Source organism: Eleutherodactylus coqui, chromosome 7 (genome assembly GCF_035609145.1).
Source record: "Eleutherodactylus coqui strain aEleCoq1 chromosome 7, aEleCoq1.hap1, whole genome shotgun sequence".
Taxonomy (NCBI): domain Eukaryota; kingdom Metazoa; phylum Chordata; class Amphibia; order Anura; family Eleutherodactylidae; genus Eleutherodactylus; species Eleutherodactylus coqui.
In genome coordinates this window covers 227,605,750-227,659,547 of record NC_089843.1, presented here as the reverse complement: position 1 = coordinate 227,659,547, position 53,798 = coordinate 227,605,750, and the positions used below count along the sequence as shown (strand labels likewise).

The 53,798-nt window shown below is 44.7% G+C and overlaps 1 protein-coding gene across 2 annotated transcripts; it reads left to right on the top strand.

Moving 5' to 3' along the window:
• Nucleotides 1–1,602: 1,602 nt before the first annotated feature.
• MFSD12 (major facilitator superfamily domain containing 12) lies at nt 1,603–52,358 on the top strand. 2 transcript variants are annotated; one of them, XM_066574515.1, is made up of 10 exons: nt 1,603–1,985; nt 9,549–9,759; nt 24,400–24,523; nt 26,596–26,787; nt 26,904–26,996; nt 29,818–29,910; nt 30,965–31,135; nt 35,590–35,684; nt 38,788–38,918; nt 43,838–44,704. In XM_066574515.1, coding segments are annotated over exons 1-10 (1,374 nt in total). In that variant the 5' UTR covers nt 1,603–1,723; the 3' UTR covers nt 43,840–44,704. The 2 variants fall into 2 exon arrangements, with proteins under 2 accessions (XP_066430612.1, XP_066430611.1); XM_066574514.1 differs by lacking the exon at nt 43,838–44,704 and adding an exon at nt 52,070–52,358 and having other exon boundaries at nt 1,604–1,985.
• The last annotated feature ends 1,440 nt before the right edge of the window (nt 52,359–53,798 follow it).

Genomic DNA, 53,798 nt, shown 5'->3' with positions numbered 1-53,798 from the left:
AAGAGAAGGGGGGGGGGTAGAGAAGGGCGGTACTAGATTTCAGAATCCTAAAGTATCCCTCAGGCTGGATTCACACGAACGTATATCGGCTCGGTTTTCACGGGGGGGGGGGGGGGGTTTGGAAGAGCCAGGAGCAGGAACTGAGCTCCTCCTCTCCGCCCCTCTGCACTATTTGCAATAAGGAGAGGCGGGACAAGGATGGGGCTAATTCTCGGCACTTAGCCCCGCCTCCTTTATAGTAAGAAAGCGATCAGGTTCTTTTTACTGAATGGAGAACGCTATAAAAACAAAACCCAAAAACAAGGACGGAATTTCCGAGGTTCTTTTTCTGTCTCCTCCCATCCAAAAAAAATAGAAACAGTTCTACACCACGTTAAGAGTGGGCTCATTAACCCCTTAATGCTCCATGCTGTACAGCTATGTCCTGCAGCTTCGGGGTATGTATGGAGGGGGATCGCGGGTCAATCTTGCTCCATGCAATGCTGGTGCCGGCTGTTTCTCACAACTGAAACCTGCTTACAACAGCTCCGATCAGCACTCTCGCACGCTGTGGCTGTTAACCCTTCAAATGCCGCTGTCAATTCTGACAGCAGCATTAAAATGCCACAAGTAGAGCTTGGTTGCCATGTCAGCTGGGAGCCTTCTGTAGGCCCCCATGGCTGCCATTGCACATTTTTGTCCCCAGTCAGCAGTTTAAAAATTTTTAAAAATCAGTTTAAAAAAGATTTATGAAGGATTAACGAAAAATAAAAGCTACTCAAACTTATAAAAAACCTTTCCCCATACTTATACAAACAATTCAAAAGACATATTTGGTATTGCTGAGCCCCTGAAAAACGGATCTATGAAAGTATGGCATTATTGACCGCGTACCGTGAGCATTGTAAGAAAAAAAATACACAACACCAGAATTGTGTTTTTTTGGTCACCCCGTCGTATGTACTCCTAAATAGTACAGGACCTCTCCCAAAACAACCAGACCGCGCACAACTAGGGCAACGGAAAATAAAACCAATATGACCAGCAGAAGAGAATTAGATTTTTTTCCTAAGAATTTTTTTTTATAGTACAGCAAAAACACTATATATTTTTGGTATTGTAGTAATGGCGCTGACCCTCAGCATAACGTTGTCATCTTTGTTGCAGGCGGTGGTCCGTAGAAACAAGACGCACCCAAAGATGGCGAACTTTCATTGTTTCCATTTTATTCCCCTTCGATGTTACATTAAATAGGACCTGTGACATACACCCCTCGTCCGCACAAACAAGCCCTCCGCCGGCTGCCGCAATGCATAAATAAAAGACATGATTTTCTTAAAGTGGGGAAGGAAAACCGAAAATAAAATTAAAAAGGGAGCGGTGCTTAAGGAGTTAAAATCTCCAGCTGGTCCTCCAGAAACACAAGCCACGTCACCCAGCGATGACTGTGTCATGTGACCATGACGATCGCTCGGTCGCTGTCTACAAGCTGCCCCAGCACACGGCACTCACTCCGCTTCGGCCAGGAAGGGGTTACCGGGCCAGTCACATGTTAGGGAGAAGAGCCGCAGGACACGCCCACTCCCCAGCGCCCTCCTGATTGGTGCGTGAGCTGCCATTCCCGCGGCCGGGGCGGGGCTGGTGGGGGAATTACAAGCCGGAGTACTGAAAGCCGGCTGCGGACGGCCGCGGGCAGGCGAAGAGGATGTCACCCGTATGGTAGCACCGAGCGGCGGCCCCAAGCATGGCAGACCCCACGCTGCCCGTCCGCCAGAGGCTGAGCTATGCCACCGGCCACTACCTGAACGACCTGTGCGCCTCCATGTGGTTCACCTACTTCCTGCTCTACTTCCACTCCGTACTCGGGTTTGACTCGTTCTACGCCGGGCTCCTCCTGCTGGTCGGGCAGGTGGCTGACGGCATCTGCACCCCGCTGGTCGGCTATGAGTCGGATCGACAATCCGGTATCCGGTCGTACGGACGCAGGAAGTCCTGGCATCTAGTCGGTAGGTGCGGGCGGGGAGAGCCGAGTAATCATATCGATATGTGTCTGTGCAGAAGGGGGTGAAGCTGGTGCACAAGGACCACAGTCGCGGGATGCGGGTGGTCGTATATAGCGGAGTGCAGGTGCCTGTATACGTACGTAAGGGTGGTGGACACGGGCGGCCGCATATAGCAGATTGCGGGTGGTCACGTATGCGCAAATGGCTGAATACGTACGCGAGGGTGGCAGTGCCCATACGTATACAGCCACCTGTGTCCCTGTATAGAGGGACGGGTTGTGGGTGTATGTGGCCATGTACAGATGTATGGATGGGGATGTGGCTGGTCGTGTACATATGGGTTGCTGTGTATGTGCGCTGGCGGGGCCGTGTACCGATGTACGGACAAGCATGTGGATGGTTGTGTACACATGGGTTGCCGTGTATGTGCGCTGGCGGGGCCGTGTACCGATGTACGGACAGGGATGTGGGTGGTTGTGTACACATGGGTTGCCGTGTATGTGTGCGGGCGGGGGCCGTGTACGGCAGAGTCCTGGGGACAAGAATGATCCTATTCTTAGAGGGAGTCAAGTAATTAGAGTGACTCGGGGTCCTTGTAGATGAACTGATTCTGGTAGGATCCAGCGAGTGATGTCGCCGCCATTTACACGGGACCGTTATCCCTCCAAACTGGTTCTAATTGTTAATCGTCCCGTGTACATGCAAAAAATAAAATCACCCGCTATTAGTTATTGTTGACTCTGTTGTCATAACAACCATCACCGGATCGCGGGCTCATCCTTCCATGTAAACTCAGAGCTCCACGTAGAGGGTGAAGCGCTGAGCGAGCGGCCCGCGATCCGTGGTGAGGTCTGTCAGTGTAAACACTCCGCATGAGCGCTGATGACCCCAGCGGTGACACTCGTGACGTCATTTACCCGACTGTCTGCGAGAGGCCTGCGCTGTTTATACCGGCAGATACATCGCTGCTCGTTCAGTCGTTCTCATCCGCTCATTTGAATGTCGTTATTTTTTTACCGATCTCGCTGAGGAACAAAGAATTTATTTCCTGGCATTTTAAGCCTTATTTTGGTATTTTTGTGCTCCTGATTCTGAGGATCCCTCCGCTGGGTTCTCGGAGCTCCAGGTGGGATGTTTGTGCTGGCATTGGCTCTTGTTTGGGATCCCTCCGCTGGGTTCTCGGAGCTCCAGGTGGGATGGTTCTGCTGGCATTGGCTCCTGTTTGGGATCCCTCCGCTGGGTTCTCGGAGCTCCAGGTGGGATGGTTCTGCTGGCATTGGCTCTTGTTTGGGATCCCTCCGCTGGGTTCTCGGAGCTCCAGGTGGGATGGTTCTGCTGGCATTGGCTCCTGTTTGGGATCCCTCCGCTGGGTTCTCGGAGCTCCAGGTGGGATGGTTCTGCTGGCATTGGCTCTTGTTTGGGATCCCTCCGCTGGGTTCTCGGAGCTCTAGGTGGGATGTTTCTGCTGGCATTGGCTCTTGTTTGTAGCTATTAGCACACTTGATACATTAAACTTGGGCTGATGATACAAAGTGTAAAGACACTGAAGGGAATGGAAGGGGTTTGGGCTACAGATGATCGTGGAGAAGCTAAAAGCAGGTACATTCAATGGAAATCCGGGAACTCGTGAAGGACCTGCGTCTCCAGGATTCGGTGGACACTTTGAGGCGCAGTCGTTCTGTATGGTGGTAAAGCATTTCCTTGGGAACTAGAAGGCTGGGTTCACATGGTGACGTAACTGCTGCAGAATGTCCGCGGAGACTTCCTGCACGGACATTCCACCCACGGCTTGTTCTCCCGGGATAGCCAGTAAAGTGGACGAGAGCTGCAAAAAGCTCGTCTACACGCTGCGGCTGATCCATTGAGGCCAAGCTGCTCGAAATTCAAAGAAGTGGCATGTCAATTCTTTCCCTATTTCTGCGGCGACCGCTCTCCTTTCTATGGGGGGAGATGGCTGCAGTGTAATGCAGGCGGCGAAGCGCTTCAAAATCCGCAGTGAAAGGCCATGGGTTTAGAAGCTGCATCTCTCCGGTGCTTCCGTGCGGTGCTTCCGTGCGGTGCTTCCGTGCGGTCCTTAGTCACTGTGGATGGTTTTCCAGATTGCCTTGGTGATGTAAGTGATGAACAGAGGGAAGGATTTCACCAGCAAATAAGGACCATGGAAGAACAGGACTGCAGACGATGGGAGACACATATGATGGCGGACTACTGGTGGAAACATCAGCAGAAATGTCCAGGAATATCTCCTCGCAGAAATGTAGTTTCATCGACATCTCAAGGATGAAAGCTTTGTTTTGTGTTCTCGGCTTCTTAGGATTTATCTTCAGCTTTTGATTGGCGGTCATTACATGTATAGTACAATATGTTTATGGCCGCCTGTTCACAGGTGTTTTTGCACCGCGTTCCCCGTGGCGATAATCCGGCCGGGGGGAACGCAGTACACTTTCTGTCAGATACTTCCGTCTTTCCGTAGAGTTGCTGTGGAAAGCGCAGCCCCCCTGTCCCTGAGCGGAGAATCATAGAGATTCTCGGCTCACGGGCGGCAAATTGCCGTGATTCTCTGTCAGATAGGCTCACCGTGGAGATCTGTCAGCTGGCTCCTTCCACCCAGGGCAGAGATCTGTCAGCTGGCTCCTTCTACCCAGGGCAGAGATCTGTCAGCTGGCTCCTTCTACCGAGGGCAGAGATCTGCCACGGGTTATTGCAACGCCCGTGGACAGGCAGCCTTAATTAGTGACATATCTTGATAAGTAGCTTTGATGGAGGGAAAGTCTAATGTCCTTTTCAGAATCTGACACCAAAATCCCCCAAAAGTTCTAACATGTCAGTCACCAAATCTTATACCCAGTGTAATCATACGGTCTAAAAGCCCCCTTAGTCATCGGTCACGTTGGTGATGGCTACAAACTTCCTTTCAAACCCGAAGCAACCTGCTGCGTTGTGATGTCTGCCAGAAGAGGAAGTGATGGTCGACACGGAGCGGACATGTGATAACGCTGCGGGCTGTTGTCAACTGTCACTTGCACAACACAAGAGGTGCTGTAATATTGCTGTATATTATGAGCAGCCGCACTGGCTTAGCTAAAGTGACCGAGACCCCAAATGTGTGACCACTCCCACTTATCTGATGACACTTAGGCCGACTGTTCACGTCCGCATCTGAGTTCCGCAGCAAATAGCGCCCATGCTATAGAAAAGCGATTCTTCCTGCACAGGGACGGAAACCAATTGTGATTTCCGCTCATGGGGGAAAAATTGCAGCATGCTCTAGTTTTGAGCGGATTTTGCTTGGACCGCCTAATATTGCAGAGAGGTAACAGGACGCTCATCATCGCCTAGCAACAGCGCGGGAAAATCTGTACTGTGCATGTCCGATGTCGAGCCGGCCGGACCATCCGCAATACAGAAAAAACGACTACAGGTATGCACGGTCGCCGACTGCAGTCAGGGCTGGATTCTGCATGCGGAATCCCGCTCTGCTGTACGCAGGCAGCCTTAGGCTGCCTGTCCACGGGTGTTGCGGTATCCCGCGGTGGAGATCCGCCGCCCGGGAGCAGGAGCCGGCAGGCGGATCTCCGCCGTTAGCCTATCTGACAGAAGCGGCTGACCGCAGAGAATCGCGCTAAATTCGCAGCATGCCGCGAATTGCCTCCCGCGAGCAGAGAATCGCAATGATTCTCTGCTCATGGACAGGGGTAAGCCCTCTCCATAGCGTTCACTGCGTTCTCCGCGGCCGGATTATCACCGTGGGGAACGCAATGAAAACCCGCCCGTGGACAGGCAGCCTTAGAAGCTCCAAGAATCTTCTCTAAAGGAAGATAAAACTAGTTGATGACTTCCGCAGGAGCCGCTGGCTGTCCGAAGCTCAAGCGTTGTGTGACATGAATGCTTGTGGTGGTATGTGATACTGCGTCAGCGCGCTTCACACGGGCGACTTCTCTCCGATAGCGATATACACGGAACTCTTGCTTGTTCATAACACACTGATTGCAAAGTGTCTAAACAGGCGGGATTTTTATATATTTTTTTCTTTACCACTGAAAACTATTGGAAGCCCTTGTGATCTTTTTCCCCTCGTGAAAAGCGCGGACATAGATGCGAGGCGAGGCATTATTTTTAATTTTTTTAGGCAAAAACAGTGTTTATATCCAGAATCAGAGATTTACAAGCGCAATGTCCACATTTCTCGGACCAGTATCTCGCTCGCCCGTCTCATTGCTCCCTTCTGACCTTTTCATTTCTTTGTATCGATGTATCACCTGCATGTTATTGTGTGACACGGGGATACTAGAGGACAGCAGGATAATGTACCACATGCTCAGTAGGGTCACCGCACAGTATGCAGGACCTATACAGAACATATCCCGGGCGGCTGCTCAGGGCTCATTCAGTCTGCAGCGCTATTTGCTAGGTTACTGTTTTTATACAGAACGGGACACAAAGCTGTTCTGTAAAAACCGCATTGTAAGCAACTGGTAAAAAAGGAAAGTCTAAATTCCATCTCTGCTCCAAAGAGAGAAAAAGGAAGCCAAAACGGAAGAGAAACGCTAGTGTTAAATGACCCTGCATTTAACTATACCGGTACAACTATTTTTAACCCCTTGAGAGCACATCCATTAAAAAAAAGATAATGTATAATTTTTTTTAATTTTTATTTTCCAGTTAACACATCCACATGAGGGCTTATGTAGTTTTTTGTTTTTTTTTTCCATTGCAATCTTTTCCTGTACCATATAACGTATTAAAGAAAATGAACAAATTCTAAGTGGGGTGGAATGAGAAGAAAATTGCACTTGTCCAATTAGTTGTTTTTCAGTCTTCGCGGAGAGGTACTAACGACACGTTGGTACAATTATCGCCATGCCAAATATATATATAGCTTTCTCATCAAACTGCTTTCTACGTAATCTGAACCAACTTTTTTTTTTCAATTTGTGTTGTGTGAGCTGTAGATTCTAGTCATGTAATTGGTACTGGTGCATCTTGTCTCCACCGGAACTAGGGGTGGAGACATGGGTTGGCCGGGTACAGTAGTTGGGAAGGTCCAGGGGAGATGCAGAAAAGCGGTTTGGCTGTTGCACACATTCCTCCTGACAGCTGTACATGGTCCTCGGGCATGTACGCTCCTAGCGCCTGCTGTTTCACAGTTACTGGCTGCGGCATCCCATCTCTGCTGCTGGCAAACCTGTCACTCTCCACCCACTTGGGTGGCAACTCCACTCACCATTCCCTGTGACTTTCCCTGCCGGTCAGTCTCCCATTATTATCTTGCCAGCTGCAACTCTCCCTGGAGGTCTCCCCTCTTCCCTGTTGCCTCTGGCGCTGTGACTCTCCCTGGCGGCCTCCCATGTGTGCTGCAATCTGTAATGCTGTCCTCCGTCCCCGCTGAAGCTGGCCCCCACTCTCACATGGATGAAGGCACTGACCGCTGTCGCTCCTTTGTGTGGCGCTCTGCTGCCTCCTCGCTCATAACACCGCTGCTCACGATCCTGCTGTACTGCCTCCTCCGTGCGGATAGCTTTTGTAGTGAAATCGCTCCTCCGTCTCCATCGTGCTTATGGTTCCTGCGGCTTGTAGTTGAGCCGCTCCTCCGCCAACATGGTGGGAATGCTACTCCTGTAACCCTAACCCTCCAGCAAACTGCTACCCTAGCCAATCAGGAGCTTGGGTGCGTTACAAGGCCGTATTCCCTTTAATCACTGTCTCCACCCATACTTCTGGTGGAGGCAAGATGCAGCAGTATCAATGCATGCCTTTCAATACCCACGTTTTACCGCAGATCCTGAGACTGGCCTAAATCCCAGAAACGGATACATCTCGGAGTACAAACTTATGACCACCTTTGGTACACGGAGGACAGGCCTAAATATTTGTCAGGGTTTTCTGGCACGGTATGATCTTTGAGGTGTGTGTGTGTGTGTGTGTGTGTGTGTGTGTGTGTGTGTCTGTCAGCCACGGCCCTGGGCAAACGCCTTTATACATACATAACGAGCAATTTCTGGGCGACTGCCTGTGTGCATGGACCCCCCCCAATGGGCGGCTGGGAGATCTCTGGTCGCTCCTCCATTCACTGGAACGACTATCACTCCTACGTAAAGCACATCTGTCTGATGCATATACACCCCACAGTCGTACTGTGCAGAGGTACCTTAAAGGAGATGTCTCGAGGCAGGAGGGGATTTTTTTTTATTGCCCAGTCCCCCTAATTAAGCATACATTACTAAGCCCCCCTGTAAATGACTTTTCTAGCTGGTTTGTACTTACCGTTCCAGCAACTTATAAAAATTTTCCGAAGATGGCCGCCGGCTCTTTTCCCGTCGCTTGCTGTAGCCCGACGTGCGCGCTCCCGAGACACTACCAGCTGTGTCTCCCTGACAACCAGCCGCCCCGCAGCCGCCGACCGGAGCCCTGGAGTGAACACGGCCGACCAGTCACCCACCACCAGGCAGCAGGTAACCGGTGCAGCCCCGCCCCCCCGGCACAGCGACAGCCCCCCCATCGCAGCGACAGCCCGGCGCAGCGGCAGCCCCCCCGGCCCATCACTTACCAGGACGGCGGGACAGCTGGACGGCGGGACAGCTGGGCGGCTTCTCGGGACAGCTGGGCGGCTCTGCACCTTCCTCTAACAGAGGATGGTACAGAATGGCCGCTCCAGCGCGCTCCCGAGCAGTGACAGCTCGTCTGCGCATGCGCAGAAGAGCTGTAGCGGGGAGCACACTGAAGCGGCTCGTGCTGAAAGGAGAAGAACGGACTGCGCAAGCGCGTCTAAAAAAGCAAGCTGCCAGCGATTTTAGACGGATCCATGGAGACTGGGACGCTAGCAACGGAGCAGGTAAGTGAATAACTTCTGTATGGCTCATATTTAATGCACGATGTATATTACAAAGTGCATTAATATGGCCATACGGAAGTGTATAACCCCACTTGCTGCCGCGAGACAACCCCTTTAATGAAGGGCTTCTCTCCCCCTTCCTGTTCTGATATGGTTTCAAATGCAATTTATCACACTGGTTATTTATGTAATTTATCACACTGGTTATATAATTTATCACAATGGTTTTTTATATAATTTTTTTAATGTAATTTATCACACTGGTTTATTATGTAATTTATTATGTAATTTTTTTAATGTAATTTTTTTTCTGACGAATCCTAAGTAAATTTTAACATTTACTGTAACATTCCCTTCTCTTACCCTTTTTAAAATGTGTCATAACTACAAGATTACTTTAACTGTTTGATCTTTTACTTAACACATGGAAACTTCTGAAGAGTTAGGGCCCCTTTACATGGAACGATTATCATTCAGCGAGTGAAAATGCCCGATAATCGCTCACTTTTTGTTCATCGCTACTTTTATGCCGCCGTAGAAATAGTTTAATCGTTCGGTTTAGATCCTGATCGTTGACTTGCTCTCGGTCACTTCCAGGCTGATCGCGCCACCAATGTATCTGCTGTATAAACGGGCTGCACAGGTGAACGCTGACATGGTTTCTCCTTCAAACTATAAATTGTTTGGTGTAAACAGACCCTCAAGTGCTGCAATTTGCGCCCTTTTTGTTTCAGGAACCTTGAGTGTTATCGTCTCATTCCCTTTCATCTTTAACCCCTGCCTGGGCTGTACAGAGAACACACCGCAGTGGGTCGGCTTGATCTACTTCATCCCGTTCATCGTCATCTTCCAGTTTGGATGGGCGGCTACACAGATCTCCCATCTGGCGTTAATTCCAGACTTGGCTAAGAATGAACATGACAAAGTGGAACTTACAGCATTCCGGTATGTTATGCATTTTCTTAAGAGGGTACACATGTGTTGGGGTGGGGGGTGGCTAATTATTTGAATCTTCAGAATCTGTAGTGAAAATGGTGTTGTTGGTAAGTTCTGAATGTGTGACACCCACAAAAACTTTCCTTCAACCCCTAAATGACCAGAGAGTTCGTTCTAATGGACCAGAACTTTTATTTATTTTTTTTTAGTTGGGGCTGCAAAAATTCTTTTTTTTTTTTTTGCCTTTTTTTGACATATTGAGCTATTATGGTTTTTTTCCCCCTTCATTTGTGTTTTTTGTTTTTGTTCTTTTCAAATTTAGTCTATTCTCTCTAAGTCCAGGAATGAGTTTCCAATTTTTGCTTTGGACACTTTGATATATAACTTGTATGGTCTCAAACTACAGGGCGGTGATGGTTTATGTTGTCATGGGCGGTTCTGGTTTAAATTTTTTTGCCCGCCCATCGTGTGATCGCCGGGTCCAATAGTGGAAACGGCACTGCCGCTTCCTTCACTACATAGCACTCATTGGGCAAAGCGAAGACTGAAGCGGTTGTAAAGTGTCCGTCTTCTCCTTGGTTGTCTATCGGTCAGGTATCTCACTTGCTTCCGCTACTTTGCAGGAGCTGTAAAGGGGTTTTATGATTAAAACAAAAGCCCGCCCCTCAGCTGGGCGATGACGAAAATAACAAGGATCTACTCTCCTCTTCTGGGGTCCCACGTGCAGCTGACAGTCGGCGGTGATTTCAGAGTAGACTGGGTGGAAGCACGGCCTGCTGCGGCCAATCAGAAGTTGCGGCATCATGTCCCCAAAGTCCTGACCCCCTAGTAGAAGCCGCTCCAAACTTGATTTACAGTGCTAAAACAAATGTCTCAATAGAAGTATATTACAAGATGTCTGAAAAGTTAGTGCCTCTTTAAAGTTATCATTATGTTCATCTAGTTGCATAGCTGGAATCTGCCTGCAGCCGACCGCCCTGCGTACCTGTTTGTGTTGCAGCAGACTGGTGGCTCGCTGTCGGTCATGCACAGTACCGTGTTTTTTTGTTTTGTTTTTTACTTCTCAACATTTGTATTTCCCACGCCGTCGCTTAGTATGTAAATTGCATATGGGCTCCGGGTGGGATGGCTATTAACTTCAATGAAGGCCGTCCGCGCAGAATCCGTTTTAAAATACAGTATGCTGCGATTTTTATTTATTTTTTCCCCTGCAATTCGTATCTGTGAGTGAAAAAGCAAATTCCACAGTTGGAATTGACCTGTGAGCCTGACCTTATACTGCTGAAGTCAGCTGACAACCACCCACCCATCAGAAATCACAATATTTGGAGTTATTGCATCATGTATGGGGCCAATGAAGAAGCCGATCATTAAGGCCTACTGAAGCACGGATATTTTATACCACATCTCAGTGGTCCACATGGCGATGTCAAGGACGTGTTTTGAAGCCATCATAACATTCCTGGATTACGATGACCATATGCAGTGCCGGCCCAGCGGTGACCCAGATCGTGATCACTTATATAAAATCAGGCTGGTAATAGAGCATTTTTAGGCCACGTTTGACGCGGCGTACCCCTGAGACTTCTGTAGACAAGTCCCTGGTACATTTCATAGGGCACAGTATGGCGTGAATATGTACAAGCTGAGCGAGAGCACATCAGTGCACAGATCAGTACTGGATTTATGAAGGGAAGGCCACCAAAACTGAGGCCCTAGAAAGTTCCCCCTTCCTGGGAATTACAGGAATAACTGACTTGGTGTCCCCACTAGTGAACTGGGGGTGATCACCTTTACCTGGATACCTAGACCTCACCAGTGTTCCCTTATTCCAGAGCCTCGCTTCCAGAAAAACTGCAGCATATGGCACTGATGGAGGAAACAGAAAATCCAGAATTGCACCTTTTTGGTCACCCCCGTCTCCAAATAGTACCAATAGAAACGACGGGACGATTCGCAAAAAATGAGCCCTCGCACAACTATGTCGACACAAAAATAAGTTATGGCTGTGAGAAGATGGAGGCAGAAAACTTTAAGAAATATTGTTTTTTTGAGGGAAAAAAAACCAATAGTACAGCAAAAAAAAATTTTTTTTTTGGTACCGTATTAATTGTACTGACCCATAGAATGTAGTTATCATTTTTATGGTTCAAAACGTATTTTATTATAACGCCTAATAATAAAGCATTAACATAAACCTTATGTGCATAACTAGTGCCGTACGTATTGTCATGAATCGGAATGAAACCTGATAAGCATGAAATCCAGTCTGTAACAAATCTATCAAACGGCGCATAACTTTTGGGCTTTGTTGTTCATGTAGGAAAACAAAGACCCAATAAAGTGAAAAACCTACCGCAGAGTAGGTGACCGAAAAGGAAGAACACATAATAAGTATTAGGGTTTAGAAAAAGGAGAGTGACAACCTAGGGAACATGGGGAGGGGAGGGAGTCTTAGCCAGTGTAAGGCTGCCTGCAGATGGCCAGGTTGGATCCCGCTGCGAGACCTGACCTGAGCCCCTGCAGGGACCAGCGAACACTCACCTGCTCCCGCGGCTCTGGAGATTTTGCGCGGACTAATCGCGGCCATCTGCATAGGATTGCGTTTTCTAACGCAATCCTATGGCAGCTTCCATGGGCGGAAATTCTGCGGGAAATCCCGACGCTGAATTTCCGCCCGTGTGCAGGGGGCCTAAATCCGCCACCAAATTACTGTCTCAAATCTTTTCTAATTGGTATTTTAAGTCTGGGACCTTCTAGTTTGGTGTCAAACAGCTCTTTGGAGCCAGGCCTCCAACCTAGATGAAGAGCAAAACTGTACCCACATTGCCCATAAACTACAAAACTTAGAAAATGTGGTGTTGTCACCAGCGCACAGCTCCTCCATGTATTTAAGATTGTCCATAGCCTCCAACCACATCATCTTTGTGGGGGCCACGGAGGATTTCCACTTTCTGGAAATATTCTGTCTCCTTGCTATTAGGAAAAAGTCTAAAGGGGACCGCTTTGTCTTGGCCATGGGGCCCGGCATCACCGAGGGGAGCGCCAACTCCAGAGTGAACGCAATCACTCCTACTGACCTTTATATAGTGCATTTACGTCTTCCCACAGACAGATCAGTGGACAAGACCACCAAATATGTATGTGCAATGGAAGATACTTGATTATGGACAATTGTGTTATATATATATATATTATAGTATGAATTCAAACTGCGCAATAACATACACCCTGGAATATACCAGAAAAGAACTTGCCTATGTACTGAGGGGACATATGGACATATGGTGATATAGGATAAGGACATGTTGGCACCCTGTCAAGATGTTATTCACTGCAACTTTTAAGACATGCAAATGAAGAATCAGAATGTATTCAATGAATTCCTGAACCAACCTTCGATTGGTTACTTTTAGACTTTTAAAAGTAACCAATCAAAGGTCGGATTGAGAACTGTCCAATGAACTATATTTCTTGGCATTTTTAGAAACTATACTAAGAATAATGAGATGTAACCAATGGACACAAAAGTCTTAGATTAACCTATGAAATGTTGAATTGTAAACTAACCAATAACCTTGCATAGGTAATTGTCCAATGATGTTGGGACACCCCAATGTAAGGGGGCTATAAATCAAGATCCCTAATGACAATCGGGTAGGAATTCTTTGCTGAATCCATAACTGTGTGGGCTCTGTCATTTATTTCCTCCGTCATATGAGTCTTGGTGTGAGCAGCCCTACTGCACGGGCCACCTGGACTTCAACTGCAAGGTACACTCCGCTGTCCCATGGGTCATATGACATCATTCACAAGGGTACACTCCGCTGTCCCATGGGTCATATGACATCATTCACAAGGGTACACTCCGCTGTCCCATGGGTCATATGACATCATTCACAAGGGTACACTCTGCTGTCCCATGGGTCATATGACATCATTCACAAGGGTACACTCCGCTGTCCCATGGGTCATATGACATCATTCACAAGGGTACACTCTGCTGTCCCATGAGTCATATGACATCATTCACAAGGGTACACTCTGCTGTCCTTAAACGGCTGTACATTTTATGCCGTAACAGTATAAAAGTACCCACGTCATTGTCACATCTCCAGCACCTGTCCGAGTACTGGGGGAAGATCCTAGCCAATCGCTCAGGGGACCTGTACCACTGGGTGATGAATTTAAAATTGAGCTCCTGTATCCTGCCTGACACGGACATTTTGTGCATAATGGTGAATGCTTTGAACCAAGACTCCTCCGTCAATACCTTACCCAAATCTCTCTCCCACCCTCTTATATAAGTCAGATCCTCCGCCTGTGCCTCCCCATCCAGAAGGAAGCTATATAGTGTTGAGATTCTGCATGTTCTCCCACTAGGGGACACGCTCAGTTTCTCAAATGGGGTGATTGTGGACAGCAAGTTGGAAAACTCCCCCAGGGAACTAATGTAGTGTGTAATTTGTAAGTACTGGAACCACAGTCCTCTGAGCGGGCCCCCCTGCTCCGACAGTTCCCCCAGGGCCCTGATGCCTGAGCCTGACACCATGTCCCTGATTCTAGAATGTGTGCTCCCCAATCTGTCCAGCAGTTGACCTTCTCTGAAAAATAGACAGATTTGGATTGCCCACTAGAGGTGTTAAAGGTCCCGGACTAGAAATCAGCTGTCCCCTGGAGGCAAAACCCGACCATGTCTCAAGGAGACTCCTTATGAATGGAAACTGCTCCAATTCCTTTTTAAACCTTTTAGTACCTTTTTGATCCTTTTAGTACCTTTTTGAAAAACAAGCCCTCAGACAGCTGCGTTGATGGATAAATCAAAGCTATGATTTCTTTTATTGTGTGGAGGAGAAACTGAAAGGGGGTTGGTGGTGGGGGTGGGGGTGGGGGTGGGGGGGTTGCATCCCTAAAAGGCATCGCATGGTACTCATTTGACGTGCGATGTGATGTTTCTCGTTGAGATCAATGAGAAACACTTGCGTCTCTATGACAGGCGTGAAGATTGCGATTTCCCAGAAGTGATTCGCTTTTGCCAGCAATGAAAGTATTTTGATTCAAAAGTCTTTTTTTTTTTTTTTGTTTTGTTGTCTAACCTGATGAAAATTTACCACGGTCACACAAATCTCCGAATTGCATCAATAAGTAAAAGCATTCACGTTGTTACCACATAAAATGACAGGCGCCAGATTGAAAAATAAAGCTTGGTCCTCAAGGCCAAAATAGACTCTGTCCTTAAGGGGTTAATGGCAACCAAAATTTTTTTTTAAATTCCTATGTTGGCTTTGCGGACCAGCAGCAGAAGGGTGTTGGTCAGAGGCAGCTGCTGTATGTCAGGAGGGTGAATCAGATTTTGGAAAAGAGAACCTCTGGTTGCATCTGTCTAGTTGTGAGTAATATGGAGGCGGGGTGAGGGGGGCCGAGTTAGGAGGAATAGGAGGGTTTATTTTGCATAGTTTTAGTCTTTTTCAACAATATTTTCAAGGTGTATCACTTCCAAACTGTGTAAATGGGCAGCCAGGAAAAAAACTTATAGGGCAATAGAAGCAGGAGAGGAGAAGCCAGACACTCACACACGTGCTGTTACATATAATTGTTCACATCTACACTGCTCTGTACTTCTTGATGATCTTATATCTGTGTGTGTTACAGAACATTAGGGAGCAGAATCTGTGGTTTGCTCTGTGCACCGTGTATAGAAGATATAACAGCAGGCTCCTCCCACCCATTCAGAGAAAACTGAAAATTAGAGATGCAGCCTACAGAAGGGGAAAAATGGTGATAATGAGGAGTACAAGTTGTATAGTGCCGCACCTCCTGTACACACAGCAGCTTGTTCTAAATGGTCAAGCACATTTTAAATTTGTCAGGCTGTCGTGATTACACCCCCACCTTATAAGCCACGCCCCTGCGGACCGATTCTTTGTGCTGGAAAAAAAGAATTGCTGCATGCCCCATTTTCATAGACAAGAATAGTGAGCACATGTGCTGGGTCCGTGAACGTCGAATGGTATCAGTGCTCTTGTGCTTTCTGGGTTTCTTATATGGCCGTCTGAATACGGGCTTACAATGATAAATTCTTCCCATGGTACGTAAAACAAGCCTGCAGGCCACTGTAACTTGGACGCACATAAAAGCCGCCCCAAAACTTTACATTATACCACTCTGAAATGTTATAATACAGTAGTAAGGTTGTTTTTGTTTGTGTTCCCCCCCCCCCCTCACCTCCCAACAAGATTATAACCTTTAAGTAATCTTCCCAAGCAGACTGCCATAATATACTAAGGAAGGTCCAGACAGGACTTACTCTTCACAAGTCTTGCATGCAGATTTGCTGTAGACTTTACTCCGCTCATCTAAAAAGGGTGAAATCAGTGGTGACGATCCGCAGCATAATTTGATATGCTGCAGATTTTATGGGAACCTGTCATGTTTAAGACCCCTAAACTACCAGAGTCCAGGGAGCAGTGTTTAACCCCTTCCCGCTCCATGACCTAAGTGCTCAGAGGGACACAGATGGTGTAAAAATAAGAGCAAAATAAAAAATATTTAAAAAAAAGTTAACCCCTTTTTTTTTTTTCATGCTTTTTCTCATATTGGCATAAAAAAAAGTAAAAATCCCACATATTTGGTAACGACTAGAGATGAGCGAGTATACTCTCTAAAGGAAATTGCTCGAGCGAGCATTGCCTTTAGCGACTATCTCCCCCGCTCGAGACTGAAGGTTCGGGTGCCGGCGCGGGGGAGCAGTGAGTAGCGGCTGTCAGCAGGAGGGAGCCGGGGGGGGGGGGGGAGAGGGAGAGAGAGATCTCCCCTCCGTTCCTCCCCGCTCTCCCCCGCAGCTCCCTGCCCGCCGCCGGCACCAGATACTTCAGTCTCGAGCGGGGGAGATACTCGCTAAAGGCAATTCCCTTTAGCGAGTATACTCGCTTATCTCTAGTAACGACATGTACAATAAATTGAACACTCTTTTTATCCTGCACGGCAAAAAGCGGTTTAAAAAATGCTAAAAAACTGCCTCCAAAAAAACGCAATAAAAATGATCCAAAAAGTGTGTACCTATAAAAACTGCAGCTCATCTCGCAAAGAGAGCTCCATCAATGGAAAAAAAAAAACAAAAACGTTATAGCACTTTGAATGCAGTGATTTAGAAAAAATAATTATTTCCAAAAAAAGGGTTTTTATTATGGAAAAGTGGAAAAACCTAAAAAATAAGAATTTTGGTATCGTTGTAACCGTACCGGCCCGCAGAAAAAAATGGAGTGTCATTTATGCTGCATAATTAACGCTTTAAAAAAAAAAAAAAAAAAAAAAAATCTATGGCAGAATTGATGCGTTTTCTCTCCCTACAATCATAACAAAATTATAAAGGTTTTACAATGCAGTCTATGTACCCAAAAATGGTACCAATATAAACTACAGTTCGCCACACAAAACAAGCCCTCATACGTCCGCGTCGACGGAAAAATAAAGTTATGGCTTTTGAAAAATGGAGGTGAAAAATACCAAAAATCGTTTGGTCTTCAACGCCAAAATAGGCCGTGTCCTTAAGGGGTTAATACTCACCAGGTGCTCCATTTCAGTGCTGTGACCCCCCAAGGAGTTACCAGGTCTGTGCACATACTCTGTCATAGAGATGAATGGGGGAGCATATAGAGCCAGCTGAAAAATTACGCTGCGGGGACACGGCACAGGAACGGGGCACACATTGAGTATGAAGCACGGCTCCCTCCAATCTAGTTTGTGGAGCCCAAATATGATTATGGGGCCCCTTTTTAAAATCTGTGCTACAGGACAACTTCTACTGTAGATGAGATTTTTTCACCTCCCCTCTTTTTGTCTTAATATCGTTGTAACTGCAAAAGGTTGTATGTCAAATTTATCAAACTTTACAGGAGAGACAAAAAACATTCCTATTTTGCCCCGATCATCTTGGCTGCTTTTCTAAATGTATGATAAGTGAGTTTCTCATTGGTGTGTTGACATACAGCGTATTACAGTTGTAGTTCACTAGACTGGCCACCAGGGTGCAATAAACAATTTGATGAGATTTTTTTTTTTTTTTTTGGGACATACAACCTTTTGCAGTTACCATAATGTTATGCTACTTATTTTCTCTATGCAAATCCATGGCGGAGAATATGCAGCCTGTGTGCTACACGTGTCTAAAAACCCTGATGGTGCACCGGTTATACCTCCGCTACTTCATCTCCAACACGCCATAATGGAGTCACATGTCTAGATCTGTAGGAGTTATACTTATGGAAACCATATGTGTATATAAACTTTTTTTGTTGTGTTTGCCAGTTTTTCACTTCTGCTTTCTTAGGTAGAACACGTCCCCTTCTCCCTCCCGTCCAACGTTTCTAAAGTCTATTTCTGTTAAGACTATGTTGTGTATACAGGGACAATGCAGGGTTTTAATGACCAGGAATCATATGACAAGTTTAAGCAATTGTATGACCCTGTTAAATCTAAAATGTCACCCTACCGGTTCAGGCGCAGACATAGTCTCACGATCTACCAGTGAATGCAGGCTATAAAATGTAATATTGGTGTGTTTAGATGGGGCAATTGGAGTTAAAACTGCAATAAAAAAAAATAAAATCATGGGGGGCATCAGAAGAGGTCTAGGGGCGCATGACGAGAACATTGTCACTGGTCAGACCACACATGGAATATTGTGGACCTTTTTGGGCACTGGTACTCAAGAAGGACATATTGGAGCTTGAGAGGGTGCAAAGGCGGCAACTCAGGGGAGTTGACAGCTTGTCTTTAAAGGGAACTTTCCACGTCCTATGAGCCCCATATATTAAGGTTGTGGACTTGTTGGACGTGCCTCACTGAGTCCAGGGATGTAATCTTCATATTTGCTTGTCTGCCTGCAAAGCTAGTGCTTGGTCCATTTAATAGACTTCTTCTCTTCATTACATATACACACATTAGGTCTGGGAGCCTTCACGAGTCCCCATGGGGCCAAGGCAGCCATTGCCCTCCATGATGGTGTGTGGGATTGATGGGCCCACAGAGAGGCTAACTGCTTAGATCGTATAGACTGTGGCATTGAAGTGGTTAAATGGATCTGATCATGGTTCTTAGACCGGCCAGTTGTCAGCGGCACCTGTGCAAACTCCATTTCCCCCAGCTTGGGGTATACAGCATCTCATTGTTGGAAAACATTTTTAACTCTGAAGATGGTTGTTTGCTTGTTTATGGCTGCTTAAAAAAAAAAAAAAAAAAAAAAAACTACAGAAAACACCTCCTATAAGACACCACACTAAGGCTTCCCGTCCATCGGTTTAAAAAAAAAAAAATCCGGCAGACCCTGCATATGGCTGCCTGTGGTTTGGGTTATTCCCTGCTCTGTTTCATAGCAGGGTTGCCTATACAAAAATATATAGGACTCGTGCTGCGTGGCATTTCGAGAAATGGAGCATTCTGCGATCTGTGTCTCGTCCGTATCAAGACACAATGCCTACATGCTAATGCACATGGATCAATGAAAGGCCATTGATTTTCATTGACCCCATTCACCACGTAATAAGCCGTGAAAGAACACCTGTGGACGTGAACCCTATTGCCGGGCTCACACGCTGTACCAATCTCCCATAGGTGGCCATGTTACCGCTCACATGAACTGTGCAGAAGAAAAATCTCAGCATGTTCTACCTTGACGCATATTATGCGCACATACATGCCAAGATAGTACATGGTGCTGGGCCGCCTGTGGTCTCTACGCAATGTTGCATATTGGCTGCGTATTATGCATATATATCTCGCAGCCCGCAAGATGCTCTCTACAGAGTCCGACCTTACTGATAACTCATGCAGAAAATTCCACACCGTGCCAGAAGCCATACAACACATCACCTCCGGTGGCTCTCGGCGCAGACAGATTTACACAGGTATAATCAAATAGTAAATCTAATCCAGCAAGAGTTTGTAGACTTGTAGACTAGCAGAAACTATCAGACCCTCCTATCCCGTACTACAGATACAATGTGTTTTCTAGGATGTATCACAACAGCCGTAATTAGACAATCCACCAACAGACAGACATCACACTCGGTGTCAGACATAACACAACCTCCTCCCTCATAGATGTATTCATCCCGCACCATGCACTGAGCTGGCCCAGGATGGGAGATGCCGGTCATCCTCCTTCACCAGGGTTGGCCCTCATACACCACACAAGTCTACAAACTTGACATCTAAGCAAACTTCATGTTGCTGCAGAAAGCAGCTGGCCGGACTCCAGGTCACCTCGTCGGGACGTTTCTAGACCCAGACACAGGTTTAATTCTTGCATTGCTTCGGTCGCTCTGTACTTGGTACCGGTACGGAGGTGACAGTTTTACACATTAATAGTATGAAGAACCATATTTTATTACTAGTAGTATTAAATTCTTCTTGGTCGCCAGACACATGTAGCAGCTGCTGTCTGACCAAGATGGGCTCGACGCAAGCGGGAACCACGGTGCTTTTGCTGCATGTTGATCCCAGACAACCCCTTTAACCTTTTCCAATCCAATTTGTATCCTGGTTTTCCTAGGGGGCTTACTCTTTTTCTGCTGTTACACAACAGCGCTGTATGTTGGCTAAAGCCAGTACTGCATGAGGTGACACTGCATGTTGGATAGGCTCCGACAGCATAGAGGCTGGCAATATACAGTAAGAGAACCCCGACGGACGTCTTCCAACATCGGAGCTGTACAGCCTTAAATCATAAGGTCTTCAGAGGTCAGACAGTGGATTGGAAAAGGTTAACAGCCACTTAAAAGCCTTCTGTTTGTCTGCATGTTAGCGGCTCCTTGGCCAGACAGCCATTACTTCTTACCCTTCTCTTCAGTTTATCCTAAATTTACAGAAGTTCATCAATATAACACAGAATTTGTGCATTTTCAGACTTCTCTTTAAAGATGTATGAACTCCGCTGTTTGAATTTTGTCTGAGCAGAGATCTTTCCTTCTGAAGAGCAGTCATGGAAGCCGTCTGTAGAGCTCTGCGGCATGGGCCTGCTGGCTCCAGCAATGTCTCGTGTATGGTCGCTCCCGTTGCCCCTTACAAGCGCTCCAGAGGTTCCCTCTTCAGCTCTATGGATGTGCCGGGTGAACCGCTAGTGGTCTTTGCATGATGCTGAAGGTGATAGACACGGAGCGTGGGGACAGCCCACTTGACACATTCAGAGCGCTGGGAGACTAATCTGTGTGTAAGGGGGAACTGGGTTGAAAAGAAACAATAGGAATGCCTTGTTGGAGTCAGCAAGCCCCAGGTGTGACAGGTGGTCTTTAGGGGGTGTTCACATTATGGCAAACTTTTTTTTCCCCCTTTAATTCTTTCCATACATCTGAATGTTGATGGTGAAAAACTGACTTCTGCAAGCCTTAATATGGATTTCCCCTTCTTGAGTGCAATCTGTTTCTCCTTCTTGCCATTAAGATTACAGAATTGGTAACAGATTATTATATTAAAAAAAACCAAAAACTTTCCACTTCCTTAATTGTATTTTCTTATTTCAACTTCCTCCTTTGTTTTCAGGTTTATCCGGTTCTATCCACATGTTGTTGAACTGAGTAAGACTTACTAATGGGATATTCCCATCTTGGCCACCATGGAAATCCTGCTCTGTAAAAGGTGGAGGAGAGTGTAGAAACTGCCAAGAAGGGCTGCGGGATTTCCGCGACTCCAATAGGAATGAATGGGAGCTGCCAAAATGACGTGGCACAGCAAGCTACACTCTCCACACCTTTTAAGTTTTGGCAATGGCGTAGCTTTATGCTCCATTGTTTTCATAACTTGTATTCAATCGTATAGAAATTACAAAAACTGCGTAAACCGATCCCATTCAATAGGGGGGGGGGGGAGGGGGCGGGGGGGCTTGGATTGGCATTACTTCTAGAGATGGATGTGGGTCCCAAAATCCTGCAGCTCTCCTGGACATTGTCAGGCTTTGCTAGAAAAGTCTGAGATGGGGAATACCCCTTTAACCCTTTCTGCCTCTGTAGCATGCATGTACATCGCAGAGGTAGATGGTGTGGGAGCCAAGTCTTCTGCACACCCCATGGCTGCCAGCTGACTCCAGTGATCTCAGCTGGTTCTGGTCACGGCCTTGTAACAATAGACTCTCCCCATTGGTCCCCAGTGATGTACTCATGATATTGACATTGGCCCTGGGACTACTGACCGTCACCATGTACTAAAGTTTTGCAGTATATTGTAGAATTGCTATAGAATTGTGTGTGTGTATGTGTATGTGTGTATATATATATATATAATATCACAAGATTTCAGAGATGTGTTTTTTGCGGTTTCTGAGAAAAATATTCTTAACCGCTTGGGGTCTCCCTGCAGTTTCACTAATTTTGTAAACTGCTCTGCCGATAGACTGCGCATGGCCGCGTATCTTGCACATGTGCAGTGCGAACTTTAAAAATAAATTATATATATATATATATATATATATATATATATATATATATACACATACAGTTAGGGCCAGAAATATTTGGACAGTAACACAATTTTCGCGAGTTGGGCTCTGCATGCCACCGCATTGGATTTGAAATGAAACCTCTACAACAGAATTCAAGTGCAGATTGTAACGTTTAATTTAAAGGGTTGAACAAAAATATCTGATAGAAAATGTAGGAATTGTACACATTTCTTTACAAACACTCCACATTTTAGGAGCTCAAAAGTAATTGGACAAATAAACATAACCCAAACAAAATATATATTTTTCAATATTTTGTTGCGAATCCTTTGGAGGCAATCACTGCCTTAAGTCTGGAACCCATGGACATCACCAAACGCTGGGTTTCCTCCTTCTTAATGCTTTGCCAGGCCTTTACAGCCGCAGCCTTCAGGTCTTGCTTGTTTGTGGGTCTTTCCGTCTGAAGTCTGGATTTGAGCAAGTGAAATGCATGCTCAATTGGGTTAAGATCTGGTGATTGACTTGGCCATTGCAGAATGTTCCACTTTTTTGCACTCATGAACTCCTGGGTAGCTTTGGCTGTATGCTTGGGGTCATTGTCCATCTGTACTGTGAAGCGCCGTCCGATCAACTTTGCAGCATTTGGCTGAATCTGGGCTGAAAGTATATCCCGATACACTTCAGTATTCATCCGGCTACTCTTGTCTGCTGTTATGTCATCAATAAACACAAGTGACCCAGTGCCATTGAAAGCCATGCATGCCCATGCCATCACGTTGCCTCCACCATGTTTTACAGAGGATGTGGTGTGCCTTGGATCATGTGCCGTTCCCTTTCTTCTCCAAACTTTTTTCTTCCCATCATTCTGGTACAGGTTGATCTTTGTCTCATCTGTCCATAGAATACTTTTCCAGAACTGGGCTGGCTTCTTGAGGTGTTTTTCGGCAAATTTAACTCTGGCCTGTCTATTTTTGGAATTGATGAATGGTTTGCATCTAGATGTGAACCCTTTGTATTTACTTTCATGGAGTCTTCTCTTTACTGTTGACTTAGAGACAGATACACCTACTTCCCTGAGAGTGTTCTGGACTTCAGTTGATGTTGTGAACGGGTTCTTCTTCACCAAAGAAAGTATGCGGCGATCATCCACCACCGTTGTCTTCCGTGGACGCCCAGGCCTTTTTGAGTTCCCAAGCTCACCAGTGAATTCCTTTTTTCTCAGAATGTACCCGACTGTTGATTTTGCTACTCCAAGCATGTCTGCTATCTCTCTGATGGATTTTTTCTTTTTTTTCAGCCTCAGGATGTTCTGCTTCACCTCAATTGAGAGTTCCTTTGACCGCATGTTGTCTGGTCACAGCAACAGCCTCCAAATCCAAAACCACACACCTGGAATCAACCCCAGACCTTTTAACTACTTAATTGATTACAGGTTAACGAGGGAGACGCCTTCTGAGTTAATTGCAGCCCTTAGAGTCCATTGTCCAATTACTTTTGGTCCCTTGAAAAAGAGGAGGCTATGCATTACAGAGCTATGATTCCTAAACCCTTTCTCTGATTTGGATGTGGAAACTCATATTGCAGCTGGGAGTGTGCACTTTCAGCCTATATTATATATATATATAATTGTATTTCTGAACATGTTTTTGTAAACAGCTAAAATAACAAAACTTGTGTCACTGTCCAAATATTTCTGGCCCTAACTGTATATATATCTATATATCCTTATGCTGTTTCAGACCGGGAATGCCTATGAAAACACCTCCTGGTTGCCCGCAGCGTTTTATCAGTACGGCCGTGGACATGAGGCCTCGTTATAAAAATTACTTTCCACTGTAATACCTCAGTATTGCAGTATAAAGTTACCTGGACATCTTGTGTATGTATACATCTATGGGTCTAGACTAATTGGCCTCTTTATTAGGATGGTTTCACACTTGCACTGATTCCGCTTTCCAGCTCTGTGCAGGAGGAGGAATCCCCACAGCCCAGCAGTTCCGTTTCTAGATGGAACCAAACCGCGCCGGACGGACCCCGCTGACTGTAACGGGGTTCACCGGCTTTCTGCCCTGCTTTTGATGATTTCCAGAATGACATGACTCTCTTGATTCTTAGAGTTGCAATTACAATGTTGAGTGTGTATAATATAATGTAAGTTTATGTATTTTTAACCCCAATATTTAGTATATTTTCTCTCTCTCCCTGCATCTTCACAGATATGCGTTTACCGTCCTGGCAAATATTTCTGTATTTGCAATTGCCTGGTTGCTGTTGCACATCGAACTGAGTGACACAGACGATTCGGCACATTTAGGGCGATATGATATTCCTGTATTCCGGGTATGTAAAAGTTGACTACATGGAACTTTACAGAGGACCTGTCACTGGGTAGAACCAGTGGGGCTGTGGCAGCGTCCCATGGTCCGTTCCCGTGTATAAGTTTTCTCTTCCATACTCTCCCACATTTGCCTCGGTGGTCTCTTCTTGGGTCTGGATTCCAGTGCTCACTGTTAGGTGGCCAGTACCCACCACCTGCTCTCAGTGGGTGACCTTGAAGCCAAGAAGAGCCCACCTAGGCAAAGGGAGGTGAATATGGAGGGGGGTTTAAAAAATAAGAGTAAGTGGGAGCTACAGAGTTGTGCAGCCAGCCCTGCTGACTATCTAGTGACTGGTCCAATTTAACTTCTACCACCTCGTTTCTTTGTTTTTTTCATGTAGCTGTAAATTTTCTATACGTAACTTCTGAAGTCGGTCATATGACACTCTTGTACAGCAAAAAAAGTTTGCTATAGTATTAGGGCTCATTCACATCTGTGCTTTTATCTTGCATCTACCCCGTTTCCCTGAAAATAAGACCATGTCTTATATTTATTTGTGCTCCCAAAGATGCGCTAGGTCTTATTTTCAGGGGATATATTTTTCAATGAAGAATTATTCACATTTATTGTTGAAAAAAATGTAACATTTCTTATATACTGTACAGTAGTTGTAATCACAAACCAGCATAACCAGACAAACTGTGAATTCTATCAAGACTTTCTTGTTCCTACCATTATATCCATGTACAATAATCTATGGTACATTTACCGCTCCCAATATTTATGAACACAAAGCAAGATTTATCCAATGACAGTCATGTCATCATCCTCTGGAACATCATCCTAACAATCCAAACCCGGAATTTCCTGGGGAATTTCTTGTGATTCCATTTCATTCAGAATCATTGGCCCAAATGTCTCATGTCTAGCAATAGCACTGTCCTTAAATGAGAACTTCTTGTCTTGCCTGACTCAAACACAGGTCACAAGAAATAAGGGCTGTAAAGTACCTGGCTCCCACAGACTGTCTGGAGACTGTAATGATCACCAACAGCAGTTCCTGGACCACTAGTACAGCAGGGACGGTATTGCAGCTTCCGGCCACCAGGGGGAACTCATCACAGCAGACTCGCATAGCAGGGAAAGAGCTAGGTCTTAGTTTTTGGGGGAGGCCTTATATTTAGCACTCCAGCAAAACCTCTGTTAGGTCTTTTTTTCAGGGGATGTCTTATTTTCAGGGAAACACGGTAGCTGTTGCATCTGAGATGCTGCCAAATGGGAAGCAACTGTTCCGTTGCTTTCAGTTCAGTTTGCCTCCATTTGGTTTATTTGCACTTGAAAAATAGTGCAAACTGTTACCCTTGATTTCTATTTCCACAAGGAAAAAAACCCTGAAATTATATATAATTTCAGGGGTTTTTTTTGCATATATATACAGCATATTAAACGCTGTATATACGCAAACACATTGCAGGTGTGTGGTGCTCAATATGCAATGCTGCTATGAGACAGAAATAGAAAAATTAAAAAAAAAAAACTAGTCGCACTGCATATGATGGCGTGCGTGCAATACACTATGATGTGCAGTGCACAGTCGCTGTAGCCAACTCACACAGCTGTAAAACCCTGCACAATACATGCAGCATTTTACGCATACGGCCGTGTGAATCAGCCCTTACAAAAGTAAACTGTTACTGCTCTACAGACCAAGAGGGGTTGTGAATTTAAGGAGAAAAATCCTAAAATCAAATCTCTATCCTTTTAGGGACATTTTCATTGATGACTTTCATCCCCAAATTAGACACGTTAAACGGAGACTCCGGTCCTAAACAAATAAATATGGCCGCACCGCTTCTCTACAACCTGCACACTGGGCGCTGGTAGGCATCGGTAGACTAAGACTCCACATGGTGATTTGACTGGCCAGCAATGCTCATACGGGCAGTACTGGCCAATCGTAGCAGGTGTCGTCAGACGCTAGTGCTGCCATGTTTGAGGACAGGGAAGTCGCTTTAACGCCTAGATTAGGTGATTTTGGTGTACTCTGTAGTGATATTGTTTTTTCATTCTGAGACCTTTTCTCCTGCCCTGCAGACGCTGGCTCTCATTGTAGTTGGCGTTGGAGCATTATTCTCTCTATTATTCCACATTGGAACAAAGGAAAATTCAAGTTTTCAACGTCTTCCAGAATCAGATGATGAACATCGCGATGTTAACGAATTCTCCAGCTCCCCGGAGCCGTTGTTGCTGTGGAAGCATTGGCTTGTCGAGCCATCTTTCTACCAGGTAAGTGGTGTGCTGGAGTGTATGAATGTAGCAGCGGAAATACAGGATTTGTTTATTAAATGTTTAATAAACTTTGTTGTGTATTCATCTCACCGGACTTCAATTCTGGATTTCAGGTGGCTCTCTTATACATGTGCACACGTCTTATAGTGAACTTGTCGCAGACTTATATCGCTGTCTACTTGACCTATTCCTTGCACCTTCCAAAGGTAAGACCTAAAGAAGCTTGCTTGAGTTTTGACTTTTGGGGATCTTTCACACCAGACGCAGTAGGCCGCAGGACGCACCGTAAGCCGCAGTATATTCCACACCAGGCTACCTACGGATTTGGATGCAGAACTGAAATCTGCAGTTAGACCTGGTCAGGCCTCTTGCACAGTTTCTCCCAGATTTGCCACAGGTTTTAGCCGTTTTGATGTAGAATCTGTATATTTAGCATTGCATTTCCTAAAATGTTCTGCATGTGCACATAGCCCAAACTGCACGATGGCTGGAAGGTTCTTTGCTTCCTGAAGTCTCTGAAGACAAAAAAAGTTTGCTAGAAGTTTACCTTCCCTTTATAGCCAATAAGTAGAGAACCTTGCACAGACAGACTAAAATAATGCAGAAATTACAGTTCTGGCTTTGTGGCCCTTTTACATGGGATGAGCTGTTGGGCAAACTATGCCGGACACTCATCCCAGCAATGCTTGCTTTGTACTGTTACACAAGCGAGTATCGCTGGCATCACTCGCAGCCTCCATTTACAGTCGTTGAGACGTAAGCGACTGCTGTTTACACTGAGCGGCACGTTGTTTCGTTTTCAGTTGCTGCCTGCATTTACATGGGGCGATTATCGTCCAGATTCCTGCAGGAGCGTGGGTATCCGAATAATGATCATCCTGTGTAAAAGGGCCATTAGTTAGCACCGTATTCAGTGCTTTACGAATACCACTGATGCTACTACCTGACCGTGGTGACAGGATGGAAAGGGACGTCCTACCCGTGAAGGTACATCTGCAGGTTCCTACATCAAAGAACCAGTTTTAGTAAACCTACACACACACATGTACAGAATGTGCTCCTGTGGGATTCTAAGCTGCGTCTGGTCATCTGATGGGATGTTTGTTAAAATATCGGGATACACAAAACAGGCTTAAAGCAGGAAGTTTGTGTATTCTCACTCATCACATGGTTGGACAACAAGAGTGAATCGACTTCTAGAATGGTGGTCAGTTGTTCTCTTGTGGGCAACCACTGGTGTAAAGTCCTGGTACAAATATATCTCACTGGAGGCCAATAAGCCTGAACAGTTGTATGGAAGTTCAGAAATAAATGACTACAGATAGTCCCCTACTTGCGAACGTTCGGGTTCGCAAGATGCGAACAATCTGTCCTGCACAGTATAACGTAATGCCATAGCATTACATCATTCTGTGCAGGGAACGGACAGGCTTCTATCAAGCCTGTCCGGTCAGATTGCGGGACACTGTGCGGTTGCTAGGCAGCTGGGGGCCTTCTGAAGGGACCCCTGAACGTCGGGTGCAGGCTGTTCTTACAGCGGACACCTGACAGCAGCGGCATTTAAAGTGTTAACCGTTCCGACGAGCGGTACGGCTCGTCGGAACTGCTGCCGCCAGGTGTCTGCTGTAAGATCCTGCTCCATACAAGCATTTGTTCGGACATGCGAACAAATGTACTTGCGAACAGGCTCCTGGAACGGCGGTTCTAAATGCACAATTTGAATGTTTCCACCTAATATCCCAGCAAGGAAATTAAAAAGGTTGTAGCAGAATAAACGATCGCCTACCAATAGAATAGATGTAGGGGTCTCGCTGCTGTAACACCAACTGATCCCAAGAATGGGGGTCCTGTGTTGCCATCTTTTCATCACTGCGGGGTCACTTCTCCCACCAGTGCTGACATTAGATTAAATCCAAATCTCGGATGTGGATTCCTTCTATGGCGAATTTACTTATGGATAATCGTGACTGTGGGAACATGGTCAGAATGTATCCTAGAAACGTCCCACAGACTTGTTAGTGACCGTTTTGGTTGGAACCGTTCTGTCTTATATCACTACAATAAACTTTTTTTTTGCTTTTGTGAAGTTGGTTGATTTGTCCTTTTTGTTTACATTAATTTACCCCAAAAAGTTCTTATGCAGGTTTGCATTTTAGTAATGCGCCTAAAGGGGTTGTCCCGCGCCGAAACGGGTTTTTTTTTTTTCAATAGCCCCCCCGTTCGGCGCGAGACAAACCCAATGCATGTGTTGAAAAAAAAAACGGATAGTACTTACCCGAATACCCGCGCTCCGGTGACTTCTTACTTACCTTGCGAAGATGGCCGCCGGGATCTTCACCCTCGGTGGACCGCAGGTCTTCTTTGCGGTCCATTGCCGATTCCAGCCTCCTGATTGACTGGAATCGGCACACGTGACGGGGCGGAGCTACGAGGAGCAGCTCTCCAGCACGAGCAGCCCCATTCAACACGGAGAAGACCGGACTGCGCAAGCGCGTCTAATTGGACGATTAGACGCTGAAAATTAGACGGCACCATGGAGACGGGGACGCTAGCAACAGAACAGGTAAGTGAATAACTTCTGTATGGCTCATAATTAATGCACAATGTACATTACAAAGTGCATTAATATGGCCATACAGAAGTGTATAGACCCACTTTGTTTCGCGGGACAACCCCTTTAAGAGATTTTACAACTGACTAAAGACTGACAGCTCTAAGGGCGGTTTCACATCTGCACTGGGGATTCCACTGTCCTGCTCTGTTAAAGGAGCAGGAATGGGGAATCCCCACGGCTGAACAGTGCCGGGCGGACCCCATTGTATAGGGTTCGCCTGCTTTCTGCCTAGGTAGACTGCTGCTGGGTGGAAGAAAGAGCGCCGCATGCAGCGCTTTTGTTTCGTTATATTCATTCGCATCTGTTACGGAACCTCCAGGCGGAACGTCCAACACAGATGTGGAACCAGGCTAATTCTTACACTGGCTTTAGTGGTATTTTAATCTGCTGTACCCGTCTCTTTTCTTTTATAGAAGTACATTGCTACAATTCCACTGGTCATGTATGTGAGTGGATTTGTTTCATCATTCCTTATGAAGCCAATCAACAAATATATTGGACGCAATGTGAGTGTTGAATAAAGCATACATGCACTTGTCAATAAGCGGTTTGTGTACACGAGGAATAACACTTTTCTGGCTAATGACATTTATCGTACATTTTTCTCTATTTCCCCTCTGAAGGCTGTATATCTACTCTTCAGTTTTCTGTAAGCTAACAAGTAGTATAGTTGCTATGTCTTCCATACACGCCACATGGAGGAAATGTTTCTGCTCCTTAACTTTCTGTAGCGCGCACAAACAGCAAATGGAGGACCGTGCGTAGCAGGACTGAGCAGTGAAGATGTAATTTTAGTAGCTGCCAAACACAGTAAATATTTACTTTTAGCTGCAAGCACATGTCTCTCCCTGTTTAGCTGCCTCCCTTTTCTCCCTGGCCTCTTGTATGAGCAGCATGAACTAACAAACTCCCTAAACTTACTGTCTTGCTGTCTGCTACTAGACTTCACATGACCACATGCAGTATAAGCAAATGAGAAGGCAGGGAAACCCTTAGTAGCCAGCACTCTAAAGGCATTTTTCAGTACAAAAAACATAATTTTGGGGTAAATAAAGTGATTTTTGTACTTTTTGCTAGTGTTATGGAAATAATATATTACAATAACACTAGTTATCACATTGAGACACCTTCTGCTTAAGGGTCAATGCCCATGTACAGAATCGCTACGCATTTTCGCTGCGGAAAAATGTGCGGGGATCCCGCAGCTATTAGGTTCGTTTGAACCTAATGCCTTTCCGCTTGCCAATTCTCACATGTGGAATTCCGCAGCGAAAAAAAAAAATCGTGTCATGTTCTGTTTTCCGCATATTTACGCCGCGGACGTCTCCATTTATGGAGACGGCAGAAATCCAGGATCACTCGCAGGCAATTTTTTGTTTAATCGCGGTACTTCTACAGCGTAAATCCACAGGCATATCCCACGACGGTCTTGGGCACGAGCCCTAATACGGTAGACAAAGTGTAGTGACCATTGTTTTTAAATCTACATAAGAAAATAGAATATAGCCTACCGTATGTTAGTCTGGCAAGTTTGTAAACCCTCCTACTTTACCTTTCCAGATGACCTATTTTATTGGTCTGCTAGCCATTGCTACTTTTGCTGCCTGGGTGGCTCTGGATCCAGAGCTTAATGTGGCCGTCTATGGAGCTGCTGTTATATTGGGATCTGGGTCAGCGACGATCTTGGTTACATCTCTTTCCATGACCGCTGATCTCATTGGTCCGCACTCAGTAAGTAGATTCAAATGTCCTTTATGTTTTTACATTCCTCATATGCAATATATATTTTTGTCCCTTAGAGGGCAATAGTGAGTTGTTTTTGTATCCGCTGGGCAAATACTAGCACAACCCTGAAACCTTCACAAGGGGGCTGTTTAGCATTAAAGGGGTAGTGTGACCAAACAGAAAAAATACCTGCACTCATATGTTCTTGGTCTCCTAGTTCTGTCCAGCACATTCCTTGTGGAATTTTTGTTTTTTACCCTTTAACCCCTTGAGTGGTGGGTTTCTTACCACCCTGTCAGACCCACCAGGGCAGGTTTTTTAAATGGGCCAATCATTTAATTTCAACTAATTTTCCAGTTGCGTTCCAAGAGCCATAACTTTTTTCATTTTTCCATTGACACGGCCATATGAGGGCTTGTTTTTTGCGGGATAAAAATTGTAGGGAGATTGGGGAAAAATAAAGAAATTCTGCCATTTTGTTTTTTGGATTTCATTTTGGAGTTCAGCGTGCGGAATAAATAATGTGATAAGATTATACTCTGAGTCAGCACGATTCCGGCGATACCAAGTTTATACAGTATTTTTTCGTTTTGCTATTTTTGTACATTTAAAACATTTTTTCTTAAAGGTTTGCTTTTGTGTCGCCACATTCCGGCGCTCTAGAAGGCGTTTTTTAAATTTTTTTTTTTTTTTTTTGCGGGATAAACTCTTCATTTATCTAATTTTTGGAACATGTAAAATTTTGATAGCTTTTTATTCCATTTTTTTCTACTGGCAAGATTAACGATCTGTAATTTTTGCGTGTTTATTTTTATTTTTCACTGCATTCTCTGAGCAGTATAAATATATTATTTTTTTAAGGCCAGTAGGATTATGCCAATACCAAATTGTAATAGTTTTTTACTTTTTTGTGACTTTCTAACAGTTTAAAAAACGTAATAAAAGTTCAAATCACCCTCCTTTTGCCATATCTATAATAAAAAATCTAAATCCTAAAAGAAAAATACATATTTGGTATCGCCACGTCCATAAAAGTCCGATCTATAAAAGTTTTGCATTATTTACCCCGCACGGTGAACGTAGTCCGAAAAAAAAAAAAACCCACCAGAAATGCACTTTCAGTTACCCTGTCTCCCAGAAAAAATGCATTAAAAAGCGATCAAAAGTCGAATGTATTCAGAATTAGTAATAACATAAATTACAGGACACCCCAAAAAATGAGCGCTTGCTCAAGTACTTTGACGGAAAAATAAAGTTATTGCCCGCAGAAGATGCAGCAGAAAATAATTTTAAAAAATTGAATTTCTTAAAAAAAATACATGTATTATAGCAAAAAAAACCTATAGAAGTTTGGTATCGTAGTAATCGTACTGACCCATAGAATAAAGTTATGTTGTTTTTGTTGTAGTTTGTGCGCCATAGAAACAAGACACACTGAAAGATGTCTTTTTTTTTTTTTTTTTTTGGTCATTTTACCTCACCTACAATTTTTTCAGTACATTATATGGTACAGTAAATGGCACCATTGAAAAATACAACTCATCCCGCAAAAAACAAGCCCTCATACAGCGACATTAATGAATAAATAAAGAAGTTATGATTTTTTTAAACAGGTGGAGGAAAAAAAGAAAAAGGGGGGGAGTGACCGCGTCATTAAGGGGTTAAATGTACTAACTTCCTTTTCTGGGTCACTACGACGCAGGGATACCATATGTGTAATTTTTTGTTTTTAATTTTTTACAAAGTTAAGGGAGAAAAGTGTTTTTATTATTTTTTTTTACTTTTAAAATGTTTTTGTCCCTATAGGGGGCTTCCACAGAGACCCATCAGGACCCCCTGATCACATTCCGTGGGTCCGATGGTGACAGCCCTTTACATGCTGCAGTCGCATAGACCGTGGCATGTAAAGGGTTAACAGCAGAGATCGGAGGTTTTCTGCATTCTCTGCTGTGTAAGAGCTGATGCCCGGCTTTCCTCTGTCAGCCTTTTACATGCTGTGGTCGTATAGACCATATCATGTAAAGGGTTAACACAGCAGAAATCGGAGGTTTTCTCTGATCTCTGCTGTAAGAGCTGGTGCCTGGCTGTCCTTTGACAGCCAAGCACCAGCTCTCCTTGCCACAGAGACCATGGGCTGGCTTTTGACAAGCCTATGGTCTCCATGGCAACCTGTAAACAAAGCAATACAGGAGTTTGAAAATAGAAGCGAGAGATTGACGGCAGATCTGTAATATCTTCCTGCTTCCATTTTCAAAGTTCTGCACTGCTCTGTGGGACTGTGCAGGCAGAGCACACTGCCACAGCTTATGGCAATGTGCATTGCAGGTCCCCTAGTAAAACATAGCCCAGAAATCTTCCCCCACATTTTCAGTTTTACCTCCCAACCTTCAAATGTTCAGCAATCGACGTATAGCTGTCTGAGGCTTGTCTTTTGCTGAACAAGTGGAATTTTTAAAGCTTTTCAGTACATTGAAAAAGTATAAGTGGAGTTAAATGGGGGTAAAAAAAACCATTCCGTTATCATGGGTGGGGGGGGGTTTAATTTTTGTAGTGTACACGCAGCAAGCAAAAAATGGCTTAATTCTATGGGTCGGCATGATGGCTACGATACAGAATTTTTATAGTGTTTTTTTTTTTTGCTGTACTTTATTTATTGCTACCATCTTTTGATTGCCATAACTTTATATTTTTCCATCGATATAGCAGTGCTGTTTTTTTGCAGGTCTTCTGTAGTTTCTATTGGTACAATTTTGGATACATACAACTTTTTGATTGCTGTTTTATTAAATCTTTTTGTTTTTGGAGAAGAGGTGACCAAAAACAAACTACTCTGACTTTTTTTTTTATGATGTAAAAGTAAATTTTACTTAAGTCCCCACAGGGGTCTTGAGCTTGCGGTCATTCTGATCTCTCCTTCAGTATGATGTAATGTGTTACGCTTAGGGTGCCTACCCACTACTTTTTTTTTTACTGCGAATTCGCAGCGTTTTTTCTCCCAAAGTGTCAATGGGACTTGCTAATATTAAAATCGCAACACACCAAAATCACAATGTAGCCGTAAATTGCGATTTTTGTGCGTTGAGATTTTAACATTAGTAAGTCCCATTGACACTTTGGGAGAAAAAACGCTGCGAATTCACAGCGAAAAAAAAACGGTAGTGGGTGGGCACCCTTATCCCGCGATCTGACAGGCAATCAGCAGGGGCAGACTAGGAGCTTTTGGAGAGCCCCCAGGTGCTACGCCAACTGAATGGCACCCAATGATCTCATCGCAGCGGGGCAGTTCGCAACCCTGATCGCAGCATTTAAAATATTGATGCCAGCATTTAACTCCTTAACGACACAGGACGTAAGGTTACATCTTGCACTTCTGGGGTGTTTATGAAGGGAGATTGCGGGGCGATTTCACTCCATAGAACACGGGCACCAGCTGTTTCGTTCGTGTGTGTGTGTGTAATTAAAAATATTAGCGCATTATTTATCTTGCACGGTGAACGTTATCCGAAAAGAAATAAAGTGCCAGAGTTGTGCTTTGTTTGGTCACCATTTCTTTAAGATGAAAGGCAATAAAAAGCGATCAAAAAGTCATATGTATTCCAGAATGGTACCAATGGAAAGTACTGCAAAAAAACCTGTTTTGGTATCATAGTAATCGTATTGACCCATAGAATAAAGTTATGTCATTTTTGTAGCAGTTTGTGCGCCGTAGAAACAAGATGCGCTTAAAGATGGTGGAATTTCTGTTAGTTTGTTTTTTTTCCATTTCAAGAATTGAGTTTTTCAGTACATTATATGGTACCATGGAAAAAAGACAACTCGTCCTGCAAAAAACACCCTCAGTTACGTCGATGAATAGGAGTTATGATTTTTTTTAAAAGGGGGGAGGAAAAAACTAACATGAGGTGGGCGAAGGGGACGATCCTTAAGGGGTTAAAGGCTTAATAGCCACGATCAGCCTGGCAGGTGCCAGCTGTGAAAAACTGCAAGCACCTGCATTGTATGGATCGGCTCCCAATCCTCCTCCATACAAGCCCAAAGCAGCGGCAAAGATCAGTGGTCATGACCCGGACAGCAGTGGCTAGGTGAGTATTGTTTTTTTTTTTTTCTTTTTTCTTTCAGCATCCTTGGCTGTGTTTGCAGCTGTGCTAATGTATTGCATACCACCCATGGCATTGTCAATGTTGTAAAAATAAAAGTTGAATTTTTTTTCAGCCCTTTTTCCCAGAAAAGAAATGTAATAAGTTAAACAATGCACTATATGTATTCCAAAGTGGTGCCAATAAGACTTAGAACTCGTCCCATCAAAGCAAGGACTCATACGGCTGTTTTTTCAGTTCATTTGCCAAAAATAACTTTCTTTTTTTTCGAAACTTATGGATGATTCTCAATTTTAATTTTTTTTTTCACTTTTTTTTTTCTTTTCCTCTGAATTACAAATATTAATACTTCTGTCTTTGCAGCACAGTGGAGCATTTGTATATGGAGCGATGAGCTTCACTGACAAAGTGGCCAATGGTCTGGCTGTAGTGCTGATTCAGTCGCTGAATCCATGCCAGTAAGTATAAGTGCTTAACGTAATGACTTAAAGGGAATACATCTCCTATAATGTGATACTAATAACTGTGTAGATTTTATTAAAACGAGATGCTTATGTACTGTATTTTTTACATATAGATAGATAATAAATATATAATATCTGTTTTCTGTCCATGATTATGGGACAGCCATTTAGCTTACAGATTCTTTAGAGTAGTGACATGAACTATAGGAACCTGTATATGCTCATATACTTCTATAGGTGGTTGTGCAGGGAAGGAGAGGAGGAGGAGGAAAAGGTAGAGAAAACAAGGGGGTCTGCTATCTTGGACCTAATTCTTACCAAAAGGGAGGAAATGGTTGGGGAAGTAAGGGTGGTTGGGACCTTAGGAGGCAGTGATCATGCTATCCTTGAATTTCGGATAAAAAGGGAAGGAAGATCTGAGAAGACTCAGACCTCAAGGTTGGATTTTATAAGAGCAGATTTTAATGAAGTCAGAAAGAGGATAGAAAAAATCCAATGGCTGGATGTTCTTAAGGACAGAAATGTCCCAGAAGGTTGGGAAATATTGTGAAATGAGATTCTCAAAGCACAATCACTAAAAGAAGGAAGAATGGGAAGCATTTAAAGAGACCAGGATGGATGAACACAGAACTTGCACACATGCTAAAAAACAAGAAAAGTATGATTTTATCAAATGAAAAGAGGGGAGGAATATCTAAAGAAGAATATACTGCGGTCTGCAGAAACTGTAAGGCAAGTGTTAGAAAAGCTAAAGCTAATAATGACTTGAAGCATGCAAAAAAGCCAAAAGCAATAAAGGATTTTGGGGGTATGTCAAAAGCAAAAGGAAAGTCAAAGATGCTATCGGATGCTTACAAGATGAAAATGGTGAATTGGTTAAGAATGGTGTTGAGAAGGCCGAATTTTTAAATTCCTATTTTGTATCTGTTTTCTCTGAGAAAGTAGATGTAACATCAACTGATCTTCCCTGTGCTATTGGGGGGATAGAAGAATGCAGAATTCAGGTTGCAGACTACCTATAAGCAGAGAGATGGTGAGGGTACACTTGGCTAACTTAAATGAATTCAAGTCTCAGGGTCCAGATGAGTTACATCCTTGATACTAAAGGAAGCAGCAGAGGTAATTGTTGAACCACTTGCTATAATCTTCAAAAATTCCTGGAGAACAGGCAAAGGCCCAGAAGATTGGAAAAGGGCAAATGTTGTCCCTATCTGCAAAAAAGGGAAGAAGGTGGGTCCAGGAAGCTACAGGCCTGTGAGTCTGACTTCTATACCGGGAAAGATCTTCAAACAAATTATTAAACAGCATGTATGCAAGTACTTGAATAAGAATGGAGTGATTAACCAGAGCCAGCATGGGTTTGTAATAAACAAGTCATGCCAGGTGAATCTAATTTCCTTCTATGACATAATCACCAACTGGGTTGATTAGGGAAATGCGGTGGATACAGTATATCTTGACTTTAGTAAAGCATTTGACAAAGTATCTCATACCACTCATACCATACTTATTGAAAAAATGACCAAATATGGGACTGACAAGGCAACTGTTAAGTGGGTTCACAACTGGCTGAGTGATCGTACTCAGTGGTCATAAATGGCTGCACATCCAAGTGGAAGAATGTATCATGTGGGGTCCCACAAGGCTGTGTCCTAAACCCAGTGTTCAAAATTTTTATAAATGATCTGTAGGAGAGAATTGATGGCAAACTGATCAAATTTGCCGATGACACACAGCTAAGAGGGATAGCTAACACTAGAGAAGAGAGAGTATTCAAAAAGATCTAGGAGAGCTTGAACAGTGGACGGTGGCTAACGGAATGGTATTTAACTAGAAAAAAATTCAAAGTTCTACATCTGGGCAAGAAAAATAAAAAAACACAATGGGAGAAATTCGGCTAAGCAGCAGTACATGCGAAAGACTTTGATATACTAATAGATCATAGACTGAACATGAGTCAATAATGTGATGCAACAGCCAAAAACACAATTCTGGGATGTATTAAGAGAAGCATAGAGTCTAGATCACGTGAGGTCATTATCCCCCTCTACTCTTCGTTAGTCAGACCTCATCTGGAATATTGTGTCCAGTTCTGGGCACCACACTTTAAAAAAGACCTAGACAAACTGGAGCAAGTGCAGAGAAGTGTTGGCCAAGATGGTGAGCGGTCTGCAAATCATGTCCTATGAGGAACGGTTAAAGGATCTGGGAATGTTTAGCTTGCAAAAAAGACTGAGAGAAGACTTAATAGCGGTCTACAAATATCTGAAGGGCTGTTACAGTGCAGAGGGATCAGCCCTGTTCCCATTTGCACAAGGAAAGACGAGGCAATGAGATGAAACTGAAAGGGAGGAGACACAGATTAGATGTTAGAAAAAACTTTCTGACAGTGAGGGTGATCAATGAGTGGAACAGGTTACCACGGGAGGTGGTGAGTTCGACTTCAATGGAAGTGTTCAAAGAAAGGCTGGACAAATATCTGTCTGGGATGATTTAGTAAATCCTGCATTGAGCAGGGGGTTGGACCTGATGACCCTAGAGGTCCCTTCCAACTGTGAATGGGGACTCCTGTGTGTCCTACAAATATAGGTGTTTACTGTTCATTGTATTCCTGCTCTGATAATTAGATGTGTGCTGAGAAATTACCTCTACAGAACAGGATGTCAATCTCCTATAAGGCTCAGTGGCCAGAATGATACCATTTTTTTTTTTTGTCTTCATAGTGGCACGGAAACTTAAACATTTAAAAATAACATCTCCAAAATTCTTAACAAAAAACTTAAAGCAACTGGTCATTATGTGATGGCTCATTCCCTTCTAAGGGGTTTTCCCATTACTTAAAATTGCTTCCCCACCTCTGTCCTTCCTGTTTGCTGTTGACCAGGACACGTGACTGTTGCATCTTATTACGGAGCACAGCAGTGACATTCTATAGCCGGTGATTGGCCTTAGTGATAATTCTGTGAATAGGTTAGAAATTGCAAATGAGGTGCCACAAGATCGAAAACCTCCCAAGACGACTTGCTACTTAATAGTCCTATCAAATAATATGAACATCAGGAAGATGAGGCGTTAACCTGTTGCTTCTTCCCCTCAGCACTCAGCAATGTTGTCCGGCCTGCACTCCATTCTATCACTGGGTGATGGTAACAATCACTGGCGCGGTGGCACTGGTGGCTGCTCTGGCGCTGAGCTCCATAATGATCTGGCCTATAACTGTGCGGTCTTGTAAGTACATCTTTTAATGATATTTTCGTAGGAATATGCCTAACTTAGCATTTTAGCATGCTTTTATGGACAATAAGCTTGCATGATTATTTGAATGGTGATACTTGGTCTCAGTTGTAGTAATTCTGTTGCAGCCCGAAGCGCTAATGCCGGTGTGTCTTCTCTGCTTTAATCAAGGCCAGTGTTGCTAATGTAGATACCTAGACCCGAGTATCTGGTACTAGGGCGCTACTTCCCGCTGCTTCTGTGCTAATGCTAAGGCCTTGTTCAAATGGACAACTGGAAAACTTTTTTTGGGGGGGGGCGGGTGAAGGGGGTTCAGATGTGTTACCTGACTAAATTGGAGGGCTGTAGATCACTTTGGGCATATGTATATACAGGGATCAATGGCAGAGTATTCCAGCAACTGGGAGAAAGAAACTCCTCCATAGCAAAAACGGACAGGCACTGCAAATATTGGGTGTCAACGTCTCGACTGTTTGAGCAGAGTCCTCTGCAAGCAGCTCCGTAAAAGTGACTGCTGCAATACCCCTCTTGGGTGTTTGTAACGGTCCCCGCACTGCTGTCCCTGCTGGCAACTTTCTTTTTCCTCTTGCTCAGTTAGCCATTTCCTTTCCCCACTAGCAGTAAAAGTCATCAATAGTTGTTCGGCAGGTGGCCGTAGCTCACAATCTCCCCGCAGATTGCCGGGCTTCCTGTCAGTGTTGACAGCGCTGGCAACTGATAGTGCTATCAATGTTGCAGTACCAAACTTGATTGCTGCAATACAGAGGCCACTACCTGCTTCCACCACTTTCGACACCAACAACAGGTCTGGCAATCAGCTGATCGACGGGTTCTGAGCAGTGGACCCCCTATGATCCACCATTTATTGCCTATCCTCAGAGGTCATCAATAGTTGAGTCCCAGACCAACCCCTTTTAAGATACAAAGTTGCCTTCTTTAGATGACCTATGCGCTGGCTTGAAAGTGCAGCTTTGTATGTGTACAGCTGTGTTGCAAGTTCTGTGTGTATTTTTTTTTTTTTAATGCTACACTGAAAGAACCCGCAACACTGAAAATGCAGTGCATTCTGCATGTAGCATGCCATACAGGAGGAGAAGCTGGACTGATTTAATATATAGTTTGGTTAAAAAAGTTCCAGTATAACTTGTCATTTTTTTTCTTTTTTTTTTGGCCTCTTCTCATTCATGACTTAGTGACCCTACTCAGTGATTGACATCTGTATGCACTCATAAGTGAAAGGCTCTCAATCACTAAATAGGAACACAGATGTATGGGGGGATTCAGTAAGACTTGTATTTTAGTCATTTATATCTCTGCACATTCTTAGCTGAAGAGTCCGGTGGGCGGAGCTATTATTTCTGTAGACACATAGCTGCCAATCACTATGTATCAATCTGCTCCACTCCTCTTGCTCTAACATGCTGCCTGCAGTTTGGACACCATGTTCGAGCTGACAGATTCTCTTTTTAAATGATTGTAAACTGTGCTTTGTTGTATTTTGTGCTCGTGCCGCCCCCCCCCCCCCTCCGTTTTTTATGTAAGTGTATTTATGTTTTTGTTTATATAGCAGAAAATCCACATCTAGATTCTAGTCTCACATGTTCAGCACTGATTGGACAATGATAGGGGGAATGATAATGCCTCGTGTGGCAGTGTGTTAAGGCAGCAGAAACGCAGTCCTAAGCTCTCGCTCACGACCTGAAGGTTGCAGGTTCAATCCCTGAAAGGTTCAGGTAGCCAGCTCAAGGTTGATGCAGCCTTCCATCCTTCTGAGGTTGGTAAAATGAGTAAATTACCTGAAAGTGCTGCAGAATAAGTTGGCGCTATACAAATAACAAGTCCCTGTCCCCTTTCCCCTAATGTAAATGTATCAGATTTGTAGCAGCAATAAGCACAATGCAAAGTTGCCCACGGTGGTTGTGTTTTTTTTTTTTTTTTTTAAATCCGTTAATGACCAAATTTACGGTGCTTGGTCCAGGGCTTTAATCCTAGCTGATAGTAAAAAATACAACCCAGGATTAAAGCTTCAATGAAGCAGGAGCAGGTCGGGTTCTCCGCTGTTAGTCACAGCAGAAGACCCAGAGGAGGCGGCAGAAGCTTTTTTTTTTTTTTTTTATAAAATGCTACTATCTTCTTTACATGCTACATAGCACTCAGTGACCATTATATAGCGAATAGGGAAAGCCTAAGTGCTGCTTCCGATACTCAACCTGGTGATCATGTGACAGTCAGGAATTCCCCCTTCCACGGCGCAGCTGCTGGGTTCAAGCGGGCCCTGACTAGCTCTGTTAGTGATTACTGTAACTACAGGTGGGATTCCCCAACTACAGTGGACGTGTGGAATTTTATGAAAAGAGGTCTTATATGACATTATGGGGGACATAGATGGTAAAGAATAAAGTTACAAAAGGAAGTTTAAAAAAAAAAAAACTGAAGAAAAGTATAAGTATCCCACCGCCTTCGTCATGTGTACCCTGTTATACGAAGGGAACCTGCAGCACAGATGTGGAAATGACCCTGTCCCCTCCTGGCACAATAAAAGCCCGGGTCATGCTGACAGACCTGATCCTTGTTTTCTGACATCTGTATTGTCTTGAAGTTGATGTCTTTTGTTGCCTTGTGTGATGCTCTGCTGTCTATGGAATGTTGCACAACTGGTGGTTGTTGCTGGCAGCACTTCTGTTATTGCAGATGATCACTCCTATGTGTCGCACCTTTTGTCTACCTGTCTGGCATAATAGCGCTATGTGGCGGCTTTTGTACTGCTAGGAGTTGCTCAAATACCACTGCTCCTTGTATCTAGTTTTATTCTATTGTAGAATAAGAAATTGCTTGGAAGCAGTGGGCACGTTTATTAATAGACAATTGGCGTAGATGGGATGGTTGGATGCGGTAAATAAATTAGGCCGGGCTCATATGGCGATATTGGAATTGCGTATTACCTGAGCGCTGTACACTCGGTAACTTGCAGGCAATCTATTACATTGCCTTACGCAGTTCTGCTCACATTAGCATGTCGGAATCCACAAGCGCAAAATAGAAGGCAGCATGTTCTCTTTTGCCACGTACATACCCAAGATAGAGCTATTTTATGTTCTTGTGTATATACACGCAGCCTATACACCATTACATTGCATATGGGCTGCGGGGTCTATGTATAAAAAAACAGGTGTACTGCGCATGACTGCCTGTGTGAGTACGCAGTGATTCGCAGTACTGTTCCGCCGTCATACGCAGGTACGCCAAAGTTTCAGAACACCTCAATTTTTTCAGTTTTTCTTTAAAAATTTGTAATTTTTTTCTTTAATTTCAGAGTGTAGTTGAGATATTAAACAAGATGTAAACAAAAACAATAGATGATTTTTTTTTTTTCCACCAAATTGTCTAAATGTTTGACTCTTCCAAGTCACCCCCTCTAGCTGATATAAGAGCTTTAGACAGTTGAGGCATTCTTTCTACAATTTCATTCAGATATTATTCAGGATTTTTTTCCTAACATTGTTGTAGGATTTCCCACAAATGTGCTGCACTTGTATCTTCCTTTTGCTTTCGCCCTTCTGTCCAGTTCATCCTAAACGAGCTCAATGGGGTTTAAAGGCGCATTTACACGAGACTCATCCCTGTGATGCTCGGTCTGTGCTGTTACACAGGAGCAAGTATTTTTGGCGTCACTTACAGCCCTGCCGACATGTAGGTGAAGCCCTGGGGTGTGTTCTCCCGCCCGCCTCATTTATTGTGTGCAGGAACGATTGAAGTTTACACTGAATGGCTTGTCGTTTAGGTTTCTGCATGTAGAAACTGAATGACTCTCAGTTGTTCAGTCCCTGCATGCATTTACACAGTACAACCATCGTTCAAAACCCTGCGCACAGTTGAACAACTAACGATAATTATAATCATCCTGTGTAAAGGAGCCTTAAATCTGGAGACTGTATAGGCCATTCCATTCTTTGACGCTGATCATATCGTTCCTGGTTCTTCAGATAACCTAGAATTATGTTTTGAACCATTGTCTTGCTGTAATAGAAACCCCTGACCAACTAGGTGTACACTAGAAGGTATTGTATGAAGTATCAAAATGCTTTGGTAGCCCTTTGAAACTTGCACAGGGTAACTGGCAAACTGGACACAAATACTGGATCCAGTAAAAGAGCTCTAGACCATAATGCTTCCTCTTCCATGTTTGACAGTATCAACTTTTGATCAGTCCATAAGACCACCTTCCACTCTTCAGTAGTCCACTGGAGGTGCTGCTTGCCCGGGCAACCTGTAGCCAGATCCCTTAACCCGTCTTCAGCATTCGCTGATTACTGAAATCCCCTTTGCAGTGTTGATATAGCCGAGGAGAGCGGTCGTGGAGGGGGGGGGGGGAGATGAGCGATGAATCACACCATCAACCACACATTTTATGGAATTTGTATGGGCACTTGCGTGCCTTATAGACCGGGTAATTAAAAAAAGGTATAGTTGTGTTAGTGAGTTTTCTCCACATCGCCAGGGAAGGGCCCCTCGGATCAATCTACCTCATATTTTTATTTTAACTTGCTTTTGCACCTTTAAACTGTGTCAATGTCAAAAATAACTGGAAAAACCTGAGATGTTCTAAAATTTTTGCCCAATAGTGTGCTAAGCATAGTTTGTGAGCCAGGGCCTAAAGTGAAATCCGCTTCTGCTTTTCTCTTTTTAAAGTGTTTATATATTGCATATTTGAGAATGTGACAGTAATTTCTAAGCTTTTATATAGCAGTAATGAATATGGGGCAAGTTATGAAAAGGGTCAGTTTTGTGGGATTTTTCTGTCAGCTTTTATCAGCTCTGCCCAGTATGTTGCTTAGAAGGCTCCATCGTTGACACGTTTTTGAATGGTTTATGTGCACAACATTATACTTATTGAGTCCCTTTTGTATTTTTAGGACATGAGAAAGGGAAGCCCATGGGGAATGATCAACGACTTCCAAAGTGTTAGCTTTTAATTATAAACTTTATATAGAGCTAACCTATTCCATAGTACTTTTACTATGTAATGTCTGATTTGGTCTGTACATGTGCCCCCTTATTTGTAAACTAAAAGAATGAGGTGGTACTCTTGTACCTTGTCGACACCGGAAGTGGTGGGTGTCGACAAGGGTAAGGCTGTTTGACAGCCAAGTGATGCCCCCAGGCCGTGGCTGCACGGCTTTCTCCCCCTTAGGTCCTGCGACTCACCACTCCAGTGTCCCTTGGCTGCCCGGCTCGCTGGATCGCATCATCAGCATGCAACTCACGACTCCGCTCTCCCTACAGTAACTCTGCCTGAACCGCTCCGCTCTCCCCACAGTGAGCCCCGCCGGAGCCGCTCCGCTCTCCCCAAAGTGACATGGGCCAGGGTGAGTGAGAGGTGCCGGCAGCTCCGCTCTACCCACAGTGACCCTGCCGGAGCCGCTCCGCTCTTGAGCTAAAAACAGGAAATAAGAGGCACTGCATTACATGGTTGCCGCTTCTGTGCAGGACTATCAGCAGGTGGAAAATAACTTTAAGTTCTTAATAGGATTGGCTAATTTGCAGGAAAAAAATTTGTCTGTGTGCAATAATTGTTGAATAAACTGGAGTTGTTAAACCTTTTAATACCGTTGTTTTGTCCATGTGAGCAGTTTTCCATGTGGGGAACTTTCCTGTTTTTTGTCGTGAGCATTTTTCTGGCCGCTATCAGATGTCTGCCGGCGTGTCTGTGGAGAACCAGTGAGTAGTAGGCCGGGCAGCATGATTTCACTGTAGCCAGTAGATTGGCCCTAGGTAAGACTATTGTATGTGTCGGTAAATCCTGGTTTTGTCAGAGCTTTTTTTCTGTCTTTGCTTAAAATATGTAAGTCTTTGTCTGGATGCAGAATAAACTCGGACAAGCTCTGTTTTTGGACTTTATGTGTTGTCGGTCTGTTCTGCGCCTGGTGTGACTTCCTCTCATGATGCTGCTCACATTTTCGAGCGAGTAGTGCCTTATTCGAGTACCTGCCCGCTCGTCTCTAAGGATTTGGCTGCCAGCGCGGGTGAGAGGTGAGTTGCGGCGGTGAGCAGGGGGGAGAAAGGGAGAGAGATCTCTCCCCTCTGTTCCTCCCCGCTCTCCCCCGCCGGCAGCCGAATCTTTAGAGACGAGTGGGCAGGTACTCGACTAAGGCACTACTCGCTCGAGTACTTAGCCTTAGCGAGTACGCTCATCTCTAGTCGTGTGTTTTTGTTTTGTTTTTGTATGTTTTGTTTCAGCGCTCGCTCACACAAAGGTATTACGCAGATCATAGTTAAATATGCATTTAGGATGCATATTGTAAACCCTCATGGCCTACAATGGTAGTATTGCATGCCAAGAATGGGACAGTCTGCATTTTTTACATGCGTGTGAAAAGCATGCCTGAATGGTTCCATGTAAATCAATGGGCTTCTAGGAATGTGTATTACGCAGCACCCACAAGCCTGTGTGAGCCCTTACAGAACCATTGCCATTTACAGTGTGTGTGCCCTAAAGACAGACCTTTGTGTTACACTCCTGGCCTGGAATGTCCCCATGCAACCTGTCCAGTAAACGCTCATAATATTTAATAGCAGAACTTCTTACACTTCTTGATAAGTTGTATTCACTCATGAAATGTTTTGCACCCGGTGAGTATTTGCTGTTTAGGTGCATTTTTGGTTTTTAGAATAAGTAATCTGGAATGAAATTGAATCTTGATTTGGGTTTGTAACGAGCTCACATGGTTGCCTATCTGAGGCGTGGAGAGCCTGCTGTCCGCACCATGTGACTCCTAGTCGGCTCTTGGACTCTGCATTCTATCACAATATAACCTTGGTCCGTCTTGTGATCATTTTATTACAGAGCCATGGTTTATTCATAAAAAACTGGTTATATTTTTGAGCATTGGTTTAAGGGGAAAAAACGTTATCCCTAATTCTTAAATAAAAAAATTAAAAATAAAATGCCCAGGGGCTGCAGACCATAAAACCGCCTCTCATACACTGCACACTCCTCCGAAAGTTCTTAATGACAGCTATGTCGGAGAACTTAAATCAAGTGCCGCGGAGCTTCTAGAGACGTGTGCCGGACAGCGCCTCTTAGGTGATGCATTTCTTGTGGGTTTTTTGGCAGCTAGAGCTTATTTTTGGGGTAGGGCTTTTATTTCAAGCACCCCTCTAGCCCTGAAAATCCTTGCATATGGTGCTGCAAAGTAGCCTTTCGTCATATGGCGGGAAGGAGTTAAATTGCTTCACAACTCTTCTGTACTTCCTGTTTGCTGCTGACCAAGACATGTGACTGCTGCAGCCAATCGGTGCCCACAGCGGTGACCTTCAACAGCCAGTGATTGGCTGCAGCAGTCACATGTCTTGGTCAGTAGGAAGTAGAGTGGTGGGGGGGAACTGCTTTAACCCCTTAAGGACATGGCCCATTTTGCCGTTGAGGAAGCAACGATTCTTGGGGGCTTTTCATCTCCACTTTTCAAAAGCCAAAACTTTATTTATTTTTTTCTGTTGGCATGGTCATATAAGGGCTTGTTTTTTGTGTTGCGAACTGTAGTTTTTATTGGTGCCATTTTTGTGTTCATAGACTATATTGTAAAACTTTATTTATGTTTTTTGATTGCAGGGAAAGAAAACGCATCAATTCTGCCATTTTTAATCATGCAGCATAAATGATGCATTTTTTTTCTACGGGTCCATATCATTACAATACCAAACATCATTTTTCTTCTTATTTAGATTTTTCTACTTTTCCGCAAATTTTTTTTTATTTAGAAATGATTTGTTTTTCTACATTGCTGCATTTAAAGTCCTATAACTTTTCTTTATTTTTTTCTTCATTTAAATAAAAAAAATTTTTTTTTGCCTCCATGGTTTTTTTCGTTTCGTTTTTATTTTTATTTATTTATTTATTTTTTTTGCCGTGCAGGTTAAAAGTTGTGCGAGTTGTTATGGATACGACGATACCAAAAATGTGGGATTTCAATTTTTGATATCTTTTTATACTAATGGGGGGGGAAAAAGCACACTTTTATTTTTATTTTTTTTTCTTTGACACGGTTTTGATCCTTTTTTTTTTCTTTGCACTATTTATCTTCCTATAGGAGACTTGTATCATAACACCTGTGATCGCTATGGTAAGGCATTGCAGGACAATGCGTTATCTCTTGTTATAAGGATCATAGGCACTGGCAATGTAGTACGCCTGTATCTTCAGGCACAAGAAAATCGTGGTAAAATAGCAATTTTGCTCATGTGACGTCTGAGCATCAGTGATGCTTTTTCTTGTAAAAACATTGCTGCTTGCGTGTTTTAGTCGCGATGGGCAGTACGTTTGTTTTTTTTTAATGTTAATGCATCGCAGCTCTATAGGGAAGCATGGGTGATTGCAGCAAGATGGGACATGCCGCAAATTTTTTTTTTTTTACTTGTCACATGAGTGCAACCCGCTTCAAAACCCACAAACCTTCAAAATGGTTTGGAGGCAGGCGTTCCGCAGCTGATCTGTAGAGGGACGTCCGCTGTGGACATTCCGCTGGAAATCCGCCCCGTGGGAGCGCAGCCTTAGACGTTTGATGCAGAGCTCCACGTGCCGGGCTTTCTAACCCGTGGCGTTCAGAACAGGCACGAACCAGCGTAATTCAATCACGTATTACATGCGCATGATACACGGTGAACCGATCAATGAAAAAGTGCATGAGTATCATTGATCCACTCACACTTCTGTATAGTCCTTGCGTATAACTTGCTCAGCATGTTCTATTTTACCGCGTGAAGGAGCCCTATTCTCTACGGTCGCGTAAAAACCACTGTGTATATTGCGACTGTGCGGCGTTTGTACGCATCGCAAAAATGAAAAAGCGGGAAATTTTTTAAAAAGTGACCAGGAAGACTGCGTGCGGCACAGCGTGAGATACGCTGTCCAAAATTGCTGCCACACGTATTGTGACGCGGCTCACACAGCAGTAAAACACTGTTATACACTGTCCGAGGGCTGGCTCACACGAGCGCTGCCACACCTGATGACGCGGGTTAGATCCTCGCTACGCAGTCCTCCCCTTCAACTCCAGAACTCCGTGATAATATTTACATGCTGCAGAATTGAATTCCGCACCGCCTGTCAATTTCTGCACAGGATTTGTGTGAAATTCCGCAGCTTGTGGAAGGACTTTTCAAAGGCAGCAGATTTCACCTTTTTAGGGTATGTTCACATGGAGAATTAAGCAGAAACTTGCTGTAATTGCTGGGACCTAGAAACTTGAAAATTGATTATTTTAAAATTAGCCTGTGAAGCAAAAAGATCAGTGCGTCGTACCGAAATTCAAGGTTTCCGGCGCAATTGCGAATTCAACGCACGATCGTGCAAACAAGCACATGATCATTTACTCGTACCGCTGATTGGTGGTGAGTGCCGGTGTGAACTGCTGCTTCTCCCCCCCCTCCTGCACCAATCTGTTTCTTCCCTTCCTCGGCTCGTACACGAGTGCCGCTGTCACGGAGCTCCGGCGTTTCGGTGCTCTGCTGCTCCATCGCCCGCTACTATCCCTGCGGGAGTTCAAAATATATTTTTTCCCACCCCTCTAAAATGTCTTATCGTCCAGGGGTTGTGCAATCTCATCAATTCAGGGTATTTACTTGGGCGTCCACGAATTAGACACGAAAAATGCTATCCATGCTTAAATTACACTGCATACTGGTGTATGTGCTGATCAGAGGCGCATTTCTGGGTAGGTGGGGGGGGGGGGGGTCGGTGTGTAATATATTCAGTCGTGACCTGAGTGGCGCCATAACCAAAATATGACCCCAGAAGTATCCTGGAATATTCTTAAGATTGCAGAGTTAGTCATGATACCTTTTTAGTGCTTGCAGATGGGTTTGAGATGACGACTAAATTAATGCATATGACTGATTTGTAGATGTATTGCTTTATTTACATGCTGTCGCATCATTCATGTCAGAACTGGTGACTCTCGGGGCCTCTGTGCCCGCACTGCTGGACCGACCACTCGGGTTGTAGGAGTGCGGCGCAGGGGAGCCCCGATTCTAGTGATATCCCCTGGCCGCTACAACTCTGGTCGCCGCCAGGTTGCTAGGGACGCAGCGGGTGCCGCCCTGCGGTGCGTCCCCATTTCCATGACTACCAGGCGTGCTTCCTTGGCATCCGTCTGTTCAGCAAGGCTGGGGGCGGTGTTCCCAGCGTCTCCTTGATTGGGCCCTGCTGCTGTCAGGCTCCCCGCCCCAATCAGCTGCTGGGGCAGGAGTTCTGACAGCCTTTAAATGTGTCTGTTTCCTTCCAGCATTGCCAGTGTTAGTTTGGTCTTCCAGCTGCCCCCGCGTATTGTTTTGACTCCTGTTGTGACCCCGGCTTTCTGACTTCTGCTTTTGGACTTCGTTTTTGCCTTACCCCTCTGTACCGCGTACCCTCCTGTTGCCGACCCGGATAGTCTGACCATTCTACTGTTTGTTTGTCTTTCCCGTGTCCCGCTTCCCTAGTGAGTGTAGGGACCGCCGCCCAGCTGTCGCCCTGGGGGTTAGCCCAGGGGGGCAAGTAGGCAGGGACAGGGGTTGCGGGTTTTCACAGGGACTTCCATAATCCCAGACCCTGTCCTGACAATTCATCTGAGCACATTTTAGGCATTTTTTTGTACTACTTATACACTTATTGCATTTGGTGCTGATTATTGATAATTTATTGATCCTCCGGTCCCAAACGGCACATTTATACATCTATATACTTATAACTGTCACTTTGGTCGGTTTGATCACAAAAAAAAGAAGCTGCAGCACTCTCCTTATAAACACTCGCCCCGCCAGGACTGGATCCAAGTCTAAATACAATTCCAGGAATGAAGTGTAATGCAGGACAGCAAATTCTGGTGTCAGAGGATTATTTGGTTGGTTTGATGTCAGTGCCCTCTATAGGACACCAATGTGTCTAATGCCTAGAAGGAAATTTCCCGGGGTCGTATTGTGGTTACGGCGCCTGACAGATGAGGCATGTCCCCGTGTGTGAATAAGTCATTGCACACATACCCACTGTCAGATGACATGACCAACCGGAAAGCCACCTCCAAACAGTATATATTGATATGCAATGTAGTTTAATTATGGGCGACATATTCATCTCTTTTGGTGAATACCCGCGAAAATTGTTTTTTGTATAACCTTCTGTGACTTTTTTCTTTTTTTTTACTAGTACTGTACTTTTTTTTTTCTTTTAATCAAAACAAAACAAAAAAAATCGACTTGAGTAGAGTGCAATCCACTGCTTGTCATTAGTCATTTCAGCTTCTCTAGTAACTGGGACGTTTTGACGCAGTCTTGGCTGTGGGGGAGGGGCTGTCTGCAGTCAGGTCTGCAGTCAGGTCTGCAGTCAGGTCTGCAGTCAGGTCTGCAGTCAGGTCTGCAGTCAGGTCTGCAGTCAGGTCTGCAGTCAGGTCTGCAGTCAGGTCTGCAGTCAGGTCTGCAGTCAGGTCTGCAGTCAGGTCTGCAGTCAGGTCTGCAGTCAGGTCTGCAGTCAGGTCTACACACGCGCTTTGCCTCTCCTGATGCTACTAGTATGCGCAGTTATCCTTGCTGTGGCCATTATGTGTATCCAATTTTCTGTGGTTTAGGCAGCTTAAGGCTGCCTGTCCACGGGCTTTGCGATATCCCGTGGCGGATCTCCTCGCCGCAGGAGTCAGCAGATGGGCTCACCGCGGAGATCTATCTGACAGGCTGACCGCGGAGAATCGTGGCAGTTCGCAGCTCTGACTCTCCACTCGTTGACGGGGGCTGTGCTTTCGAAAGCAACACTATGGAAAGTGTGCACTGCTTTCCCCGCAGCCAGATTATCGCCTTGGGGAAGGCAATGCAAAAATGCCCGTGGACAAGCAGTCTAAATCTTTTTGGATTGATCTTTATTAACGTCTTACGAGGCTTTGTGTGTTTGCATGGTCACAGCAGTTATCTTGCTTTTTTCTGCAGAAATTTAGGTAGTCTTCAGCCTGTGCTTGTAACTCAGATACCAGATTAGGTAAATATAACATCAGGAGAGGCAGAGATTGTACACACTGCCTGCAGATCCGACAGCATGTAGAGCAGTGTGAGTGCATGGGAGCAAAAAGACAGAGCTAAGCAAACATCCCAAAGTCCCAGGTACTAGTAAAGCTAAAGTGTCCATGAGGCCATAGGCAAAGTGCATGCGTATCTACTCAACTGAAATCTGCATATTTCCTGCGTATTTAAGCACCAAACAGGATATGCTGCGTTCTTGTGGGTTTTTTTGTTTGTATTTTTGCACATCCAAATATGCAGATCTCAATGAACCGTATTGAAATCAATGGGTTCTATTCACGGCAAAATACACACATGAAAACTACGCAGCTTATTTACGCCTGTGTGAATGAGCCCCAACAAGCTGCAGATTGCAGAGGGGCTGCACTACAAACTTAATTTGCAGTCGTAAAAGAAAATTAATGAAAGTATATTACAAGACTGTGACACACAGGAAATTGAATGAGCAGAAGTTGTCTGAAATGTTAGTGTCCTTTTTAAGCCACTGAAAAGCTATTGGTAACAACAAAAGCCATTGTAAAGCAGCTGAGAGGTAAACTGTGGCACAGAAAGTTGTCATAACACTTTAAATAACAAGTTCAATTCTACAACATTGGTTTCCTGAATTGGCGAGATGATGGCACCCCTAGGCAAAAGCATCGAGGATGCAGGAAGCAATGTGGGTATGTGACACTGCGAACCATCCTATGGCTGCACTTATGCTGTACTTGGTGCCAGAAGGACCTTGAGGAGCGCCTCCACATGATATTGGGGTTCCTTGCCAAGTGGTCTACTTTTTGCCAATTGACTGTATGCCTTAGAATACCTGTTATCAGGTTAGTTTTATGCAGAGATATGTTTATCCTTGTGTGGTTTCTGAGTGGGGATGTCGCTTTAGAATTGGGATCTGCTTTTAAACTGTGTGTGTGTGTATTTTTTCAAGAAACTTTTTTTTTTTCACGAGTTTGTATTGTTGCATTATTTTTGTAGACTGCTTATTGATTATATATCCCATTTATTTGACCATAATTATATCCTGCTAGCATGGATTCCCCATATATTCTGCCCTAGCTCCATGATATATATCCTGTTAATCAAATTGGTTTTCTTCCTTGTTTTTCATCTAGGTAAAGTCTCCACATCGATACAGGATGCCACTGAGGCCCCCAACGTACAGGAGATCATTGCAGTCGATGCCTAAACTTCAGAATCGCCTCACTACATTTACTTGTATTTTGCACATGATCCAATTGCCACTGTTTTTTTATAGTATTTTCCTGAGCCTTCTTGCAAAGTCAATGACACATCAGCACTGCGCCGCAGCAGCCTTAACTGCTGTACGTGTACAACTGTGTCCTTCAACAAGCAAGCATGTCGGGAAAAGAAGCAATAAAGAAATAAAATTATTTTATAGTTGCCGGTGTGTGGCTATTTTTATATGCTGTCAGTAGATTTTTCCCCCCCCCCCACCTTTTTGACTTCAATATCTTAGAACAGTTTATTGTGTCAGCACAGTGCCAAAGGTGAATTAGTGGTTACAGTAGCAACAGAAGTGCAAATCTGGGAAAAGGTGTTTAAAACTGCTGCACTTTGTGAACAAAAGAAAAAAACAGCTAATAGAAGTTGTCATTTTTGCTGCAAAACTCGTCCTGCGCTTCCATCTCAGGCAGTTATGTAAAGGAGGAAAGTTGTGGTGATTAGATGAATGTAATTGTCACCAGAGGCTCTAAAAGTGGTTCCACCCTTGCCAACCAGAGATAAATGGCACGATCGTTAGACACCTGTCTGTCGGAACCATATCTAGGCGCTTGGCTGAAGAACATTTGGTCTCACGGCACCCATTACATGTACTGACTTTGTCACCCACCATCTCCTCCATTTGCAGTGGTTTCGTGATAACTACACTGATACAGCATGGAACCCAGTTGTCTTCAGGGATGAATCCAGGTTTAGTTTGGGTGCTAACGGCGGCCGTGTTCATTTCTGGAGACCTCCTGGGTGAGTGCCTTAATCCTGCCTTTTGCTGTGGAGCAGCACTGCCCCCTGCTGGTGTGATGGTCTAGGGCCGTGGTGGCGTACCTATGGCACGTGCGCCAGAGGTGGCATGCAGAGCCCTCCCTGCTGGCACGTCACGCCATCGACGCTCACCACTAGTGAATACCGGCAGGGGCAGCAGCTCCCCTGCCGTTCACTCACTGCCTTGCTAGCCGCACTGATCCTGGCCCACACTGTGATCCTCCTCCCCCTTCCCCAATATCTCCTCTTAGGTTCCGCAAGAGCAGGGGGAGGAGGCATCCGGTAGCACACTGATGTCAGTGTATGCCTGGATTAGGGCCAGCAGCAACGCCGAGCAGAGGTGGACCGGAGCTTCCAGGAGAAGCAGTGGGTAAGTATGTGGGTCTCAGGGGAGCTGCTGGGGGGGGTCACTAATACGCTGGGTGGGGGTCTCACTATTATCGCCGGGGCTGCTGTGGGGTGTCAGTATTATCGCTAAGGTTGGGGGGGTGTCATTATTACCACTGGGGTATGTTTACATGTGGCGGAAATGGGCAGGGCTGTTTCAAAATAGACCGGGTGCAGATTTTGACTGCTTTTTGGATGCGGAAATGCTGCAGAATTTCCCACAGAAATTTCCGCATACAAAAGCAGTCAAAATCTGCACCCTGTCTATTTTGAAGCGGCCCTGTCCTTTTTAGAACGACGGGGGTAAAATTATACGTCGTGATAAGCCCCGCCCCTGAAGTGTCGGCACTAGAGATGAGCGAGCACCAAAATGCTCGGGTGCTCATTACTCGAGCCGAACTTTCAGTGATGCTCGAGAGTTCGTTTTAAGTAACGAACCCCATTGAAGTTAAT

Bases quoted from the DNA above. Each gene is read 5' to 3' on its own strand.
- MFSD12 (XM_066574514.1), top strand. From the start codon at position 1,724: ATGGCAGACCCCACGCTGCCCGTCCGCCAGAGGCTGAGCTATGCCACC. The intron at 9,760-24,399 runs GTATGTTATGCA...GCATCTTCACAG, and splicing joins GTGGAACTTACAGCATTCCG to ATATGCGTTTACCGTCCTGG. The intron at 29,911-30,964 runs GTGAGTGTTGAA...TTACCTTTCCAG, and splicing joins ACAAATATATTGGACGCAAT to ATGACCTATTTTATTGGTCT.